The sequence below is a fragment of the Gastrolobium bilobum genome, unplaced genomic scaffold (assembly GCF_033153095.1).
Source record: "Gastrolobium bilobum isolate Gb01-03AN ecotype WA unplaced genomic scaffold, APGP_CSIRO_Gbil_v1 utg4641, whole genome shotgun sequence".
Taxonomy (NCBI): Eukaryota; Viridiplantae; Streptophyta; class Magnoliopsida; order Fabales; family Fabaceae; genus Gastrolobium; species Gastrolobium bilobum.
In genome coordinates, this window is record NW_026896884.1 from 53,448 (window position 1) to 125,536 (window position 72,089).

At 35.7% G+C, this 72,089-nt stretch overlaps 4 protein-coding genes across 5 annotated transcripts; 2 read left to right on the forward strand and 2 right to left on the reverse strand.

Moving 5' to 3' along the window:
• The first annotated feature begins 34,186 nt into the window (after window positions 1–34,186).
• On the forward strand, window positions 34,187–40,255 carry LOC133302635 (ABC transporter F family member 5-like). 2 transcript variants are annotated; one of them, XM_061502444.1, is made up of 10 exons: window positions 34,187–34,379; window positions 34,446–35,161; window positions 35,569–35,910; window positions 36,796–36,936; window positions 37,047–37,226; window positions 37,363–37,518; window positions 38,153–38,254; window positions 38,339–38,467; window positions 39,713–39,817; window positions 39,919–40,255. In XM_061502444.1, the coding sequence occupies exons 1-10, from the start codon at window positions 34,295–34,297 to the stop codon at window positions 40,012–40,014; spliced, it is 2,052 nt and encodes a 683-aa protein (XP_061358428.1). In that variant the 5' UTR covers window positions 34,187–34,294; the 3' UTR covers window positions 40,015–40,255. The 2 variants fall into 2 exon arrangements, with proteins under 2 accessions (XP_061358428.1, XP_061358427.1); XM_061502443.1 differs by having other exon boundaries at window positions 34,187–35,161.
• A 13,688-nt stretch (window positions 40,256–53,943) lies between these two features.
• Window positions 53,944–57,206, forward strand: LOC133302643 (uncharacterized). The gene is made up of 5 exons (XM_061502452.1): window positions 53,944–54,093; window positions 54,344–54,764; window positions 54,897–55,134; window positions 55,749–55,953; window positions 56,510–57,206. Exons 1-5 carry the CDS (start codon window positions 54,001–54,003, stop codon window positions 56,627–56,629), a joined length of 1,077 nt encoding a protein of 358 aa, XP_061358436.1. The 5' UTR covers window positions 53,944–54,000; the 3' UTR covers window positions 56,630–57,206.
• Window positions 57,207–61,076: 3,870 nt separating this feature from the next.
• Window positions 61,077–66,988, reverse strand: LOC133302642 (small GTPase LIP1-like). Its single transcript, XM_061502451.1, has 7 exons — window positions 66,446–66,988; window positions 64,793–64,884; window positions 64,557–64,698; window positions 63,825–64,129; window positions 61,931–61,984; window positions 61,724–61,851; window positions 61,077–61,449 (listed from the first exon to the last, which is right to left on the reverse strand). Exons 1-7 carry the CDS (start codon window positions 66,522–66,524, stop codon window positions 61,254–61,256), a joined length of 996 nt encoding a protein of 331 aa, XP_061358435.1. The 5' UTR covers window positions 66,525–66,988; the 3' UTR covers window positions 61,077–61,253.
• A 2,023-nt stretch (window positions 66,989–69,011) lies between these two features.
• On the reverse strand, window positions 69,012–71,998 carry LOC133302640 (probable WRKY transcription factor 51). Its single transcript, XM_061502449.1, has 3 exons — window positions 71,692–71,998; window positions 71,385–71,531; window positions 69,012–69,651 (listed from the first exon to the last, which is right to left on the reverse strand). The coding sequence occupies exons 1-3, from the start codon at window positions 71,901–71,903 to the stop codon at window positions 69,447–69,449; spliced, it is 564 nt and encodes a 187-aa protein (XP_061358433.1). The 5' UTR covers window positions 71,904–71,998; the 3' UTR covers window positions 69,012–69,446.
• Window positions 71,999–72,089: the final 91 nt, after the last annotated feature.

Sequence of the window (72,089 nt, forward strand, 5' to 3'; positions counted from 1 at the left end):
GCCAACCCATTTTTGACTAGGCGAGCCAACCTATTTTTGGCTGGTTGATGGTAGATCGGAGCAGGCCGACCGATTTTGCCACCTCTATTATATGCAGATAAGAGAATAATATTTTCTTTTAGGAGTTTTTATTTTTTAATTTGAAGGGGTTACTTTTTAAGATAATTAGTCCACTAATATTATTAAAATGATATTTGTATATATAAATTTTTTTAAAAAAAAAATTAGGGAGGGCGGGGCCAACCCTGGCCCCCTAGGTGCACTCATATGCCACCCATATGGAAAGATTTTTGCTGCCGTAGTAATTGTAAGAGTATTTTTGACCTCTTGGTGTATGTTAAGGAATCACTAATTTCCTAAATGCGGAGTTAAGAGTTTCAACCCATATAATTAAGATATAATATGCGCATCTCTTTAGCCATATAAAGGTTTGTTTGTGGCGTGTGTTCAAACTCTACCGGTCGGTTGATGTGAGAATTTTATTTATGGGTGACATAAATTTCTCTCAAATTTTTTCAAAGAGATTGTAAAGGTCTTTTTTAACCCTAGTGGATAACATTATCTAACCCACTTAAACTTTTATTAATAAAAAAAAAGGTTTGTTTGTCTTAGATTTCTCGTAAGTTTTAAACCCACGTTTTAAATCTGTTATCTTCTTTTCCTATTTATCTTTTTTTTTGAATTATCATTATTTAATTAAAAAGGACATGGAAAGAGAGAAAAGAAAAATCCACAAATTTCATTTTGCTTGACCAAATGAAATGAGAGAAAAAAATAACCACAGATTTCATTCATTCTGTTTGACCAAATGAAGTAGCTGAAAGAAACTGACCTTGAAGTTCGAGGCATGTGAGAGGGAAAAACAAAAATTTTCGAGCGGAATAACACATACTATATCAAGAAACATGTTTTAGGGCATGGATGTTACCTTGTTTGCTTTCCAAAACTTGAGGATGATCAAGATGAGGCTTGAAGATGCAAGCCCTCTAATGTTGATCCACACCACCCTTTGTCAAGACGGAAGAACTCTTCTTCAAGGCCACCAACGAAAACACCAATGGAGGCAAGCTATGCGCCCAATGTGTGAAGGAGGAGGCTAGGTCAAGGTGTTTAGAAGAGTGAATATTCAGCAAGAATAGACACAAAAGTGGCTCATGGTTTTACTTTGAAAATGGCTAGGTTATTTCAAAACTCTCTTAAGAAAAACCTGACAAAAGGAACCCACAAGGAGATGAGAGAATAAGTTAATTAAAATCAGATTTTCTTCACTTAAATAAAGCCCTATGTAGCGCACACTAGGGGGATGAGTAGAGTTGTTGCAAAATTCAAATCTTGTCAACAACCTTATCTCACATCCACATGATATCAAGTGAATATCTCAACAAGAATCTGACTCAACAACCACCATATGGCCAGCCATATGGTGCGCCCCACTTGGCCTCATAACAGTCCAGATACGTTGAGCAGATGCATTCAAACTTGAACCAACTGTCTCACTTATTCTCTCAACAAACCAAATCTGACTGGAGCTCATTTGGTTGATCCTATGACCATCATCAGATGCCAAAATCAGCTCCCCATATCCTCACTAGAAGATTCTCAAAGATCTCCTCTTGATATTTGGGATTTGTTCCAACAAGATCTTATCTTATCCTTTTGTTATGAAACAATTTTTCATAGCCAATTCAAATTCAATTCAAACATTTGAATTCAAACGTTCAAATATTTAAATTTTAAATTCAAATTCAAATTTCAAATTCAAATTTCAATTTTTCAAATTTCAAATTCAAAATTCAAATTTTCAAATTTCAAATTCAAAATTCAAAATTCGAATTTCAAAATTCAAATTCCAAATTCAAATTTCAAATTTCAAATTCAAAATTCAAAATTTAAACATTTGATAATTAATTTAACTAATTAAATTAATTAGTAATGTCTTGGACCATCCAAGCCCATTAACTAACCATGGGCCCTTTTCCATTTTGGTGGGCTTCCAAACTTCTTCTTGGGCTAACAACCATTATTAGGCCCAACACCTTTAATGCTATATTGTCATGACAATAAGGTGTTAGTGTGTGACCCATTAGGCCCAACATAGCCACTGACATAAATGGGATTGGGCCCAATAAGCCCACAACCCATCTAATGACAACACAGAGCACTAGCAATGCTTTGTTGCCCCAGAGCTAGTTAGGTTAATGACATAATCATCCTATTACACATATTTGGTTGCCGTATGTATTTCCTTTCGTCTCGGTTACCTTCCCATAAAACCTAGGGTAAGGAAACGTATCAACCCTTGCGGTTTAGGGTAAGCTTTATTCGAAATAGGGAATCTTCAATTTACTGACTCTAAAGGCAGATCATCTCATGATCTCTTTTACTATGCATAGATTCTCAAGTCCCTGTAAATGTCATCCCAATTTCTCCGGTTTACAGATAACCTAATCTCTCACAGAGATTTGACGAATTCCTTCAGCTTATCACCCTAGCCATGTGCTCTTTCAGGACAAGCCCAACAGTATACCTATGAGTCTCCATGTTTCAGGCAGACGAGGTATCCAGTCAAAGCATGCCTTCTAGAACACAGTCTATGCAATATAAAGAGACTACTCTAATGATACTCTCTGTGAGATTTCCTCATATAGTCTCTTTGAGGGTCTGTTCAGTGCGAGTTATACCCTTATAGGTCCACCCACGACTTTAGCTAAGACATCTCCATATGTGTAGCTCATGAGGTCTTTACCTTGCATCCGAATACAAGTAGATAAGTCATGCTAGTCTTACCCGAGATTACTGATCCCTATTCTCAGTGTCTCTAGACTAGGAACATAAATTTAGGAATAAACATCCAGTATCCTTGAATCCTCATGATCGTGATCTTATCACAGATACTCAAGAGATACCTATGTTATTCTAAGGGGTTTATCCAGTTACTCATATATAATATTAACAGTAATATCGAGACAAAATATGAAACAGGATAAAGAATGCTTTTATTTATTTGCGACAATACAAAGGTCCACTTATGTCCTAATCTAATCAAAAGAATATCTCTAGGACATCCATATACTAACAGTAGCCACAAAGAAACTCAATACTATTTACTTCGGACATTAATATAATATTATTTATTTTTATTACTGTGGCTACGTCATCTCATTGTTAGAGAAAAAAAATCTCATTTAATTATTTGTCTCACAAGTGTTTTTGACCTTTTGTAGGGAGGTATTTGTATTCTCCTACCAGTGGCGACCTGTATGTGTAATAAGTGTGTACAACAGCACATACAAATTTTTTGGAGAAAAATAAAATAAAATATATTTTGGGTCATTAATAAAAATTACAGGACCCAATTTAATTTCTTAAAAAAAAGTCGACTCGTGATTCCATTAAATTTCAAAATAGACCCATGTTAGTCCTTTTGAGGGATTAATGTGGGTCTTTTTGAATTTCAGAGGACCATGATTTTAATTATTTATGTCTATTTTTGAATTCTAAAGGATCACGAGTAGACTTTTTTTCTTAAGAGATTAAATTGAGGCTCGTAATTTTTGTTGAGGATCCAAAATGTTCTATTGTAACAGTTTAATTGACTCTTGATTACTTTTTTTATATTAAGATACAAATTTCTTTTCTTTTTTTGTTTATATTCTTTTGTATTTTAATATATTTAAAATTTTCTTTTAATTTTTTTTTCTTTATTCTTTTATTCTAAGTGTGCAGACATTAAAAAAAATTTCTAGATCCGCTATTGTCTCCTATTGTCTATAGAAAAGTTGTATTTATTTCATTTAGTGTTTTACTCGCTAACAATTTTTTTTTCTTATTTTCTAGAAAAGTTGTCTATAGAACTTTTTCAAATTTCTAGGTCCGCTATTGTCTTCTTTTTACTCACTAACAATTCTTTTGTGTTTTACTCATTTAGTGTCTATAGAAAAGTTGTCTCCTATTTTCCACTTCCTGAAAGCATTCAGCCGGCGGTCTATCACATCACGATCCTCAGCAGGCTCTACAAGAGTCTCCCTCGTCTCAGCGACATGAGCAGCACTGCCAATGTGACTCAGGCTCTCATCTTGAACACTAGGTGGCGGCGGCGGCAGTGGCGGTGGTGCATGGCCTACAGTAGGACCAGCCCTCATCTCCTCTAACATGACTCTCATCATCGTCATGTTCGTCATCCTGTTCGCCTCGAGGACATCCTCAGTGGTCCTCCGGTTCGCTTCACGAACCTCTTCTGCGGCTATCCGGTTCGCCTCGCGAACAACATCCATCATTGCCGCGTTGGCCAATCTAGTGGCCTCCTGATCGGCTAACCTAGCCGCCTGCATCTCAGCCAATGCAGTCAGGATAGGATCGGGTTGATCCTCATAAGTCTCTTGTGTTCTCCCGGATCTTACCATGACTCTGCACAAGTTACACAAATTGTGAGTTGATCAGGCCCACGCACTGTGATCACGTATGCATCTTCATAATAAGATTCGACGGAGTAAACACACAAGACAGACACAACAAAACATCCTAGCTATTGCAATACATACAGGTTTTTCCCTCGAACCATTGCTCTGATACCTTAAATGTAACACCCCGTATATATCCGGTAATGTTATCATACTATCGTATTAAGCAGCACTTAATTAAAAATGCGGAATATATTTTTCTTTTCAATTATGATGTCATTATCATTACCAACTTGCTTATTAATCAATTAATAAAACATCGCCTGTATGTAATTGCAATAAAACAGCTATCTGAAAATACCTCATAACATATATAATAAAAGTGTGGCTCTAGTCACAGAACTACAACAACGTAGACCGGACCATCTAACAGTTTATACAACTCCAAATCAAAAGCACTAACATAAAGTGTCATGGACAATCACCATGCTCACTCAAATAAGGCAACATGCCCAACATTAGTCTTAATAGCAACAACATAAGCATAAATAGCGGAAAACATAAACGGCATCCATATCCAGTCATGGCAGCAAACAGCATAATATCATCAACTAAGCTCTGGCCTCCTGCCGCCAGAGGCATCAGTCACCAAACTACCAGAACCTGAAATAAGCATTCCCCAAACGTGGGGTGAGATCTCTAAACAAGAAATCTCAGTAAGACAAGGGGTCCTCAAGGATCTTCCACCCCAAGCTCACTTACATGTGCAATATAAGTTTAAAAGCAGATATCATCATCAGTTCTAAAATAGTGCAATGCAGCAGATAATCATGTCATGTGTGTCAATTCTATTCTACTGGCCAGAGAAATGCAGGATTTACATACGCCAAATACCCACACTAGTGCAAGACGCTACTTGCATTCACCCCGGATCACCATATCGTATGACGCTACATACTCAGGTTTACCGTCAAGATGAAACAACACATGCATATTAAAAGCCATTACACATAAAGCTCAACAGCATTTCAAATATTCAAAGCATGTAACACAGCATGCATACAACCACACCCCCATGGGACATGGTGGAACCACAACATGGCTAAACCGAGGACACGAAAGCTTACCTTGCAAGCTAACACCCAAGGTCAAGAGTCCACAGCTCAAAGTCCAAACGCAGCAGATTCACAATCTGTTATGGACCAATACTATATCAATAGTAATGCAACACAAGCATATAAATTAAAGACAACGTCTTTCCTTACGTTTTACGTCTTAAGGCTCCATACCAAGCCATAAGTCCTTAATCACAACGATTCTGACTTAGTTCATTAATTACAGAAGTTCAACTTCATCAATCTAGGGCCCACAAACCCCCAATAGCCTACTGTGCACACATCACAACTACTGTTCTACGAAATCTCAGAATATCCGGATATTCCTCCGGACCATATCCGGATATGCAATATCTGGATATCTCACTGGACATATCCCGATATGCAATATCCGGATATCCAGAATCCCATATCCGGATATCTAATATGCGGATACTCAAAACCCATATCCGGATATCACATATCCGGATATTCCTCGGGCACATATCCGGATATTTCACGACAGAATGCAGAAAATGCATTTCGTGAAGATATCCTTCCAAGGTTCCATTTTTAACACTTAATTACGTTAAAGCATGCATCTTTATACTGATTAAGGTCCACACCCCAGTTGGTTACTTGATTAACCCATTAAACATGCAAAGATCACACCTTTAACCCATTAAAACACAAGGTCAAGGTAGGTACAACTCACCAAAGCTCAAAACAGAGGATCAATGGCTCATGGAGCTCACTACACTGCCTCTACAGGTTCTGGAAATAAGGTGTACGAAAATGCAACACAAAGGTTGGTCCTTTCTTCACAAAGAAGCTTCTTGAAGCTTCACAAGCCAAGAACAAGGCTCCAACCACCCAAACAACCCAAAACAACAGCTCCACCCACCAAGGTCAGCACCCTCAACTCAGAAAAATGCCACCAACACACTCCCAAAGACCACTCTCACTCACCACAAGTGTTTAGGAGAAGAATAAGTGAAGGAAATGGCCTCAAAGCTCAAGAAATGGTGAAGGCAAGTGAAGGAGACACCAAGTCAGCAAGGAGACCCACACTCAGCAGCCACTCACGCACAAAACTGAGGTCCTAGGGTTATGTGCCAATCATAAGGCTATTTATAGCGGTTTAACCATTAATCACCCAGTATTAACTTTAATTGCTACGCTTAGCATTTTAATCCCAAACTTTGGAATCTGAAACTACACATTTTTCTGAGAATTAACATATTTTTCTTATAATTTTCTGAGCACCTTTCTGGTACGCGCTTTTCCAAGCCAGTACCACCAGTTCTCATTATTTGGACTTCAAACTCGTTTTACAAGTCCTATATATTATTCTAGTAATTATCAGGCACTTATTATAATTTTCCGGGATACTTTTTCGGTACTCATTTACACCGACTAGCAGAACCGGTATCTGCACTTTTCTTCCGAAAAACGACTTTCAGCATTATTACTCACTTACTATAATTATTAAAGCCTCATAATAATTATTAGGGTCAATTATGGAATCATTTCCTATTTTCTCATAATTTATTAATTAAATTCCTTAATTAACGGTGCAGGTTCTTACATTCACCCCACCTTTTTAGGATTTTGACCTCAAAATCAGAAACATACCTGGTCGAAACTCGGGGTACTGCCGGAGAAGCTCGTCCTCACGCTCCCAAGTACACTCCTAAGGAGTTCTTTTTGTCCACTGCACCTTAACCATCGGAATGATCTTGCTCCTCAGCTGCTTCTCGCCACGATCGAGAATCTTTAGTGGTCCGACGGGAGTCTTTAGGTTCTCCCGAACCTCCACATCATCCGGTTGCACCACATGCGACGGATCTGCTATGTACCTCCGAAGCTGAGACACGTGAAACACGTCGTGGATGTTAGCCAGATTCGGTGGCAAGGCAAGCCGGTAGGCAACAAGTCTTACTCTACCAAGAATCTGGTATGACCCAATAAACCGCGGGCTCAGCTTCCTCGTTCCGAGTGCCCGTCCAACACCGGTGACAGGTGAAAGTCTCACAAACACGTGCACACCCTCACTGAACTCAAGTGGTCGATGCTTGACATCGTAGTAGCTCTTATGACGATTCTGCGCCTGCTTCAGCTTTTCCCTGATCATCTGGATCTGCAGGGTGGTATCTTGGACAAAGTCCAAGCCAAACAACTCACGATCCCCAACCTCAGACCAGCAGGTAGGTGTACGACACCTCCTACCGTAGAGCGCCTCGTAGGGTGCCATGCCCAGGCTAGCATGGAAACTGTTGTTATACGAAAACTCCACCAATAGAAGGTACCTATCCCATGCCGAGCCCTGCTCCAACATGCAAGCCCGCAACATGTCCTCCAAGGTCTGGATAGTCCGATCAGTCTGTCCATCAGTCTGAGGGTGATAGGCTGTATTCAGTCTTAACTGCGTACCAAAAGCTCCCTACAGCGCCTCCCAAAACCGAGATGTGAACTTCGGGTCCCTATCACTAATGATACTCTCGGGCACCCCGTGAAGCCTCACGATCTCGCGAACATACAGTTTGGCCAACTGCTCTGTAGTGAAGCTCACCTTCACTGGAAGAAAATGGGCAGACTTTGTCAATCTGTCCATAATGACCCATATCGAGTCACAGCCAACCTGAGTCTTCGGCAAACCCACAATGAAGTCCATGGAAATGTTCTCCCATTTCCACTCTGGAATCTCAAGAGGTTGAAGCTTACCAGACGGCATCTGGTGTTCAATCTTCACCTTCTGACAGATCAAACACTTGGACACATAAACAGCTATGTCCTTCTTCATTCTTGGCCAGCAGAAATTTCTCTTCAGGTCTTGGTACATCTTAGTAGCACCAGGATGAACAGAAAACTGACCCTTATGGCCTTCTGCCATAACCTCTTCTGTCAACGGACCTCTAGGAGCTACAATCCTCTGCTGAAACAAAAGCACTCCGTCGTTATTCCAAGACACACTGTCTTGGTTCTCTACGTAATCGAGACACTCTGTCTGCATTTGCGCCTCGTGGATATTCTCCATAAGCTCATTCCTAACTCTCACAGTCTCAAATTTGAGAGGTGCATCCTCAAACAAAGAGGTCACTGTCAGAACTCGAAGTTTCACAATGACGTCACGACGTCATCCGATTCTCTGGGATCATCAGTCATTCCCTCAATAGAGGTGACCTACCCCACAAACTCTAGTCCACACAACACTCGAGTGAGTTGGGTCCTATTCCATGACTCTAACTTCAACAAGACTAGCAATTTATAATCCATATCCTCAGAATAAATTCATATTCTATTCAAAGTGTTAAATCATATTTATGTTTAATTCCACCAATACATGTTAGTTAACCAACTCAATTACATAGTAACGTACCTTAGTTCACGTACACCTGTAAAAATTTCAATTTCAATAACATAATAACTAAAAACTCTATGTAACGGTATACCTCAATCTCCAGGGTATCTGCAAAATCGAGAGTTAGTCAAAGGTGAAATAACATTGATTTATTATCACAGTTCATGGTACTCATTTCATGCTTAACACTACCCCTGGTGTTAACATGCCAACTACTTACGAAGCATAACAAACTCAACATAAAATCCTAGAGTCATGGAGACCACTCAACTCACAAGCTAATTGTACATGCACTGCCTCGCATATACAAAGTCACACGTGGCCTTGCCACCAATTCTAAGTGTTACACACTCGCTTTCCCTGAAGAGAATTTCACATCCTCAAACAGAGCACCATCACGCTTAAGTAATGGCGTAAGGCCTCTTACCTTACCACAAAAAAGACTGGTGCTCCCAAGGAGACACACTCAGTCGAAGAAGTCTTTCGCCGAAAGACCCTAAGAACACTACTTCAATTCAGCCAACTCTGGTGGCGACATCCGGTATGGAGCTAAAGCAATAGGTCCACACCAGGCAACAACTCACTGGAGAACGCTATCTCCCGCTGTGGCGAAAACTTAGGAATCTCCTCAGGAACACCTCGAGGAATTCCTTCACCACAGGAATGCCAGTGAGATCCTCCTGTGTCCCACTCACCAAACCTCCCAACAAGACATATCAGAATGCCCCTGCTCGCCATCTCCTGGCTTGCAGCAATAGAAGGCGAGGAACTGGCTGTGGAATCACACGGAGACATCACCACTCGCTAGGCACAACAAACAATCAATCAACTATTGGACAATCCATCCACGCCAAGGATGATTTCCAAAATAGCCATCGGCAACCCTACCAGATCTACCGAGAAGTCACAGCCCTCCCACTGAAACACGACATATCGATGTACAGTGGTAGCATCACATATTTCTCCGGCGGCGGTAGTCACCCGCAACGGTGGAGAAAGCACAGACATGGGCAACTCAAGCCCTAAAGCAATCGGGGTAGCAATAAACGAATGCATAGCCCCGGAGTCAAACAATGCATCAATAGCAATACCACCAATAGACACAGTACCTCTAACAAGGTTCGGAGCGCGGTCCGACTGCTGTCTATCCAAGGTGTACACACGCCCAACTGAAGGTGGCACTACAGGTGCCGAAGTAGAAGCCATCGGAACCATCTGCAAAGGAACTGCCTGAACAGCTGCAGCTCTCGCCGTCGATGACGGACAGTCTCTAGAGAAGTGGCCCTCCTTGCCACACTGGAAACAAACCAACTGCCCCGAAGCACAACGTCCCACATGCTCCTTCCCGCACCCCGCACATCTCGGAGTGGAAGGAGGCCTAGCAAAGCTCCCCTGCTGTGAAGCAGTCCTCTTGAACTGACCAGGCGCCTGCCTAGTCGCCAACTGTTTACCCTTGCCCTTTCCGGCAAACCTCTTGTCCTTCCAGGACGTAGAAACAGGAGTGGAACCAACATTCCCGTTGGTCTCGTCGACCTTAGCCCTCTTGGCCTTACTCGCTATGCAGACATCCTCAATGTCCTTACACTGCTGAACCAGTGTACCAAAGTCTCTCGAAGCAGCTCCAGCTAAATGCTCAACAATCACCTCACTAAGTCCCCTACGGAACTTAGCAGCCAGAAACATCGGAGTAGGAGGAACCATCCTGAAGTGTGCAAACTTCACCAGCTCATTAAACTTGGCCAAGTACTCGTCAACAGTCATCGAGCCCTGAACCAATCTTTCAAACTCCCTCTGCTTCCTCTCCTGCGCATCATAGGGAAAGTATCTGCCCAAGAAACACTCCTCGAAGAATGGTCATGTCAAAATACGACCCTGCATCTCATAAGCACGAGAGGTGTTCGTCCACCACTCATGGGCATCGCCCTCCAGCATATAAGTCGAGAACATCAGCTTCTGCGGATCTGTACACTGCATGACCCGAAATATCTTGTCCAGCGACTCCAACCATCCAGCAGCAGCAATAGAATCCAAAGACCCCTCAAACACAAGTGGCTTATGCTTCCTGAAAGCATTCAGCCGGCGGTTTATCAAATCACGATCCTCAGCAGGCTCTACAAGAGTCTCCCTCGTCTCAGCGACATGAGCAGCACTGCCAATGTGACTCTGGCTCTCATCCTGAACACTAGGTGGTGGCAGCGGCGGCGGTGGCGGTGGCGGTGGCGGTGGTGCATGGCCTAGAGCAGGACCATCCCTCATCTCCTCCAACATGACTCTCATCATCGTCATGTGCGCCATCCTGTTCGCCTCGAGGACATCTTCAGTGGTCCTCCGGTTCGCTTCACGAACCTCTTCTGCGGCTATCCGGTTCGCCTCGCGAACAGCATCCATCATTGCCGCGTTGGCCAATCTAGTGGCCTCCTGATCGGCTAACCTAGCCGCCTGCATCTCAGCAAATGCAGTCAGGATAGGATCAGGTTGATCCTCAGAAGTCTCTCGTGTTCTCCCGGATCTTACCATGACTCTGCACAAGTTACACAAATTGTGAGTTGATCAGGCCCACGCACTGTGATCACGTATGCATCTTCATAATAAGATTCGACGGAGTAAACACACAAGACAGACACAACAAAACATCCTAGCTATTGCAATACATACAGGCTTTTTCCTCGAACCATTGCTCTGATACCATAAATGTAACACCCCGTATATATCCGGTGATGTTATCATACTATCGTATTAAGCAGCGCTTAATTAAAAATGCGGAATATATTTTTCTTTTGAATTATGATGTCATTATCATTACTAACTTGCTTATTAATCAATTAATAAAACATCGCCTGTATGTAATTGCAATAAAACAGCTATCTGAAAATACCTCATAACATATATAATAAAAGTGTGGCTCTAGTCACGGAACTACAACAACGTAGACCGGACCATCTAACAGTTTATACAACTCCAAATCAAAAACACTAACATAAAGTGTCATGGACAATCCCCATGCTCACTCAAATAAGGCAATATGCCCAACATCAGTCTCAATAGCAACAACATAAGCATAAATAGCGGAAAACATAAACAGCATCCATATCCAGTCATGGCAACAAACAGCATAATATCATCAACTAAGCTCTGGCCTCCTGCCGCCAGAGGCATCACTCACCAAACTACCAGAACCTGAAATAAGCATTCCCCAAACGTGGGGTGAGATCTCTAAACAAGAAATCTCAGTAAGACAAGGGGTCCTCAAGGATCTTCCACCCCAAGCTCCCCTACATGTGCAATATAAGTTTAAAAGAAGATATCATCATCAGTTCTAAAATAGTGCAATGCAGCAGATAATCATGTCATGTGTGTCAATTTTATTCTACTGGCCAGAGAAATGCAGGATTTACATACGCCAAATACCCACACTAGTGCAAGACGCTACTTGCATTCACCCCGGATCACCATATCGTATGACGCTACATACTCAGGTTTACCGTCAAGATGAAACAACACATGCATATTAAAAGCCATTACACATAAAGCTCAACAACATTTCAAATATTCAAAGCATGTAACACAGCATGCATACAACCACACCCCCATGGGACATGTGGAACCACAACATGGCTAAACCGAGGACACGAAAGCTTACCTTGCAAGCTAACACCCAAGGCCAAGAGTCCACAACTCAAAGTCCAAACACAGCAGATTCACAATCTGTTATGGACCAAAACTATATCAATAATAATGCAACACAAGCATATAAATTAAAGACAACGCCTTTCCTTACGTTTTACGTCTTAAGGCTCCATACCAAGCCATAAGTCCTTAATCACAACGATTCTGACTTAGTTCATTAGTTACAGAAGTTCAACTTCATCAATCTAGGGTCCACAAACCCCCAATAGCCTACTGTACACACAGCACAGCTACTGTTCTACGAAATCCCAGAATATCCGGATATTCCTCGGGACCATATCTGGATATGCAATATCCGGATATCTCACTGGACATATCCGGATATGCAATATCCGGATATCCAGAATCCCATATCCGGATAATCAAAACCCATATCTGGATATCACATATCCGGATATTCCTCGGGCACATATCTGGATATTTCACGACAGAATGCAGAAAATGCATTTCGTGAAGATATCCTTACAAGGTTCCATTTTTAACACTTAATTACGTTAAAGCATGCATCTTTATACTGATTAAGGTCCACACCCCAGTTGGTTACTTGATTAACCCATTAAACATGCAAAGATCACACCTTTAACCCATTAAAACACAAGGTCAAGGTAGGTACAACTCACCACAGCTCAAAACAGAGGATCAATGGCTCATGGAGCTCACCACACTGCCTCTACAGGTTCTGGAAATAAGGTGTACGATAATGCAACACAAAGGTTGGTCCTTTCTTCACAAAGAAGCTTCTTGAAGCTTCACAAGCCAAGAACAAGGCTCCAACCACCCAAACAACCCAAAACAGCAGCTCCACCCACCAAGGTCAGCACCCTCAACTCAGAAAAATGCCACCAACACACTCCCAAAGACCACTCTCACTCACCACAAGTGTTTTGGAGAAGAATAAGTGAAGGAAATGGCCTCAAAGCTCAAGAAATGGTGAAGGCAAGTGAAGGAGACACCAAGTCAGCAAGGAGACCCACACTCAGTAGCCACTCACGCACAAAAACTGAGGTCCTAGGGTTATGTGCCAATCATAAGGCTATTTATAGCGGTTTAACCATTAATCACCCAGTATTAACTTTAATTGCTACGCTTAGCATTTTATTCCCAGACTTTGGAATCTGAAACTACACATTTTTTCGAGAATTAACATATTTTTCTTATAATTTTCTGAGCACCTTTCCGGTAGGCGCTTTTTCAAGCCAGTACCGGTTTCTAGCACCAGTTCTCATTATTTGGACTTGAAACTCGTTTTACAAGTCCTATATATCATTCTAGTAATTATTATGCACTTATTATAATTTTCCGGGATACTTTTTTGGTACTCATTTATACCGACTAGCAGAATCGGTATCTGTACTTTTCTTCCGAAAAGCGACTTTCAGCATTATTACTCACTTACTATAATTATTAAAGCCTCATAATAATTATTAGGGTCAATTATGGAATCATTTCCTATTTTCTCATAATTTATTAATTAAATTCCTTAATTAACGGTGCGGGTTCTTACATTTGGTCCTTTCATGAAAGGCACCATTTTTGGATAAGTGAATAGCACTTTGTGAGTCACAAAAAACCTTGGCAACATCCTTACCAAGTCCCAATTCTGATACAATACCTTTAAGCCATAAGGCTTCTTTGATTGCCTCAGTCAGTGCAATATATTTTGATTCAGTTGTTGAGAGGGCCACCTCATGCTGGGGATTTGATTTCCAGCTAACCACATTCCCTCCAACAGTGAAGACATAGCCAGTCATTGATCTTCTCTTATCCAGATCAGCTGCATAGTCTGCATCACAGTATCCTCTTACACAAAACAGGTTAGAATCGTCAGCAGTAAAAATTAAACAATTATCACAAGATCCATTTAAGTATCTAAAAATCCAGTTTACTGCATTCCAATGTTCTCTATTTGGTTTAGACATAAATCTGCTCACCACATTCACTCCATGAGCAATATCAGGCCTAGTGCCTATCATAGCATACATTAGACTTCCTATAGCATTTGAATAAGGCACTTTTTGCATGCAAACAGATTCAGTTTCATCTAATTCACCACATGCAGGTTTCAAACGAAAGTGGGCAGCTAAAAGAGTGTTCATAGGCTTGGACAAATGCATAGCAAACAATTTTAAAATCTTTTTCACATAATGTGATTAAGACAAAGACATCACTCTTGCATCTCTATCTCTAAAAATATCCATGCCTAAAATTCTTCTAGCAGGGCCTAAGATTTTCATATCAAATTCCCTTTTCAACATTTCCTTTAGCTTATTAATATTATCTATGTTATAAGAAACAATGAGCATATCATCAACATAGATAAGCAAGTAAACATAGCTATCATCATCAGCATTCAAGTAATACACACAGTGATCATAGCTACACCTATTGAAACCTTGTGATATCACAAAGTCATCAAATCTCTTGTACCATTGCCTAAGTGACTATTTCAGGCCGTACAAGGATTTCCTAAGAAGGCAGACTTTGTCTTTAGAGCCTTTCTTTATGAAGCCATCAGGCTACTCCATAAAAATCTGCTCCTCTAAATTACCATGCAAAAAAGCAGTTTTAACATCTAACTGTTCTAATTCTAAATTGAAAATAGCTACAGCAGATAAAAGAAGCCTAATAGAAGTGTGTTTAACTACAGGAGAGAAAATTTCGTTATAATCTACTCCCTCTACTTGGGCATAGCCTTTGGCTACAACCCTAGCTTTATACCTTGATCCTTCTACACCAGGGATGGCAGGTTTTCTTTTGAAAACCCACTTACATCCAATTACCCGTTTATGTTGAGGTTTGTCCACTAAGAGCCACGTCTGGTTCTTTATCAGTGAATCCATTTCATCCTCCATTGTTGCATGTCATTCCTTCCAAGTACTTGACTTCATTGCCTCCACATAGGTTGTTGGTTCCTCTTGTTCCATCAGTTCACCAACCTGCAAAGCAAAAGCAATAATATCAGCATGTGAAAATCTGTTAGGAGGTCTTATTTGCCTCCTAGCTCTATCCCTGGACAAAAAATAATCAGTAGGAGCTTGTCCTTGCTGGTTATTTCCAGTCTCTAGTTCCCTAGGGACATCCGAAGTATTTTCTTGTTCATTTTCAGAAGAATCTTCATGATCCTCTCCTGGATCAAAGACATTAACATTCTGCCTTGTATGGGCAGATTGCTCCACCTCCAGCTGGACCTTATTGGGGTGGTTATTTTGCTCCTTAACTTGCAAAATATCTTTGTAGAAAGTTAGCTCATCAAAAGTAACATCCCTACTAATTATACATTTCTTTTCACTAATCAGCCACAACTTGAAACCCTTTGTGCCTTTAGGGTAACCAATGAAAACAGCTTTTAATGCCCTTGGCCCAAGCTTATCTTGCTTAAAATGTACATAGGCCAAGCACCCAAAAGGTTTCAAGTAGTTCAGATTAGGAATTTTATTATTCCAAAGCTCCATGGGAGTTTTAAAGGCTAAAACAGATGAGGGAGATTTGTTTATCACATGGCATGCTGTTGAAACAGCCTCAGCCCAAAAGGTTTTACCCAAACCAGATTCAGATAACATGCATCTAAATTTATTTAAAATTGTTCTATTCATCCTCTCAGCTATACCATTTTGTTGAGGTGTTTCAACACATGTTCTATGTCTAGCAACGCCATGTTCCTTACAATAATCAGAAAACTGACTATTGCAAAATTCAAGACCATTATCAGTCCTAAGTACCTTAACCTTCATGCCTTTCTCAGTTTCAACAGTAACCTTCCATTCCTTAAAGCAATCAAAAGCCTGATCCTTTTGCTTTAGGAAATAGGTCCACACCCTCCTTGAATAGGAGTCTATAAGGGAGAGGAAGTAGTGGCAACTCGAAAGGGAACTAGGAATATTGGGAGAACCCCAAAGATCAGAGTGAATATAATCAAGGGTCCCTTTTGTTTGATTCTTGGCTGCTGTGAAACTTTGCCTATGGAACTTCCCTAGGATGCAGCTCTCACAAAAGTCAAGAGGGGAAAAAATCTTTAAAAGTAGGATCCCTTGTTTACATAGCTCTTGCAACCCTTGGTTGCTAATATGCCCCAATCTTTTATGCCAAAGAAGGGGCAGATCAGAACTCTTCAAGGCCACACAGGACTCCAGTCCTATGGCCTCACCATCTAAAATGTACAACACATTCACTAGCTTACCCACCATGGCCACCCTAGACCCCTTAACAACCTTTAGAGTTCCTTTCTCACTCTTAAAGTTGTAACCATTCAAGTCTAACATCCCCAAGGATATTAGATTTCTCCTTAGGGTGGGGACAAGTCTCACATCCCTTAGGACTTTGACAGTCCCATCACCCATCTTGAAACTGACAGACCCAATACCTGTTACTTGACAAGTATCATCATTTCCCATTAACACTTTACCTCCCTCAAATGGTTTAAAACCACTTAACCACTCTCTCTCGGGTGTCATGTGAAATGTACACCCAGAATCCAACACCCACTCCAAATCAGTGGAGTTATCGGACAAGACCAGCAGCTTACCACTCTCATAACCAGTCAACAGATTTGCATAATCTGTCTTGTGATTATTAGAAGGGGCAGCTTGTTGCTTTCCCTTCTCCGGGCAATTCTTTTTCATGTGCCCTTCCTTGTGGCATAACCAACAGATTAACTTTTGCTTACCTTGGTCTTTATTTTTATTTTGATTATTATTATTTCCCTTATTCTTGTTAAACTGGGATTTCTTTTTAAGTTTCCCTTTGACATTCAGCCCCTCTACAGGAGCCTTTTTATTGGAGTTCATCTCCAATTCCTTAGACCTAAGGGCTGCCAACACATCCTCAAGGGACAAAGACTCCCTACCATACTTAATTGCAGCTTTCGCATCCTTGAAAGCATTAGGCAAGGCATTTAGGAGTATAATGGCTTGGTTTTCATGAGAGATCTTCTCATCCGTATTAGCCAAGCTTATGTTTATCCTCTTAAATTCATCTAAGTTCTCATCTAATGATTTATTAGAGTCTATTTTAAATCCAAACAGTTTTTCCTTAAGATAAATTTTGTTTGATAAGGACTTAGTCATGAAAAGGGATTCCAGCTTTAACCAAACCCCGGCAGCAGTGGTTTCATCATCCACTTGTTTAAGTACGTTGTCAGTCAAGTGCAAAATCAGCAAACTGAATGCAGTTTCCAGCATTTCCTCTTTATCCTCAACACTCATGGTGGCAGGCAGATCCTTAACACCACCTAAGGCCTTGGAACACTTTTGGTGAACCAATACAGCCTTCATTTTCTTCCTCCACATATTGAAGTCTCCTTTGCCATCGTATTTCTCCACCTCCATGCGTGCAGTGCCCATCTTGATGACTTTCAGCAACCAAGACAGCAACTAGAACAGATGCGATACAAGAAAGAGGGGGAGAGGAAGCGCAGAAAAAATAACAGATAATGTTCTTGAAATAAAGAACTCAAAAATAGCAGTAATTGCAGAAACAGAATAAAGCATGCAATAAAGAATTGCAAGAAAAAAAGCAATCAACATGAATCAGCAATTACAGAGCACAAATACAGGCAAAAGGAGGCACGCAACCTAAGCTCTAGATACCAATTGTTGAAATTACAGTGGATAATTTCTGGTTTCCTTTTAGTTTTTAAAGCAGAAAAGAGGAGTTAAGAGAAGAAAAACACACGCTGGGTTTTTACTTGTTCAGAAACTTGTGTTACCAAGTTTCCTACGTCAAGGATCAATTTAGGGAGACCATTCCCTGGCACTTACACTAATTAAATCAAGAACAAAGAAATACAATATTCATATGCAGACTTAATAAACAAAGCCTCAAACGAAAAACCCTAAGCCCCAAAATACAGAAACAACATCTAGAATCTCAACACTGTGAGCTACTGCAAACACAGTAAGGAATCATATAGCAGCACACTGAAAGAAACTGACCTTGAAGGTCGAGGCATTTGAGTGAAGAAAACAAGATTTTAATTAACTCATTCTCTCATCTCCTTGTGGGTTCCTTTTGTTAGGTTTTTCTTAAGAGAGTTTTGAAATAACCTAGCCTTTTTCAAAGTAAATCCATGTGCCACTTTTGTGTCTATTCTTGCTGAATATTCACTCTTCTAAACACCTTGACCTTGTTATCAAAAAAAAAAAAAACACCTTGACCTAGCCTCCTCTTCCACACATTGGGCGCATAGCTTGCCTCCATTGGTGTTTTCAAATTTCAAAATTCAAATTTCAAATTTCAAATTCAAAATTCAAAATTTAAACATTTGATAATTAATTTAACTAATTAAATTAATTAGTAATGTCTTGGACCATCCAAGCCCATTAACTAACCATGCGCCCTTTTTTCCTTTTGGTGGGCTTCCAAACTTCTTCTTGGGCTAACAACCATTATTAGGCCCAATACCTTTAATTCTATATTGTCATGACAATAAGGTGTTAGTGTGTGACCCATTAGGCCCAACATAGCCACTGACATAAATGGGCTTGGGCCCAATAAGCCCACAACCCATCTAATGACAACACAGAGCACTAGCAATGCTTTGTTGCCCCAGAGCTAGTTAGGTTAATGACATAATCATCCTATTACACATATTTGGTTGCCGTATGTATTTCCTTTCGTCTCGGTTACCTTCCCATAAAACCTAGGGTAAGGAAACGTATCAACCCTTGCGGTTTAGGGTAAGCTTTATTCGAAATAGGGAATCTTCAATTTACTGACTCTAAAGGCAGATCATCTCATGATCTCTTTTACTATGCATAGATTCCCGAGTCCCTGTAAATGCCATCCCGATTTCTCCGGTTTACAGATAACCTAATCTCTCACAGAGATTTGACGAATTCCTTCAGCTTATCACCCTAGCCCTGTGCTCTTTCAGGACAAGCCCAACAGTATACCTATGAGTCTCCATGTTTCAGGCAGACGAGGTATACAGTCAAAGCATGTCTTCTAGAACACAGTCTAGGTAATAACTTCTGGTCTAAGGAAAGACATACCCAAATATAAAGAGACTACTCTAATGATACTCTCTGTGAGATTTCCTCATAGAGTCTCTTTTGTGGGTCTGTTCAGTGCGAGCTATACCCTTATAGATCCACCCACGACTTTAGCTAAGACATCTCCATATCTGTAGCTCACGAGGTCTTTACCTTGCATCCGAATACAAGTAGATAAGTCGTGCTAGTCTTACCCGAGATCACTGATCCCCATTCTCAGTGTCACTAGACTAGGAACATAAAATTAGGAATAAACATCTAGTATCCTTGAATCCTCATGATCGTGATCTCATCACAGATACTCAAGAGATACCTTTTTTATTCCAAGGGGTTTATCCAGTTACTCATATATAATATTAACAGTAATATCGAGACAAAATATGAAACAGGATAAAGAATGCTTTTATTTATTTGCGACAATACAAAGGTCTACATCTATGTCCTTATTTAATCATAAGATTGTCTCCAGGACACCCAAATACTAACAAGCTCCCACTTGGCCTAGAGCCAATCAGACCTAAGTCGCATACCCAAAGCCTCATAATGACTATCATGTTTTCTCTGAGAAACGGCCTTTGTCAGAGAATCGGCCATGTTATCATCTGTGGGAACATAATCCATCTTTACATCCATTCTATCAATGATTTCTCTAATCAGGTGATATCTGCGGAGCACGTGCTTAGATCTTTGATGAGACCTAGGTTCCTTTGACTGCGCAATGGCTCCAGTGTTGTCGCACAGCAACTGTATGGGCTCATCCACGCTTGGAACCACCCTAAGTTCAGATATGAACTTCTTGATCCACACGGCCTCCTTAGCCGTTTCTGAAGCAGCTATATATTCAGCTTCTGTCGTTGAATCTACTGTTGTCTCCTGCTTGGAACTCTTCCAAGATACTGCCCCACCATTTAAGGTGAATACGAACCCTGACTGTGACTTGCAGTCATCTTTGTCACTCTGAAAGCTGGCATCAGTGAACCCTTTCACTGTTAGCTCATCAACCCCACCATAGACCAGAGACACATCCTTAGTTCTTCTTAAGTACTTAAGGATGGTCTTGACTGCCGTCCAGTGACCCTCTCCAGGGTCCGACTGGTATCTGCTCGTAATGCTTAAAGCATATGAGACATCTGGTCTCGTACATATCATGGCATACATGATGGATCCAATAGCCGAAGCGTATGGAATTCCACTCATGCGATCCTTCTCAGCCTGTGACTTAGGACACATGGCCTTTGAAAGATGTACCCCATGACTGACAGGAAGAAAACCCATTTTCGACCCTTCCATGCTAAACCTCTTTAGCATCTTGTCAATATACGTGGATTGAGATAAACCCAGCAGCCTGTTTGATCTATCTTTATAGATTTTTATACCAAGTATAAAGGCCGCCTCTCTCAAATCCTTCATGGTGAAGCTTTTTGAAAGCCACTCTTTCGTCGTTTGTAATGTGGGGATGTCATTTCCTATTAACAATATGTCATCTACATAAAGTACTAGGAAGACGACATTACTCCCACTAACCTTCTTGTAAACACAAGGTTCATCCTCGTTCTTGATAAAACCGTTACTCTTAACGACTTCATCAAAACGAATATTCCAACTCCTTGATGCTTGCTTTAGCCCATATATCGACCTTTGAAGTTTGCATACCATATGCTCCTGATCTTTGATTTCAAAGCCTTTAGGTTGTGTCATGTACACATCATCCTTCAAGAACCCATTCAAGAAGGCGGTCTTGACATCCATTTGCCAAATTTCATAGTCGTGATATGTCGCTATTGCAAGCATGATCCTAATAGATTTGATCATGGCAACAGGTGAGAAAGTCTCATCATAGTCAACTCCTTGTCTTTGACGATACCCTTTCGCAACCAACCTAGCTTTGTAGGTCTGAACGTTTCCATCTGCATCAGTCTTTCTTTTAAAGACCCATTTGTTACCAATAGGAACTATTCCTTGCGGTTTAGGAACCAAGGTCCATACCTTGTTTTGATACATCGAATCCATTTCAGATTCCATGGCTTCAAGCCATCTAGAAGAGTCAACATCCTTGACCGCCTCTTCGTAGTTACTTGGTTCATCATCCTCGACGGTTTGTTGATTCTCAATCACAAACCCATACCTCTCAGGTGGATGGATGCCCCTCGTTGACCTACGGAGTTGTGTGTTTACTTCTCCATTGGAGAACGTCGCCTGTGGAGCAGACTTGGGTTCCTCAATCTGTTCATGTGGTTCTTGAACTTCTTCAAGATCAATCTTACTCCTACTAGCTCCTTGAGAGATCAAATCCTTCTCAAGGAACTCAGCATTCTTTGACACAAACACTTTGTGTTCATCCATGGAGTAAAAGTAGTATCCCTTAGTACCTTTGGGATACCCCACAAATAGACATTTAGTACTCTTAGCACCAAGCTTGTCTGATGCCAACGCTTTGACGTAAGCCGACGATCCCCATACCCTGAGGTAACTCAGGTTGGGTCTCTTACCATTCCATATCTCATATGGTGTGGATACCACTATTGGGAATGGTATGGGGGAGCCCAAAACCCATTGCAAGGAATACATCCATGGGCCAAGCGATAAACCATAATAAGTGGGCCGACACCACATCTCAACCCAAAACCTTAAGGCCATAGGTTTATGGGTCTTTCACACTTATATGGTCATCACTTGGTCTATGTGGTACTTCTTTACAACTCATACTTGATTATTTCCAACATCCTCCCTCAAGTGTGAGACCCAATATCATTCTTACCCTAAGAGCAACTTCTGCGAAAGTCTTTTTTTTTCTCTTTCAAATATTAGGGTCACACTAGCCTTCTGCAGAGGCCATCCAAACACTTGGCCCAGCCAAATCGTTGGCTCTGATACCACTGTTGGGAATGGAACGAGGGAGCCCAAAACCCTTTGCAAAGGGTACATCCACCAATGGGCCAAATGATAAACCATAATAAGTGGGTCGACACCACATCTCAACCCAAAACCTTAAGGCCATAGGTTTATGGGTCTTTCACACTTATATGGTCATCACTTGGTCTATGTGGTACTTCTTTACAACTCATACTTGATTATTTCCAACATCCTCCCTCAAGTGTGAGGCCCAATATCATTCTTACCCTAAGAGCAACTTCTGCGAAAGTCTTTTTTTTTCTCTTTCAAATATTAGGGTCACACTAGCCTTCTGCAGAGGCCATCCAAACACTGAACAGATTTAGACGGTACCCTATTTAGAAGGTATGCCGCTGTGTCTAGGGCATATCCCCAAAACGATTTTGGAAGTTGAGTCTCATTTGTCATAGACCTGACCATGTCTAACAAGGTCCTGTTTCTCCTTTCGGAGACACCATTTTGGTGTGGTGTGTAAGGTGCAGTAAACTGCGAGAGAATTCCATTTTCTCTCAGATAATCCTGAAACTCATGGCTCAGATATTCACCATCACAATCTGATCGTAATGTCTTAATCATCTTGCCACGCTGTTTCTCTACTTCATTCCTAAACTCCTTGAACTTTTCAAAGGCTTCGGATTTATATCTCATTAGGTACACGTACCCAAATCTTGATTTGGCATCTGTAAAGGTAATGAAATAGGAGTATCCTCCTCTAGCCTCTATAGACATTGGCCCACAAACATCAATGTGAATGAGTTCTAATAACTCACTAGCCCTATGACTCTCAATCCCCTTGGGCTTGTGACAAGTCATTTTCCCAGCTAGACAAGATTCACATTGTCCATAGGATTCCAAATCCATGGAATCTAGGTATCCATCTGCATGCATCCTAGACAATCTTGTTTCGTTTATGTGCCCTAGTCTACAATGCCAAAGATAAGATTGATTATCTATCATAGGTCGTTTCACAGCTACATTGAGCACTTCAGTTCCCGTTTCCAGAACATACAATCCATTTATTAATGAAGCAGTACCATAAACAATATCATTCAAAATGATAGAAAATGTACCATTCTTAATACTAAAAGTAAAACCATCTTGTTCTAAACAATAAATAGAAATAATGTTTCTAGAAATTTTCGGAACATAAAGACAATTATTCAAATGCAGTAAAAGGCCCGTAGGCAAAATAAGGTCGGCATCTCCAACAGAATGAGCAGCAACCCTTGCTCCATTGCCAACGCGAAGATCCACCTTGTTTCTCTCCAATCTCCTTGGGCTCCTAAGCACCTGCAACATATTGCAGATATGAGAACCACAACCAGTATCCAATACCCATGAAGTCGGATTAGCACAAGAATAATTTATCTCAATCATGAAAGTACCTGAGGCAGAAGCATCACCATGCTTCTTGTCCTTCACACTCTTCAGGTAGTCTGGACAATTCCTCTTCCAATGGCCTTTCTTGCCACAATGGAAGCACTCAGCATCGCCTTTGTCCTTGGATGCTTTCTTACCCTTCTTGTTGCCCTTCTTCTTCTTGGATTTTCCTTTGGGCTTAAGGGAGTCACCTTTAGCAGGCTCCTTACCCTTACCCTTACCCTTACCCTTGGCCTTGTTAGGCCCACCAATCAGAAGAGCTTGTGTCCTATCCTTCTTGATAGACACTTCAGCAGTTGTTAACATGCTTAACAATTCAGGCAAGCTCACAAGCATCCCATGCATGTTATAATTCATTATGAATTGACTGAAGGAAGGTCGAAGTGAGGCCAGGACTAAGTCATTACTCAGTTCGGCATCCATCAAGAAGCCTAGATTTCCTAGTTTCTCAATCAGCCCGATTATCTTAAGAACACGACTGCTAACAGACATGTTCTCAGACATCCTGCAAGAGAACAGTTCTCTAGAGGCCTCATACCTCTCATGCCTGCCTTTAACGTCATACAACTCCTTGAGATGTAAGACAATAGAGGGAGCATCCATATGCTCATGCTGCTTTTGCAGTTCAGGTGACATGGATGCCAACATGATGCATACTGCCATCGTATCGTCATCCATGTGTTGTTTGTGGGCCTCAAAATCATATTCCGCGAACCTATCTTCCCCTTCCCTAGGAGCTACGGGTAATGGACCATCAAGGACGTAGGCAATCTTTTCGGCCCTAAGAACAATTCTCAGGTTCCGATACCAGTCCATAAAGTTTGAACCGGTCAGTTTATTCGTATCAAGTATTGAGCGCAGTGACAGTGGATTAGTCATACTAAAAACTGAAAAATGTAAAGAAAGATTAATATATTGTCGTGTTACAATTTATTAAAGACTTTAAATAAATTGCCCCTCACACTATTTTATCTAAGTCAATGACCCTTACCATTTGACTTAGGGTTAATCTACTTTTAGATTTTACCTTAGTGAGATTAAGAGTGCGATTATTTATTTTAACCCTCGTCTGAGACCGCAAGATTAATTTAAATAATGGGTTGATCAACAGTATCTCATACCCTCTCTTAACATTAGGTTGACAACTCCTTGTCACTTAGTGGTGCATCTCATGCAACCAACCTTGCATTATTACCCTAAGCCCATAAGCTCGGCTGGGCCTGCAACTTATGCCTTAGTTAAGCATCAACCATCACCCTAAGTGTCTAACACTTCTAATACTACTCTTACTCAACGAAACAGTGGGTGGGTCCCAACTGAGTTGTGGAGCACCACTATGTAGAGGAGGTTCGAGTAATATTGGTGGTGGGAGGTAATCATATGCTTAATAATTTATTCCTTTTAAGTGTTCCTTTTATTTAGGGATTTTATTAGGTCTCATCAAACGTATTAGTATATTATCATGCTAGTCGTAACCTATGTCATACATCTATCGGTTTAGACTAGTCGAAATTGGACGTGCATAATAATACATACAAGCACGCTTTGTCCAATTCATGCATACTAGTCGTTTAAAACATAAAAGCATACATGCTAATAAAACAGTTTTATTTGAGACGGTCATGGTGCTCGTGCATTCGTCCTTCCGCTTCTCAAGCAATGGCTCCTTGTCGTCTAAACGCCACTAGCCTATTTCTCTAATTAGATATAATTGAAGAAACTCCAAAACATCTTTGGAGGGACAAATACAAAATTTAAAATTCAAAATTACATTTTAATTCAAATCGAACAAAATTACACCTTTAATTTAAAATATAAAATTTGAAATTTAAACTCGGGCACCATGACCATCCCCTTCCAATTTGTACCTGTAAATACAAATAACTTGCAAGCACATAATATCATATATTATATAACATGTTCATCCATACGTCAGATCATTTTAACATTTAAAATATCAACACAAGAATCATGATTCAAATTTTCTTAATGGCCGAATTATATAACAATTAATATAATTTAAATTTTGATGACTCTTTCTCAAAGAACACAAAATTAAACCACACATGCTGACACCACACATGGTATGGCCGAATCACATATCACATATATGATTAAATTTTTAACAAAATTTCATGTCTTTCTCATGGAACAATTCACAGCGAAAATTAAGAAAACAATCAAGGTACTCATAGTACCCCTCATGGCCGATTTTATCCCTTTCAAAAAGGTTTTTCTTTTAAAACTTTCACAAAGAAAAGAAACAAAACCATGATCACATACAAACACATGAACATAGCAATCACATTAACATGTTCATAAAATAAAAACTTTAACGATTTAAAGCATAGTATTTTGAAATCCATATGCTATGATTCAAGTTTTAATTCTTTAAAGAATTTTGACCGTAAAGAACAAATTTTTACAAACAAGGTACCATCACCCGCCGATGGTAAAGCAACCGGGCTTTGATACCACTTGAAAGAAACTGACCTTGAAGGTCGAGGCATGTGAGAGGGAAAAACAAAATTTTTCGAGCGGAATAACACATACCATATAAAGAAACTTGCTTTAGGGCATGGATGTTACCTTGTTTGCTTTCCAAAACTTGAGGATGATCAAGATGAGGCTTGAAGATGCAAGCCCTCTAATGTTGATCCACACCACCCTTTGTCAAGACGGAAGAACTCTTCTTCAAGGCCACCAACGAAAACACCAATGGAGGCAAGCTATGCGCCCAATGTGTGGAGGAGGAGGCTAGGTCAAGGTGTTTAGAAGAGTGAATATTCAGCAAGAATAGATACAAAAGTGGCACATGGATTTACTTTGAAAAAAGCTAGGTTATTTCAAAACTCTCTTAAGAAAAACCTAACAAAAGGAACCCACAAGGAGATGAGAGAATGAGTTAATTAAAATCTTGTTTTCTTCACTCAAATAAGGCCCTATATATAGCGCACACTAGGGGGATGAGTGGAGTTGTTGCAAAATTCAAATCTTGTCAACAACCTCCTCTCACATCCTCATGATATCAAGTGAATATCTCAACAAGAATCTGACACAACAACCATCATATGGCCAGCCATATGGTGCGCCCCACTTGGCCTCATAACAGTCCAGATACGTTGAGCAGTTGCATTCAAACTTGAACCAACTGTCTCACTTATTCTCTCAACAAACCAAATCTGACTGGAGCTCATTTGGTTGATCCTATGACCATCATCAGATACCTAAATCAGCGCCCCATATCCTCACTAGAAGATTCTCAAAGATCTCCTCTTGATATTTGGGATTTGTTCCAACAAGATCTTATCTTATCCTTTTGTTATGAAACAACTTTTCATAGCCAATTCAAATTCGAATTCAAACATTTGAATTCAAACGTTCAAATATTTAAATTTTAAATTCAAATTCAAATTCCAAATTCAAATTCAAATTTCAAATTCAAAATTCAAATTCAAAATTTCAAATTTCAAATTCAAAATTCAAAATTCGAATTTCAAAATTCAAATTTCAAATTTCAAATTCAAAATTCAAAATTTAAATATTTGATAATTAATTTAACTAATTAAATTAATTAGTAATGTCTTGGACCATCCAAGCCCATTAACTAACCATGCGCCCTTTTTTCCTTTTGGTGGGCTTCCAAACTTCTTCTTGGGCTAACAACCATTATTAGGCCCAATACCTTTAATTCTATATTGTCATGACAATAAGGTGTTAGTGTGTGACCCATTAGGCCCAACATAGCCACTGACATAAATGGGCTTGGGCCCAATAAGCCCACAACCCATCTAATGACAACACAGAGCACTAGCAATGCTTTGTTGCCCCAGAGCTAGTTAGGTTAATGACATAATCATCCTATTACACATATTTGGTTGCCGTATGTATTTCCTTTCGTCTCGGTTACCTTCCCATAAAACCTAGGGTAAGGAAACGTATCAACCCTTGCGGTTTAGGGTAAGCTTTATTCGAAATAGGGAATCTTCAATTTACTGACTCTAAAGGCAGATCATCTCATGATCTCTTTTACTATGCATAGATTCCCGAGTCCCTGTAAATGCCATCCCGATTTCTCCGGTTTACAGATAACCTAATCTCTCACAGAGATTTGACGAATTCCTTCAGCTTATCACCCTAGCCCTGTGCTCTTTCAGGACAAGCCCAACAGTATACCTATGAGTCTCCATGTTTCAGGCAGACGAGGTATACAGTAAAAGCATGCCTTCTAGAACACAGTCTAGGTAATAACTTCTGGTCTAAGGAAAGACATACCCAAATATAAAGAGACTACTTTAATGATACTCTCTGTGAGATTTCCTCATAGAGTCTCTTTTGTGGGTCTGTTCAGTGCGAGCTATACCCTTATAGATCCACCCACGACTTTAGCTAAGTCATCTCCATATCTGTAGCTCATGAGGTCTTTACCTTGCATCCGAATACAAGTAGATAAGTCGTGCTAGTCTTACCCGAGATCACTGATCCCCATTCTCAGTGTCTCTAGACTAGGAACATAAAATTAGGAATAAACATCCAGTATCCTTGAATCCTCATGATCGTGATCTCATCACAGATACTCAAGAGATACCTATTTTATTCCAAGGGGTTTATCCAGTTACTCATATATAATATTAACAGTAATATCGAGACAAAATATGAAACAGGATAAAGAATACTTTTATTTATTTGCGACAATACAAAGGTCTACATCTATGTCCTTATTTAATCATAAGATTGTCTCTAGGACACCCAAATACTAACACACACGGTCACACATAAGAACGCTTGAGTTACCAGAACAGCTCCTCACAAGAACGTCTCCTTCTTGTCTTACCGGAACCTCCTTCACTCTCAACCACCGAAGCTTCACTCTTCAAGGGAACCACCAATCAGCCGATTGGATCCTGCAAACACATCAAGGAAAGAAAATATAAGAGAAACAGCCAAGAAATCTTGATTAAGAGGTCAGAAATCAGGTTTCAAGAGAAACCCTAGCAGAGCACGAGTTAGGGAATTTCGCATATGAATATCGGTGAGAGAGAGAGAGCAAGTAAAAACTGAATGAATGAAAAATGACTACTGCATTTTGTATATTAACCTATACAAAATGGAACGCAGCATGTAACACCCCGTGTATACCCAGAATATTAACATTACATCGTATTAAGCGGTGCTTAATTAAAAATTGCGGAATATTCTTTTTATTTTCAATTATGACGTCATTATCAATTACCAACTTGATTACTTAATCAATTTCATAAAATATCGCCTGTATGTAAATTGCAAATAGACATCTACTGAAATACCTCAATATATAAATAAAGTGTGTATCTAAATCACGACATTACATCAAGTAATCCAGACAATATCCTGATACATTAATACAACTCCAAAAGACTCAAGATATAATCACGACATAACAATACTATGTGTCATGGATAATCCTCATGCTCACCAAATAAACATAGTAAACAACCAGTCTCAACATAAAACTCCATAAACATAAACTGAAGCTATAGGCATAAGCAGCATGCATATCCAACTTCCAATCATAGCAGCATAAAATAACAGCAATCTAACTCAGCTCCGGCCTCCTGCCGCCTGAGGTCTCAACATTACCTGACCCTGAAATAAGCATTCCCCAAATGTGGGGTGAGATCTCTAAACTAGAAATCTCAGTAAGACAAGGGGTCCTCAAGGATCTTCCACCCCAAGCTCACTTACATGTGCAATATAAGTTCTAAAAGCATTTATATCATTATCAGTTCCAAAACTATGTAGTGCAACAGATATCTATGGCATGTGTGTTTATCACTATCTACTGGCCAGAGAAATGTAGGAATACGTCTATTCCCTACATGTAGTACAAGGAACACCGCTTGCACCTCACCCACAGTCTCACCCTCTTGTATGTTCTACATACTCAGGCTTACCATATAGGTGGAACACCTCCATGCATATCAACAAGGCACTAACATACAATAGCTCAACAACATTTCCAAAATATCAAAAGCATGTAACACAGCATGCATATACCATACCCCCATGGGACATGGTGGAACCACAACATGGCTAAACCGAGTACACGAAAGCTTACCTCTAAGCTAGCTATCCAATGCCACAAGCTCAAAGTCCAATCGCAGCAGATCACAATATGATATGGACCAAATATAAATCAATAAACATGTACCACATGCATACAAATTAAAGAACACGCCTTTTCATTACGTTTTAATGTCTTAAAGCTTCTAACAAAGCCACAAGCCCTTAATCACATGATTCTGACTTAGTCCATTAAATACAGTAGTTCAACTTCATCAAACTAGGGTCCACAAACCCCTAATAGCCTACTGTACACACAACACAGCTACTGTTCTGCGAAATCCCAGAATATCCGGATATTCCTCGGGACCATATCCGGATATGCGATATCCGGATATCTCACTGTCCATATCCGGATATTCAATATCCAGATATACAGATTCACATATCCAGATATCCAATATCCAGATATCCAAAACCCCATATCCGGATACCACATATCCGGATATCATATCCGGATATCCAATATCCGGATATTCCACGGGCAGATATCTGGATATTTCACGACAGAATGCGGTTTCTGCATTTCGTGAAGATATCCTTCAAGGTTGGGTTTTTACTGATTTTAAACACTTAAACATGCATTTCTAGGTGTGTTCAACGTTACCCAACAACAAGTTATCATCTTTTAGTCATTAGATGCATCAAGGTACCATTTTTAAGCCTTAAAACTCAAGTTAAAGGTTGGTACAACATACCAAGGCTCAAAACTCAGAATGGAGATGCTCTTAGAGCTCACCAACAGCTCCAACACCTCTGACTTCCAAGGAATACGAAAATGGCTCAACAAGAAGAGTTCTTTCTTCCCCAACGGTGATACTTTGTAGCTCAAATGCCTTAACAAAGGCTCAACCAACTCAAGCTCACCAACTCATCCTACTCCCCTCAAACACAATAGCTGGAACACCAAGACAAGCTATCTCTCACCCTCACCAAGCCACCCACAAGTGTTTACAAGGAGGAAATGTGAAGAAAATCAAGAAAGATCACAACTTGGCTCAAGAAATGGAAGGGAAAACCAATGGAACAGTAACCAGCAAATGGTCAGCCCCAAACTCACGTAGAGAAATCTGATCCTAGGGTTTTGTGCCCATAATAAGAGTATTTATAGCCTAAACACACTTAAACACACAGTATTAACTTTAATTGTTACGCTTAGAATTTTAATCCCAAACTTTGGATTATAAAACTACACATTTTTCCAAGAATTATCATATTTTTATTATATTTTTCTGAGCACCTTTCCGGTACGCGCTTTTCAAAGCCAGTGCCGGTTTCTAGCACCAGTTCTCATTATTTGGACTTGAAACTCGTTTTACAAGTCCTACATATCATTCTAGTAATTATCATGCACTTACTTTAATTTTCTGGGATACTTTTTCGGCACGCATTTATACCGACTAGCGGAACCGGTATCTGCACTTTTCTTCCGAAAAACGACTTTCAGCATTCTAACCCACTTATTATAATTATTAAGCCTCATAAATAGTTATTAGGATCAATTATGGAATCATTTCCTAATTTTGCATAATTAATTAATTAAATACCTTAATTAACGGTGCGGGTTCTTACACAGCGTTTTACAAAGGTTATAACAAAAATACTTAAATGCCCCTAACTAATATGCATAACAGAATATAAAATAAGGCTACTTATGGAAATACTCAATGCATATATAACAATATCCTATATGAAAATATTAAAAAACAAACCACCAATCATCAAAGATTCAAAATATACTTAACATAATTCACCAATTACATCTACAAGTCAATATTACACAACCTAATTAAAGTATCAAGATACCAAAGTACAAAACTCATATTCTAATGGGGTCATTACGGTGACCCGGTTTTGCCTCTTTTGATAAGGTCTCTGACAAAGAAAAATTTAAAGGAAGTAAGAATGAGTTTTTGTTTTCCATCAACAGCTGTAAGGTTTCATTTGAATGGGAAAAAATTCTTACCTTTTCTAGAACATTCACGGCAGCGAGGTGAAGATTGAAGACGTCTAGGTCACTGGGAGAGAAGAGAACGATTAGATTTAGGTTTGTAAGCATTTTTATTTTATTTTTTTAATAAAACGACATTGTTTCAGGGAATTTTTTTTAAAAAAAAACATGCAGTGACCCCCTTTGACCCCTCTGACTCGGGAGTCACTAAAACCCGATCGAGTTTTGGGGGTCGGAGGGGACGATGTGCATATATGGTCCAACTTGTGACCCCAACCCTCATAGGGGAGGGGTTAGGGTTGACCCGGGTCAACCCGGGAGTGGAATGGGGTTTTAAAACACTGATATTATATTATAAGTTCAAACCTTATAACTATCATTATATTTAGAAAAGAAAAAAAAATCAACTACACTTGAATCTTTGTTTCCATATTAACCACACTTAAACAAATACATAAAATATGACTTAGGATATTATCTATTTGTTGATCAATTCTTCAATTAGTTCGATCCAAGTTGGGTAGCTTGTTTTAACATTGTTATATTTATAATGACTTGAACTTGACACCACTGATTAATTTAGAATAATTTCTTATTAATTGATCCATATTTGGTGGTATAAACATGTTTTATATCCTCATGAATGCAAATTATGTTCACCAAAATTTTAATTTTAGTTTATTTATTTTTGAAAAAAAAATTGCAGATTAATATATAGGATCAACCTATAATACAATATGATAATAATATGGGTCTAATATCTTTCGTGTTATAGTATATAAAAATATTTCTTACATATATATAAAAAATATATGAGACTCGCATGAGATTATGTGAAAAAAAAAGAAAAGAAAAATATGCGATCTATATATTTTTATGAGTGTATAAAAAATAAAAATTTTCTCCTATAAAAAATGACACATTAATGCCATAATTATACTATTTTTCCAAACTCATACGCAATCTATTTTATTTCACAATTGACACGGCACGTGTTTTTACGCATCATATAATGGATGATGATACCTTTTAAGGTTTTATAAGAGTTATGTCGTTGGAAAAGTGATTGTGTAATGTTATAGAGATTCGTTTTGCGTGTAGTAATTTCTTTTTTTTCTTTTTTTTTTTTCTTCAAAAAGTGTGAGTCCCACAAAAAATATTATGTAAGTAAAAAAATTTATTATGTCATGTTAAATGACAAATACAAACTCCAACATTTTATAACTTCTATTTGACCCAAGTTATTTTTTATGGACTGTTTGAGGAGAAAAAAATAAAATAAAATACTTTTGACTTAAATACAAAAAAAAAAAATATTGTAATTTTTGGTTGTATATGGTGATGCCACATGGACTGAAAGAGAGATGAAAGTACCGAGCATCAACACACACGTGGCACAAAAATAGAGGGCCGTATTTGCTCTAGTCTCTACCACACAAAATTCATATTCTACGAATATCGTTATCTTCATGCTGATTTTTTTTTATGTGTATTTTGTTGTGGCCACAGGAAATTCTTCCTCTAGACCATTTTTAAATTCCAACAGGGAATGGAACAACAAAACGGAGTTATTTTTATCTTTATGGCCGTTTCCTAAATGGATAAATTTTATATTTTTATGAAACTCATATTAATAATTTTAGTTATCTATATTTAGTACAAAGATTTTATTTTTTTTTGAAAAAGTAAAATTTCTGAAAATTAAAATTATAAATAAAATTTTCATAATTTTTTTTACATAATTTATACGATATAAATAACCTGAATTAATATTTTCATGATTAAAGTATTTTCTCTGATTTGAAAAAACTGGTTTGAGAATGATCAAATTGTTTAGGAAATTTGAATTTAATCTCGTTTTGACATTTTAATGACATATGAGAAAAAAATTTCAAAAATTTAAGAAAAGTTATTTTTATAAAATCAATTAAACGTTCTCAAAATTATTAATAATTAACCAAAATCAACATTGTTAAAAATATTTTAATCTATTAAACAATTTTTTTTTAACAATTGACAAAAAAATCACTTTTTCAATATATTCTTGAAAATCGTGATACGTGATAACAAAAAATTTTGAGAGTAGATCCTCTCATGTGAAAAAGTGGTCATATGATCATGTTTTTATTTATCACAATCACTTATTCATGATGAGATAAGAAAAAGAAAAATATATTTTTTAAATGAGTAATTGTGATAAAAAAATATGAGCACGTGTGTCCAATTTTTCAAGAATCCATTTCCAAAAATTTGTAGTCGGCCAAACGTCCTTGTTTTAAGTTATTTTCTAGCTAGAAAAATTTGTAATACAATTAACAAATTGAACTAAGCATATTTACGTGTAGTGAAGAAAATTAAGGGAAACTGAAACCCCAGTTGTGGGGGAGAGAAGTTGAAGCTGAAGCTGAAGCTGTGGTATGCGTATCCATTGAACGACAATGGACTTGGCCGCGAAGCTTCATCACCTGGACCTCACCGGCGCTGTCATTTTGGATGCACGAAAACCCTCTATACGACCTCCACGCACGCTGTCGTTTACTCAAACCGCCAGAGGGAACAACATCAACATCCACACTAACACTAATTTAGTTTCCACCAATCGATTCTTTGGCCCCAAAAGACCCAATTCTCGTTTATCCGCTGTGGCCGTCGACGACGACACGTCACTGACCGAAGACGACATCGAGTCTCTGTTTTCCGACTCTTCGGCCGATAAACGACAAGTAAACAAGCAAACGAATACAGGCGCTTCGAGCGTTTCATCAGGTGTGAAGTTAGAAAACGTGAGCAAAACCTATAAGGGTGTGACTGTGTTGAAAGATGTGAGTTGGGAAGTGAAGAAGGGAGAGAAAGTGGGTTTGGTTGGCGTAAACGGTGCGGGTAAAACGACCCAGATGAGGATTATTGCGGGTCTGGAAGACCCGGATTCGGGAAACGTGATAAAGGCCAAACCTAATATGAAGATTGCGTTTTTGAGCCAAGAGTTTGAGGTGTCACTGAGCAGGACGGTGAGGGAGGAGTTTATGAATGCGTTCAAAGAGGAAATGGAGATAGCTGGGAAATTGGAGAAGGTGCAGAAGGCGCTTGAGGGTGCTGTTAACAATTTGGAATTGATGGGAAGGCTTTTGGATGAGCTTGATTTGCTTCAGAGACGAGCTCAGTCTGTGGAATTGGATGAGGTTGATGCAAAGATAAGTAAATTGATGCCTGAACTTGGGTTTGCTTCTGAGGATTCTGATAGGCTGGTAGCATCATTTAGTGGTGGATGGCAGATGAGGATGTGTCTTGGCAAAATTCTACTTCAGGTATATTACACGAAGTTATATGAGAGGATCTTAGCTGTCCAGATACTAATTAAGGATGATGATATTCGTCTGTCACCGTTAATTTATATCTGGATGAATGAGATCCTCTCACATGACTATCTCACATGAGAGGATCCATTTCCATTACATATTACACTATCTAGTGTAGATTGTGTTGCTTCCCAGATGAAATTTGTCTTATTGCTCTAATCTAGTGTAATAGTGCAAATGTTTTAAAAAAATTAGCTTACTGGTAGCCTGATAACTCGTTCTTAATTGCTTATTATTAACATTGTGCATATATAACCGATATTACTAGGCAATATGCATATTGGTAAATGTTTGACATAGATGATGTGGATTTGAATGTGTAAGTGTTGCTTATAAGAATGGCACTTCATTTGCAGGAACCAGATTTATTACTGTTGGATGAGCCTACAAATCATCTTGATCTTGACACCATTGAATGGCTTGAAGACTATCTTAACAAGCAGGACGTGCCGATGGTTATCATTTCCCATGACAGGGCTTTTCTTGATCAGCTGTGTACAAAAATTGTGGAAACTGAAATGGGTGTATCCAGGACATACGAGGGGAATTATTCTAAGTTTGTAATTTCAAAGGCAGAATGGATTGCAGCACAGTATGCTGCATGGGAGAAGCAGCAGAAAGAAATTGAACAGACGAAAGACTTGATAAGTAGGTTAGGCGCTGGAGCAAATTCTGGCCGTGCTTCAACTGCGGAGAAGGTAAATGTGATCAAATGTTCCAAAGCTGACAGTTCAATTAAGATATACTATTGCTTGTACAAAATGTGAACAAGCCAAAGCTACTTCTTAAATAGGTTTGCGAAGAACCAATTCTTCCAAATGCTTAAGGGTGAAGGTTCATGAATGGTTTTATATCCAACTTGACTCTCATGCAGCATCTTTTTGGGCTTGTAGCGTGCACAATGGACAAGCTCACTTTACCTTCGCTAAAATTCAACTTTTTGTTATTTAGAAAAATGGAAAGGCAAGGATCGAACTCCTCACCACTTAGTCATAGAGCCTTTGAAACCATGTCAAGAACTACCTTTTCCAAAAGTTTAAGTTGTTGGATGAGATTTTATGGCTTTGGATTCTTTAGAGCTTAATAATTACAAAATAGAAAGAAAGAGTGAAAGAAAAAGATATGTTTATTACTTATTGATGAGAAAAACAAATGAACATACAAGAGACACTTCTCTTGCCAAGGGTACTCCCCTTCTCTGAACCTAATCTAATATTTGTCTAAAGCTACTACTAAACAAAAGCCCGTTCCCTTATATAGTTGGGGAAGCTAACAACTCGTAACTGCCTATCCTATCAACTAACTAATCACTTGATATATTCTCTGAAGGGAATATCCTTTCCCTCCTAATACAAATCGTATCAATAGGAGGAAAAAGATATTCCCTCCTAATACAAATCATATCATTAGGGCTCATGAATGGTTTTATATCTAATAATGTTTAAGTGACCTTAAATAATAGTCACCTAAGATGACTAAAAAATGTGGTGATTGTGTTAATTATTGTAAATTTTAATGTTTTGTTGTTCTTGTTCCTTATGTTATTTGCTTAGAAGTGTTTCCTTATTTATATATGACAACAGAAGCTGGAGAGGCTTCAGGAAGAGGAACTAGTAGAGAAGCCATTTGAACGGAAACAAATGAAAATCAGGTTCCCTGAGCGTGGGAGGAGTGGAAGATTTGTTGTGACAATTAATAACTTGGAATTTGGCTTTGGGGATAAGGTGAGTTAGCATGCTCTTATTATTGAACAAAGTGAGTATTAAAATGTTTGTTTGTCTATATGTAATTCATAGTTTTAATGACGTCAACTGATCAAGTTTTTTTGTGCTAGATACTTTTCAACAAGGCAAATCTTACAATTGAAAGGGGAGAAAAGATTGCCATTATTGGTCCAAATGGATGTGGCAAGAGTACTTTACTGAAATTGATCATGGGTTTAGAGAAGCCAATTAGGGGTGAAGTTGTGGTTGGGGAGCATAATGTATTACCGAACTATTTTGAGCAAAATCAGGTGTGCCACTTTAACCAAGGAATTGCTAATTGCAAATTTGCAATTAAATTGTTATAGTTCTTTCCGTTCCATTTCTTAATGTCAAAACTTTTGTCTAGTTAACATATTTTAAGTTCTAACTTGATTTATTTAACAGGCAGAAGCACTTGATCTGGACAAGACAGTGCTTCAGACAGTAGAAGAAGCTGCCGAGGACTGGAGGATTGATGATATTAAAGGACTTCTTGGGCGTTGTAATTTCAAATCTGATATGCTTGACCGAAAAGTTTCCCTGTTGAGTGGTGGTGAGAAGGTAAATTCAAGATCTGAGTTTTCTTTTTCAGTTGAACATTCAGTTAGCATTTGTTAGCTATGTAAACATTAAGTTCCAGCTTAATTTTATGATTGAATGATTCATTTCTCAAAATCAAGTTTGTAATTCATATATAATTAGATTACTGAGAATTACTTCATTACCTGCAGATTTGAGTGAATTTTCTGTTGAATGTGATAGAAAATCTCGTACTTTCCTTTGAAGGGTGGTTATTGTTTGAGTAAAAGCTTTAAGATGATAATTGTCTTTAAAGAAATTTATGAAACTAGAAGAATTAAAATTGCTAAAATGATAATATGATATTCAGATGTATACTCCCAAGGTTTTTTCTTTTTTCGTTAATGTATTTCATAATTTTGAGATGTATTCATTGTCATGCTTTGTAGCATCAAGAATAAATATACATGAATGATTCTAATTCTTGTTGAGCCTGATTTTTTCCTGACATATATATATATAATATTTTAATTAAACTCTTGTTACATTCTCTCATCTTTCTCTTTGGATGTAACAATAGCTTCACTAGTTTCATTGCAATGCTCAACCCTTTGTCACTATCTGCGTAGGTGATGCATAAATATTTAGATTTATTTTGTCTCTACTGTTTTACAAGGCACGGCTGGCTTTTTGCAAATTCATGGTAAAACCATCAACTCTGCTTGTGTTGGATGAACCAACCAATCACTTGGATATACCTTCAAAAGAAATGCTTGAGGTTTGTCTCACTTTTCTGCTATGTTTCCCCTTTTTAAAGCTCACTATCATCCATCACCCTAATGATTTATAATTCTTCTACCAGGAAGCAATCACTGAGTACGAGGGCACTGTTATCACAGTTTCTCATGATCGATACTTTATAAAGCAGATAGTTAATAGAGTGATAGAAGTTAAAGATGGCACTTTACAGGATTATGCGGGCGATTACAATGTAAGTCAATTTATCTCCCCCCCCCCCCCCCCCCTCTCTCTCTCTCTTATGTGGGCCATTGAGTGTGATGTATACAATTTTTCTGTAAGATTTAGAATTTGTTGAAATGGGTTGATTGAACTTTATTCTTGAGGCAGTTCTTCCTAGGAACCCATTGATCATTGGTAAAATGTGTTCTTTTGTTAGATTCTTGTTTTAACTTTTATGGTAGGACTTGTATGAATCTGTTAGAGACATATAAAATCATTAATGTAGCCTTACATGCTAGTTTAAGCTTTTGGGTTGAATTGGTTCTTTACATAGTATGCCTTGGTGTTCCGGGTTCGATCCTCGTCGTCTCCCATTTTCTTTGTAGAATTTTTTAGCGCAGGTAGGCTGAACCTGATGCATTATCCACCTTTCAAGTCCAATGAATTCTCTTGTGAGGGGGCGTGTTACAGACATAAAATCACCCACTAGCTTAAGCTTTTGGGTTGAATTAGTTTTTTACAAAATTCTTGGCAGCATTTTGATGCTTAATATTTCTTTTGATGCATAATGATTTTGGATGCTTGACGCCACTCCTTTTGCCCCCTACTAGGGGATCTTGTTTATGTCTCATGTCTCATTTCTCACATCATATTTTAAAATTAGAGTAAAACTGTAAAAACCCTTTTGGTTCTTCACTTCATTTTGGTCCCTCAAAAGTCAAAATTATTTTTTCGTTTTAGTCCTTTCCAGGTGTACTTACTTTCAGTGATTGGGATTTTACTAATTACCTGGGTTTTAAACGAGAGTTTTTCATAAAGAAAAATTAAATAATAAATTAAACGGCCTTCTGGATCCTTTTGTCATTTAGTTGCAGTCCAAAATAAAACTGAGTATATCTGCGAGGGACCAAACTGATAGTGAATGCATAATAACTCAAGATCTGATTTAAGGGGGTCCGTGATAGTGTTTTACTCTTAAATATTATGTTTATATAATTTGAGTTTGCTTGATATGTGTTCCCTCTTTCTTCAAGGCTGTGTAAATGGGGTTATATCATTTTGAGGGCATAATTTACTATGTTTATGATAACTTTGTGATCATTTCCCGAAGCCAATATTTTCATTGAATGACTTAGACATATTGAATAATAATATTTTGGCTTCTTGTATAGCTGATTTAAATCTCATCCAATTTTGTATGTAATGAATATAGCATGATCAGCCATTGCATGGCTTATTATAGGTTTCTAACATGTTTGAATCTAAAATTTTGCAGTATTATTTAGAGAAGAATCTTGATGCTAGGGAAAGAGAGCTTGAACGCGAGGCAGAGCTTGAGGACAAAGCTCCTAAAGTGAAAGCCAAATCTAAGATGTCCAAGGTAAACTTTTTTAGTTCAACCCATATGAAAGGGTTGGTTAATGGCATTGGAGAACTTCCAGGATAGCTTATAAATTCCTTTTTTCTTTTTTGCAATAACAGGCTGAGAAAGAAGCACGGAAGAAGCAAAAGATGCAGAACTTTCAGGCAGCGAAACAGAAGTCTAAAGGTGTGAAAAATGCGAAGAGATGGAACTGAGTAATTCATTCCTTAACATCATAAGGGCTCCATCTTATACAAGTTTACCAAATGAGGAAGATAGAAGGCGAAGTAGTGAGTTAGCTACACTCAGCCTTTGTATATATCATGTATCAATGGACTGACTAATTTGGATAATTGACTGGAATATAGAATCTTGATTACAGCATTTGTGATTCCTGCTGAAGTTTACTGCAACTTGGACAGAGAAGAAAAATTAAAAGAAAAAATTGATTCGGTGAACCAGTAGAGTAGAGCATCATGGTATCTAAGTAAGGAAAAAGTTTTCTTAAAGTATGTCATTGAATGCAAAAGTAAAGGTGCATTTATTTTTAAATTTCAATGAGTTAAGATATACTTTAAATTAAAATAAGGGTAATTAATGTACCCAAAAAAAAAAGGGTAATTATGCTCACTAGTTATTTTTTAGATGTTAAAAGAATGTAAAATCGTTCGGGTTGTTTAATATAAGGGTTTTATTAGTCTCATTTAACATAAGATAATTATCTTATGTTGTAGAGAAAAAATAGGTGGGTCTTATCATTACAAAAAAAAAGGAAAAAAAAAAAGGTGGGGTATGGAAATCAAAGTGAGAAAAAATAAGAGATGATATCTCATGTAAAAAGTGAGTAATATTTCTCTTAATATAATTAACGAACCTGTAATTAATGATGTAAATTAATTTATAATAGAAATTATATGTTTCCCTTTTCAACCACATATATGCTCATGTAATCTTGTTACATGGACGATCGTATTCCATTCTTAAAATTTTTAGAAGCATGTGAATTCATCATCTGCATGCTGAGGCAAATAATGCATATTTCATCTTGTCACACTAAACCACAAGTCTTGAGGCAGGTAATCATTATCCTGTCATGTTTTCTTAATAATTTCTTTCTCACCTGTTTTAAACACCACTCTTTCATTTATAAAAAAAAAGTATTATTTATGAGAAGATTATACTTATAACTTTTTTTTTTACAATCTCTTACAATCATATTTTAACATCGTTGATTTCTGTCAATCAACGGTTATCATTTATTGTGAATTAATAATTAATTAATGAGTTTAATTTGTGAAAATCATAATTGTTAATTGACGAAAATTAACGGTGTTAAGATATAATTGTAAGAGGTTGTAAAAAAAAATTGTAAGTATAACCGACCTCATTATTTATTCACATTTCACATAAGATACAACTTTTGTACAAGAGAGAAAAAGAAAAGGAACTAAGCCCTCTCAGTCATTACATAAGAAAATATTAAAACTTTTCTTTTATCTCTCTTCAGTAAAATAATCATGTAATCTTGTTACAGAGAGCATCCTATCCCGTTCCTAAAATGTTAGAAACATGTGAGTTGATATCTGAGTAAAATAAAATTTTGAAACGAGCTTATTTATAAATATATAAATAAGAGTGTATATATTATTAATTTAGTTTAAATTGGATTATAATTTTATTTATCAAAATTTAAAAATATATATTTTTATTTATACATTAAATGGATAAATTCATTCAAGAGGACAACGCAAGTAATGTATAAAAAAATATTTTATTTATAAATTAAATAAGCAAGAAAATACTTAATTTTACAGTTTAATTGATTAAAACAAGATAAATTTTAAATTACATTAATTATAAAAACATTTTTGCTAATATTCTTTACAAATAATGTTTCTACTTTTGAGAGAAAACTTAAATGCTTGAAAGGTATGTAAAACTATAAACTAAAAATAATATTAAATAAACGCGTCATTTTTAATTTATATAATTTATCAAGTTGATTTATTTATTTACATTTTAATGTTATTACATATATTAGATGTGAAGAGATATGAACACCTATCTATCTATATATATATATATATATATATATATATATATATATATATATATATATATATATATATATATATATATATAAAGGAGAGTTCAATGTTGGAAACTCAGCTAATGTGTCACTCTCTGCTTAATTCTGAGTTTTCTGTTCACACTACATGGCACCGGCAAACTTTCTTTAGTAAATTGGAAAAAGTTTTTTCTTTTAAAATCGAAATTCACTTTTTTAAATTCGAAAAAAATAAAACAATTGTGGTGGACAAGTCATTGAATGTCTCACTGCTGTTCACATTGGAATTGATCGGCTGATTTAATTTGATTTTAAATTCAAATATATATATATATATATATATATATATATATATATAAAAGAGAGGTCAATGTTGGAAACTCAGCTGATGTGTCACTCTCTGCTTAATTCTGAGTTTTCTGTTCACACTACATGGCACCTGCAAACTTTCTTTTTTTAGTAAATTGGAAAAAGTTTTTTCTTTAAAAAATCGAAATTCACTTTTTAAATTCGAAAAAAATAAAACAATTGTGGTGGACAAGTCATTGAATGTCCCACTGCTGTTCACATTGGAATTGATCGGCTGATTTAATTTGATTTTAAATTCAAATTTTGAAATGGAATGACTCAGCTGTTTTAATTGCTTATTGCTCATCTGATCTAAAATTCAAATTTTGAATTTAAAATATGGATGGTGGGAAAAGATTTGGAGAGTTTTGGGTGGCATTCATTTTGTATAAATAGAGAAGTTGTGTTTCTTTTTTTTTTAGCTTGCCTACGATTTCTTTCTTCATTTCTGTTTGTAGGAGTTGTTGTGTTGGTTTTATTTTTTGTTTTCTTTGGCTTTTTCCGATTCGTTTCATATTTTAATGGAAGGTCCTTCTTCTGCAAACGTGCCAGGATTGAGGAAAGTGTTTGTTGATCTTTGCAATACTATCTTCTTATAAACAAGACGTAAATAATCTTTAAGATTCGTTTTCTTTTTTTATACTAATTATCTTTTATTCATTTTGTAGGGCTGAAGTTTTCATCGTATTTCATTATGTGTGGTTTTTGCCTACGTTTTTTTCCTTCATTCGTATGTGTAGCGGATGTTGTATGCTTATTATTTTTGTTTACCTTATAAACAAGTTGCTATGAATTCGTGTTCTGTTTTTTGTATACTAATTCTCTTTTTTTCGTTTTGTTGGGCTGAAGGTTTCGTCGTATTTCATGCTGTGTGGTTCTTGCCTACATTTTTTTTTCTTCGTTCATATGTGTAGCTAATGTTATATTATTATTATTTTTGTTTACTTTATAAACAAGTTGCTATGAATTAGTTTTCATTTTTTGTATACTAATTATCTTTTTTTCGTTTTGTAGGGCAGAAGGTTTCGTTGTGTTTCATGTTGTGTGGTTCTTGCCTACATTTTTTTTTTCTTCATTCATATGTGTAGCTAATGTTATATTATTATTATTTTTGTTTACTTTACAATGAAGTTGCTATGAATTAGTTTTCATTTTTTGTATACTAATTCTCTTTTTTTCGGTTTCCAGGGCAGAAGGTTTCATACTACTGTGATTAGTTATTTACGTAGTAAAAGCCTTGAATGCTGCTTAGTGCTTTCCTACAATTTTTTTTTTGCTACCCGATACAAAAATTGAATGGTAATCAATGGAATAAATGTCAACGGGTGAATAGTTTAAAATTTATCTTCATCGAGGGTCTTTCTTCCGCAAACGTCCCACTGATTTGTACATTGGAATTACTCAGCTCTTTTAAATGTTTTCTACATTGGAATTGCTCGCTCTTTTGAAATTCGAATTCTGAATTGATTTTAAATTTTAGATTTCAATTTTAAATTTCAAATTGTAATTGTGGGAAAGGATTTGGAAATAAAAAATTAAATAAATAATAGTTTCTTTTAAAAATTGAAATAAAAAATCAACGAAAAATTAAGTTAATCATTTATGGTGGCAGACAACTCATTCAATGTCCCACTGATTTGTACAATGGAATTACTCAGCTCTTTTAAATGCTTTCTACATTGGAATTGCTCACTTTTTTGAAATTCGAATTCTGAATTGATTTCAAATTTTGGATTTCAATTTTAAATTTCAAATTGGAATGGTGGGAAAGGATTTGGAAATAAAAAATTAAAAAAATAATAATTTCTTTTAAAAATCGAAATAAAAAATCAATGGAAAATTAAGTTAATCATTTATGGTGGCAGACAACTCATTCAATGTCCCACTGATTTGTACATTTGAATTACTCAGCTCTTTTAAATGCTTTCTACATTGGAATTGCTCACTCTTTTGAAATTCAAATTTTGAATTGATTTCAGATTTTTGATTTCAATTTTAAATTTCAAATTGGAATGGTAGGAAAAGATTTGAAAATAAAAAATTAAATAAATAATAATTTGTTTTAAAAATCGAAATAAAAAATCAATGAAAAATTAAGTTAATCATTTATTGTGGCAGACAACTCATTTAATGTCCCACTACTTTTTTGTTGTTCTATATTATAAGTAAAAAAGACCTCTACTTTTTTTTTATATATCCCACTATTTTTTTTATGGGTAATTGTTAGGGTTTAGGAATGTTGCATAAAAAAAACAAAAAACATTAAAAAAAATATATTGTAAAATAATAAAATTATTTATATTGTAAAATAAATTCAAAATTTGGAAATAAATTAAATAAAAAATTATGTAAACAATTTTTGGTGGCAGGCAACTGCATACTACTTTGGAATTTCCAAATTAATAATAACTCAACTCTTCTAAATTTTGAATTTATGTTTAAATTTGAATTTTAGATTTAAATTTTTAACTTTGTAATGATGGAAAAACTTTTAGAAAAATGACAACTCATTTAATGTCCCACTACTTTTCTTTTATTGTATATTATGAGTAAAAAGACCTATACTTTTCTTTTGTTGTATATCCATTATTTTTTACATGGATAATTGTTAGCCCTATTAATGCTGAATAAAAAAAAAAACAAAAACATTAAAAAAATTGTAAAATAACAAAAAAAATTATATATTAAAATAAATTTGAAATTTGAAAATAAATTAAATGAAAAATTATGTGAACTTGATATGTGAAAAAAGAGTTCAGCATTTAATATTTATGCAGTGAAAAAAGAGTTCAACATTTAATATTTATGCAGTGGAAAAAGATATATATAATAAATTTGAATTTAATATAAAATTGTAGATTAAGCAATAAAATATTTAAAATTATAAAAATACATTTATAGTCGATAAAAATTATTTAAAATTTAAAAGAAAAAAAGAAATGTAAAAATATATTTTTTACAAAAAATAAATTAAAATTTTAACATAAAAATTTTAAATATACATGTATAACCAATTAAAATAATATACATGTATTTTTTTAAAAAATATTTAACATAAAAATTTTAAATATACATCTATAACCAATTAAAAAAAATATATAAATCATAAATTGAAATAGAAAAAATTTATATAAAAAAATTAGTATAATTAATATAAAAAGTTTTAAATTTTAAATTTAAACAAAAAATGACGTCTGTTATTCTGTAAAAAAAAAGTATTAAAATTTAAGAACTATAAAAATTAAAATTTTAATTTAGTACATAAGAAAGAAATTAAACATTCATTTTTTTATTGTAAGAGTGTAATTAACACAAATACTTGCAAAAAGTAATTATTTATATAAAATACTGACAGTTAGAGGTGGAAAACTGGGCTCGGCCCGGAGGGCCGGCCCGCCAATATATTTTTATAATTCAATTAAAATTTTATCTTTCTTCTTTTATAATTAAATTATTAAACCTGCTTACCAAAAAAAAAATTACTAAATCTGATTTCAATTTTTGTAAATACAAATTTGTGAAATTCCAAAGACTAACGACACTAATCCTTGCAAAAGAAAATTGCAAGTATAAAATGCTGACAGTTAGAGGTGAAAAACTGGTCTGGGTCCGGAGGGCCGACCCGCTAATATATTTATAATTCAACTGAAATTTGATTATTCTTCTTTTATAATTATATTTCTAAATCTGATTTCAATTTTTGTAAATATAAATTTGTGAAATTCCAAAGACTAACGACACAAATCCTTGCAAAAAAAAAAATTTATTTATTATTATTTTATAAATCTGATTGTAGTAAACGAAAGTTCATCTCCGAGATAAAATATAAAAACCTATGCATCTATAAAAATCTTTTTTATGGATAAATATAAAAATCTATTACATGCTGATAGTTAGAGGTGGCAAACTAGACTCGGCCCGGAGGACCGACCCACAAACATATTTTTATAATTAAATTAAAATTTCATCCTTCTTCTTTTATAATTAAATTCCTAAATCTGATTTTAATTTTTGTAAATACAAATTTGTAAAATTCCAAATACTAACGACACAAATCCTTGCAAATAATAATTATTTATTATTATTTTTTAAATGTGATTGTAATAAATGAAAGTTTATTTCAAAGATTAGTGTAGTTGCTTTGATTCTGTTCATATGCATTTGTTGCAATGTAAGCAAAAAATATGACTTATACATGCTTATTTGATTAAGTTTCATTCAAATCCCGTTTAGACAACATTTTTTTTTGTCCTTAAAAAAATTTAATCCAATCTTTTTATGTTGCTGATACTATGACTTTTGGGTGTTAACATATTAGTGTTACTTATTTAATGAGTTTTTTTCCTTCTGTATCGTAGGCACAAGGAATGAAAATCACACAAGAAATGACATATTTAGTAAGTGTTGAACTCATCCCTCCAATGATTGCTACGAAATGACACTGAATGAATAGCGTTTTCATATTATAGGTAAAAGCTGATATTTTAAATCCATATTTGCTTAGTGTTATCGTTACCTTGATTTTGTTGATGAATGTTATAGTTAGCAATGATTTGTACACATTTTTCTTTTTATATCCTTTTCTTATGTTAACATGGTGTATTATAACGTATTATGGTGTATTATGATATAGTTGTATGTGCAAAATTATTTATCCATCTGAATAGCAGATTTTTGTTTATGGTTGATATTTGCAAAGCTCTACGTCAATGCTGTAATTTTTTTCACCTGAAATATAGAACAAAATAACAACACAATTTTTTGTAAATATAAAGTTTGCAGTGCGATTAACCAACCACGATGGACGACAAAAATTTTGATCTTTTTTCTCCGTGGATCGCACGGGTAATATACTAGTTCTATAAGAAGATTTAACCAAACGAAATAACTGTAAAGAACTTTGGGATACACCACACCAAAAGCTAGCTCAAAGGGTGGGAGTGCCCAAGGCCTTATAAACTCCACATTAGTTGCACATATAACCAATGTGGGACTATATATCTCAACACGCCCCCTCACACGAGAGCCCATTGGGCTTGAAGGGTGGACAATTCACAGACCCACTGTTAAAAATCAAAGAACTCTATAGAATAGTAATTCATTTTTTTTTTCAAAAATTAAATCTTTCCAATTATAAAAAATATACAACTAACACTCCCCTCAAGTTGGAGCATAGATGTCAATCATGTTCAACTTGTCAATTGCACCTTGAAAAACTCTTCTGGAAACAGCTTTAGTAAGTATATCAGCTAATTGATCTTCAGATTTAACAAATGGGAACTGTATAATTTTCTGATCTAGCTTCTCCTTGATAAAATGTCGGTTAATCTCCACATGTTTGGTTCGATCATGTTGCACAGGATTATTTGCTATTTCAATGGCAGCCTTGTTATCGCAGTGGAGATTCATTGGTTTGTCATAACAAATTTTCAAGTCTTTTAATATGCTGTTGACCCACAATAGCTCACATACTCCTTGAGCCATACCCCGAAATTCAGCTTCTGCACTTGATCTTGCTACTACTTTCTGTTTCTTGCTTTTCCAAGTAACTAAATTACCCTCCACGAAGGTAAAATAGCTTGATGTGGAATGCCTTGTTGTTTTATCTCCAGCCCAATCAGAGTCAGTGTAACCTTCAACACATGTGACATTATTTTTTGAGAACAATCATCGGCCAGGGGCACCCTTTAAGTACCTCAGAATTCAGTACACTGCATTCATGTGATCTATGCTTGGTTTGTGCATAAAGCGACTTACAACACTTACGACATATGCAACATCTGGCCTCGTATGAGACAAGTATATCAGTCTTCCAACCAACGTTTGGTACTGACTAATATTTGCTGGCTTTTGATTCGGAAATATTCCAAGCACATGATTCATCTCAATCGGTGCTTCTGTTGGCTTACACGCGAGCATTCCAGTCTCAGTGAGGAGATCTAGTACATATTTCCTTTGTGAAAGATAAATACCTTGTTTTGATCTTGCTATCTCAATTCCCAAGAAGTATTTCAAGTCTCCCATGTAGAGTTCTTTTGCAAGGCTTCCATTTCATCATTCATTGCCTTCTTCCAATTCAGATCCTCCAATGCATCCTGCACATTACTAGGGACAGATATACTGGACAATTGATCAACAACAAGAGCATATGACTCAGACAACCTGTGATTAGACACATAATTACTAATAGGATATTTAGCTTTAGCATTGGGGGTCAGGTTCATACAGTTCCTTTGGGACACCCTTATTGATCCTATGTGATCTTCTGAGAGTTACGTCACTAGACTCAATCATGGTTTCAGTAGGAATATCAGGAGACACAATGACACTTTCAGTGGGTAGATTATCATTCTGAAAGATATTTTCTTCAAGAGGAGTAGGATTAGAAATTACCTCTATTGGATTATGGTGGTCCCGGAGAGATCCCTCAGTTTCTGGTGTTAAGCAAGGTATTTCTGCTGTTACCGGAGAGTCAGAGTGTAAGACTTCAACATTCTCCACACCTGTATTTGTTGCTTCAATTCCTCCTCCATTCAAGGTGGCTAATTGGTCTTGCTTTTCATAGTAACTCTCCCCCTGAAGAGGAGACCTAGAAACTGCCCCTAAATAATAAGGTTCAAATTCTCGAAAAAGAGACATCTAAAGTGATATGTACTTTTTGTTGTTGGGGATCATAACACCGGTATCCTTTCTGAACATCAGAGTAACCAACAAACACACAACTTTTAGCACATGGATCTAGTTTGTTACGCAGTACTTTGGGAATATGGACATAAACAGTGAGCCAAACACACGAGGCTCAAGATTGGGAATATGTGGAACTGAAAGTAGTGATTCAAACTTCTGTTGCGGAGTCACAAATTTGATGACACTATAAGGGGTACTAATCAAATAAGCAGCAGAGCAAACAACTTCACCCCAGTAAAAATGGGGCATATTCATACCAAAGAGAGAAGCACGAACAACCTCTATAAGTTGTCTATTCTTCCTTTCGGCCAAACCATTTTGCTGTGGTGTATAAGTACAAGAGGTCTGATGTCTAATTCCCTTGTCATTCAAGAATTGCGTAAAAGATTTATCTGTATATTCGGTCCCATTGTCAAACTGTAAAATTCGGATCTGGCATTGAAATTGAGTGGCTACCATTCGGTGAAAGGTTTGGAAGGCTGTAAATACATCACTTTTCTTATGCAACAACATGACCCATGTCATTCGAGTACATTCTTCTATAAATGTCACAAAGTATCGAGCTTTAGACAGGGAAGGGACACCAACTGGTCCCCAAACATCCGAGTGAACAACTTCAAAAGGAATTGAACTTTTATGACTACTAGGAGAATAAGAAATACGATGGCTTTTCGCTAGTTCACATGTGTTACAATGGAAATCATCAATATTCAAACTAGAAAATAATCTTGGGTGTAATTTTTTCAAATAGCCAAAAGAGAGATGTCCTAGTCTTTTATGCCAAAGCCAAATTGTTTCTCGAGCCTTATCTTCACTGCTGGCATGATTGACCTCTCCCAATTTATTCTATCTCTTTCCGGTGACATCCAGATAATAAAGTTTGTCTCACTTAACACCATAGCCAAGAGTCTTCCGAGTGGAAATGTCCTGGAACACACAAAATGAGGGCCAAAAGGTGACAGTACAGTTCAAGGTATTAGTAAGTTGTGTTACAGAAAGTAAGTTATATTCAAGGGAAGGGACAACCAAAACAGAAGTCACATGAAGATGTTCAGACAGGATAAGAGATCCTTTACCAGTGATAGAAGAGGTACTACCATTAGCAGTAGAAATGAATGATTGGGAAGAAGGGAAAAAATAATGCAACTTACTAGAATCCTTTATCATATGATCAGAAGCTCCAGTGTCAATTATCCAAATATCATCTCTAGAACATGCAGGAAAAAAAGGAGTTTTACCAACAGTACCCGTGTAAGCAGCATTGATAGTGGGCTGCTGGGGACTTTCATCAGAGGTAGTGACCATTGCTTTATTGTGAGACTGATTTCGCAGTCCCTTCGCTGGATTAGAATAGAGGCTCTGATACCATGTTAAAAATCAAAGAACTCTATAGAATAGTAATTCATTTTTTTTCTTCAGAAATTAAATCTTTCCAATTATAAAAATTATACAACTCAACACCCACCTACATGTGCGAACAAAGAAATTCTACTTGAAAGAAAGTGGGGGCGGCAAAGATCGAACCCGGGACACGAGGCTCTGATACCATGTAAAGAACCTTGGGATACACCACCCAAAAGCTAGCTCAAAGGGTGGGAATGCCCAAGGCCTTATAAAGGTCACATTAGTTGCTTATACAACCACAATGTGGGACTATATATCTCAACATACCCCCTCACACGAGAGCCCATTAGACTTGAAGCGTGGATGATGCAACAGGCTCAGCCTACCTGTGCTAAGAAATTCCACAAGAGAAAGTGGGGGGCGGCGAAGTTTGAACCCGGGACACGAGACTCTTATACCATGTAAAGAACCTTGGGATACACCACCCCAAAAGCTAGCTCAAAGGGTGAGAGTGCCCAAGGCCTTATAAACTTCGCATTAGTTGCCCATACAACCAATGTGGGACTATATATCTCAACACGCCCCCTTACACGAGAGCCCATTGGGCTTGAAGAGTGGACAATGCACAGGCCCACCTACCTGTGCGAACAAAGAAATTTCATTACAAAGAAAGTGGGAGGCGACGAGTTTCGAACCCGAGACATAAGGCTCTGATACCATGTAAAGAACCTTGGGATACACCACCCCAAAAGCTAGCTCAAAGGGTGGGAGTACCCAAGGCCTTATAAACTCCACATTAGTTGCACATACAACCAATGTGGGACTATATATCTCAACAATAACTCTGATTGCAATTGTAACTGCTTGGCAACAACTTGTACTTTTTCATTTGAAAGGCAACAGCTTCCATGATTGGTGAAGTATTTGGAAATTCTTTGATTCCCTTTTCAATGGTAGATTAGCAATTTTTCATTCATTTTTATCAACTTTCTTTTTTACCATGAATTATGGCTATGGTTGAATTATTGGACTTCTACACGGGTGAAATCATCATATATGGCTAGGAGTTAAGAAAATGCGGTTTATATTCCTCGTGTTACAAGAAAAAAGAAGTTTTTTTTCTACAGATACAATAATAATGAGTGAGAAAATGGAATCAGAAGAGAGAGAAAAAAAAGACTAAGGGGTTATTGGATTAGAATTTAAAAAAAAAAATTGAAATAAAAAATCTTATAAATTGTAAAAGACTATTTAGAATTGGAGGAATATTAAAGACTTTTTTTACAATCAAGATTTCGTAAGATTGATTTTAAAGGATTTTAATAGAATTTATAAGATTTGAAAGGATAATATGAATCTATAAAATTTTAAAAAATCATATGCATTTTTAATCGACATTCAAAATAACATGAGTCAATAAAAAAATAACAAAAAGATGCAATGATATTAATAAAAAAAGTAAAATCTAATGTAATTTTTTCAATCAGTAAAACATAATATAATTTTTAACAAACATTCAAAATTACTAAGCAACAGCTCTCCACATATCTAAAGTTATATTAGTCCTCCATGTATTAACATTTTCTCGTTCCTGCTCTTGAATTTGACCAATGAGTTGAAAATTATCTTCTTCATTAGGTATCAGAGTTATACATATATGATTATAAGATCCGATTTTTTATTTATTTATAAATAATTCTAAATTTGCATATAGAACCTAAAGTTCATGATAAAATTTCGTTTGAAATTTTTTGCAATTGATCTTGGAAACCTTAGGGGTTTTGTTCTACGTGATGAGAGTTTTCTAACCATATATCATATGCATGTTTTCATTGAGTATTTTAAGAAAATTTCGAAATTCAGATTTTTATTACACGAAACTTTAGAAAAAAATTCAAATTATTTTCAATCGATACATTGAAACCTTAAATTGCTTTGGGACTTTTGAAAAATAAGTTTTTAGTTACCTATTAACACAAAAATTGTTTGAAATCGTTTCCTATAGCGAAGAAATTTCGTTTATGAATGTATTGTTACGGAATATAGTGTTTATATTATGAAAGTTTCAATATTTCTTTAAATTGATCTTGTTTCATGGATGTAAAAAGAAAATTGGTTTGAGGGCTTTAGTTCCTCTATTGTTTCCCCATTGTTGTATGTTGTTTTAAATACAAAAATCATACATTTGTGCTAAGAAAAATCATGACCCATAACTTAAAAAATTATTTTTTCAACTTACAAAATCTCTCAAAAATCTGTTATTTATGAGATAGATTATATTAGAATATTGTTGATGTGTTGTTTCTAGGTTATTTTGTGATGAAAATCGCTCAAAAATAAGTTGTTTTTAGCTTTGACGAAGCTCACATGGCGGAACCCGATTTCGAGCGGGTCAACATGGCAAAGGAAGAAGAAGACATTGCAATAGAGAAATCTTAAGAAATCCTAGGAATTATGGTGAGATTATGAGAGAGGCATCCTATTTATATTTCTCACTAAAAGATCTCACGAAATTCACAACAATAGAAAATTCATTAAAATCGTTAGATTTTTGAATAACACAAGATTATTTTTTTCTTTGTTTAAAATCCTTATTGAATACCAAAAGATTTGAACAGACTCTAAAATAATCTTTTAAAATCCTAATCGAATACCTCGCAACTTTTTTTTAATCCTTTAAAATCCTAATTGAATACCAATATATTTTGTTGTCCAAAAACAATTTATTAAAATTCTTTGAAATCGCAATCTGATACACCCCACTAGGACCTCATATTTTACTATATTTGCATGAAAATATCTTTACTCCTGCAATATTATTCTTATATAATCCTAAAATAATTCGTCTTAACCTTTCAAAATATATTGAAAAAATATTTCTTATATAATCCTAAAATAATTCGTCTTAACCTTTCAAAATATCTCCTCCTCTTGCAACATTTTTTTATACAATCCTAAACAAAATTTCTACTTTTCCTGTTGAATTATTTTTGTCATATTGAGCTAAAAGTGAATGGGTTTTATTATATTGAAAAAAGAGAAAAAAAAATAGTAGGATATAATGGAACAATTACTTTTATTATATTAAAATAATAAATTATTTTTTTAATTTTTTTAATTCATATTCGGCCTAATATATCTATATGCGCCAATAAGTGACCTTTTTGTCACGTTTGGACAAAAAAATTATCAGACTGTCACTCCAACAGTAAATTTTGTCAAAATGTTACGCGGGATAATTCGCTACACAGTGTAACGAAATATGCCACGTCAGAATAAAAAATGTCACATGTCAAATTTTGAGAAATTAGCTACCCTATGTAGCGAATTTCTCAAAATTTGTCATGTGACATTTTTGGTTCTGTGCATTCTGACGTGGCATATTTCGCTACACTGTGTAGCGAATTACTTGCATGCATAATTCGCTACACTGTGTAGCGAATTATGTCGCGTGACGTGACAGTCTAGTAAATTTTTTGTCGCACTTTGGTCACTGTCACCCAATAAGTTGGTTATGTTTATTCGTTTATTTTTTAAAATTAGATCATAATAAGTCTATAATTTTAGCTTCCACCAAATTAACATGCCAAACTAGATTCAAAATATTTCCGTAAATAGGGCCTTACAACAAATTCAAACTTTGACCCAACTTACGGATACATCAAGTATTCGTTTTGGCAACTAAACCCTAGTACAAAACACTCTTATTAGTGAAGAAGAATCGGTGTGGTGTGGTGTGGTAGCAAATCGAGCAATGGGAGGAGTTTTGCTTGGCATGCCGGGGCCATGGGCTGAAGATTATCACGAAGCATCTGATCCTTATACAACTAAAATTGGAGGACTCCCTGTAAGTCTTCTCATGACTCATCTGTAAAACTAAAACCGTACACAATTCTGATTCTGTTATTGCTTCTGTTTCTGTTACCCTAAGTTTGTTATGTTTCAGTCACGTTCTGATTCTGTTACACAAGTCAGTTATGTTTCAGTTAGTTGTTAGCTTCCACCATAAGTAATTAAACCTATTGTGTTATCAGGTGTACTCATGAGTTGTATATAGTTCAGTTTTTTGATTCAATGAAATTCACCATTCGTTACAGGACTGGCCCCTTCCCATTAATGCCGAATTGCTACGCTGTGCTGCCTGTGCCTCTAGGCTCTGCCTTGTTGCACAGGTTCATGCTCCTACCTCTCAACAACGCATTCTTTTCATCCTCGGTTGTGTTGCGCCCAAATGCCGAACCAGCTGGCGAGTTCTTCGCGTTCAGAAGATTGGTGACGTTGACAATTCTCAACAGAAACAAGTCTCTGAGACTGCCTCGTCCGGTGAGGTTCGAAATAGTGATGATGATGATGAAGGTGACATGGATTTTGAAGAACTAGGCAGGGCACTCTTTGAAGCTGGGACTTTGGCTTCTAAGACTAAAAGCAAAAAACGGCGGAGAAGGCGCCGAGACAAACTCCCTGCTGCATGTTCTCCGTATCCAAGAGTTACAACAGTAGTTGATAATGATATGCCAGGTAAAAAGATGCAAAAATTATGCAGTATATCTTATGCCAATTCATTTATGCGCATACAAAATGATCCCTTGGTTACGTATATAAAATTGTGCTAAAATTGCTTTAATTGGTTCGTGTGTTGGTTGTTTTCAGTGGCGCCTTGCTTTTATATATACACACAGGAAGAACAGTCTTCAGGGCCTCTTAGTTCTGTATGTTTGAAGTACTCATCACTTTCTATTAAGAAGGATGAAATTGATGTTGAGGATCATTCACAAGCAGAAGAAACTTGGGAAAAGGAACATTATGAATATGATAAAGCTTTGACTGCTGATAGAACATACCTCAAGTTCAAGAAAAGATTGGATGCATATCCTGAGCAGTGTTTCAGGTATGTACCAAATGACGCATTGGAGTGGATTGTAGAGTTAAATGCACCTGCCCCACCCTTATCACTTATTTTGGTCTCAATTATCAATCCCTTGTTTTAGTTTAAATTACTTGTCAAGGATTGAGACCAACCCATTGTCTTCTTTGAAGGTGTAAGAATTGTAGAGACTAGAGCAGTAGTGCCAGGGCGATAAGGTTGGCTTATAGTTTCAATTGGAGAGCGTATGATTTTGATGTAGCATGTTAAGTACTGATCAAAGAGGCTATTTGCTCAACCTTTACCAAGATATATAATTTATTTCTAGTCATTGTACTGATTGGGAGTTGCAATAGTTCTACCTGCTTTTTGTGAACATGCAATAGTAATTATATAAATCCACCTGAGTTGAGGAAGTTGGAGAAAGTTTGGTTTCTCCATCAATTTTTCTCTTTGTGGCTCTCTTTTGATGAGTTCTAAGGTTATTTTAATACATCCATTTATCAATGCATTCATGCTATCACTCTATTATTAATATTTTTCATAGAATCAAATCTTTCCTTTTCTTTGCTTCTCGTTCTTCCCATTTTTGGGCTTAAGGAACCGTAACATACTTTTCTTATCATTCCTTTGTGCAGATACTCATATGGTGGGAAGCCAATTTTAGCTGCAGCTGGTGAAATAAACCCTGGCAGCTGCAGGCTTTGTGGCAAACCAAGGCAATTTGAGATGCAGCTAATGTCTCCATTAATATACTTTCTGCGTGAAGCACTTGATGATGACCAAAGACAGATGTTGGAAAACTGGGATTGGATGACCCTTATCGTATACACTTGTTCTGAGGTTGGTATTCTGCTATTGCCAGTTGATATATATAACTATTCCTTGCCCTTTTACAAGTTTGACAATATAAGAAAGGGTTAATAGTGAAAAAGTTGTTAGATGGCAATGTTATCTATTGTGTGTGCCTGGCTAGTTATATCAGGGCAAATGCTTACTTGACGGCGATAAGAAATAGAGGAAATTTCTGGGTTTGCCTGCTTCAGTTGGTTATACTTATTAAAAAGTGCACCCCCTTCCTGAACTTGGTTGTCTGTCCAACCTTATTACCCCTTCATATTATTAGCTTTAGTTGCTATATTGCCTCCTTTAGACATATGCATTTTCTGATTTTCATTTAACTATCTTCGTCATGTTTCATTGAATGGGGGAGTATACATGTTTTGCTATGTATATAGCAATTTGACCAAAAAATCGTTTAAGTTTTGTCTGAATAATGTACAGCTCTAGACAACAAGATTTTACTGAAAGGATATAAGTTTATCTTCATGGAGAATAGAGTGTCCTGTGAACTTGTCTTTTTGTGCATGTTAATGTTCTTATCTCTTGATTTTCTCAGAGTTGCAATGAAGAGATGGAGCAAGCAAAGTCCAATAGTAATGGCTGGATTGTAGTTGAGGAGGCAATTGTAGCTCAATATGAGGAATCCATGCCCATTCCGCTTGGCTATTTCTCATGATCATTGGCGTTGCTGTAAAGAGTACAATACATTTCATGCATAGAGTTCGCTTGAGAAGTTTGAGGACACAACAGCACATAAGTTTGAAGGTATTGAGAAATTTTAACTTAAAGAAAAGGTATTGGAATTGTATTCTACAATGAAGATTTGGTGAGGTGAGTTTTTGTCTGGTGTGCTGGTGAGTTTTTGACCTTCTGACCCGATTACCCAGCTCTTGGCTCGAGCTGTTGAGCAACAAGATGGATGCTGCATCTACTTTCTTCCCAGGTCTTTCTAATTGTTTAACAACCAGATAAAGAAGTTTCACTCATGAGTCATATGCTAATGGCTGGTCAAGCACTCATCCATGATTACATCATCATGAATGTCTCAATTCTTCATGAAATACCCATCCATCCATCCATGATAGATTTTCCGTTTTTTAAGAAGCAATTCATATTTATTGCAGATAAGTGATTCTTATTTGAGTTTGTTGCAGATAAGTACACAATTTGATCTCTGAAAGATAATCTTCATGTGTTTTTAATTCCTGACATATTATGTTGGTCTTCAAAAATGCTAATAAAAGTGCTCACATGAAACGTAACGTGTCAAATCAGCTCTTCCATTAAGATTTTTGAAAGATCAACTTATTGTACGAATAACGTGTCAAACCACCCACACCAGGTTCAGTTTCTGCCTCACCCACTTCCCTGAACATCAGAAGCGATAGTTGTATAGTTCTTTCATGAGAAATATAAAAGAGTAAATATATCTAGTTCTTAACAAAAAATACGATTTTTATTTTACTCCTTTACAAAAATAAATTAATCTCGAGGTCTTTAAGAAATTCAAAATGGATTCATTTAGTTGAAATTGTGGTCCTTCACAAATTCAAAAAAGATCTATATTAGTTCCTCAAAAGGACTAAAATGGGTCCATTTTGAATTTCACAGAATCAGACAATTAATTTATTTTTATAAGAGACTAAGGTGAGAATCGTATTTTTTGTTAGGGATCCAAAATGATATTTACTCGATATAAAATAAAATAAATTCAAAAGGGTGTCTAAGAACCTTTGAACTCACTCAAAATTTGGAGGGGGAAACTGTATCTACATATTCTGTATTGAACACTTGTTGGACCTTTTCAGTAGAGAAATTGTATCCACCAGTATCTTGGAAAGAAGAGGTGGTTTTGAGCAACATTTTGGACATCCTCTCGAAATGACTAAGACGCAGAAGAGAATAGAGAATATGGTTGTTCTGCTGAAATTGTCCCATCTAACAAGTCATCAATCTTCGATTGCCACAATCCATTGCTTGTTGAGAAGGTCTCACACTTTTAGCCTAATATGACAAGGGATGATGATAATAGGGGGTGTTTGGTAGAAGAGAAATTTTTATATATTTCAGAAATAATTAATACCGGATTGTAGTAGGAAATATATTTTTATTGGAATGTTAGTAAAAGGTTTATTGGAAATATATTTTTACCTGAAAATTTATGGTTAAAATTAGTGAGTGTGTATTTGGTTGATTGTTAAATATTAGTGGAAATATGAGGTTATTTTACCAAAATAACCCCTACTTTACCAACTAGAGGGAGGGACCAACAAATGCTATGCTTACCGTCGTACAATTAGCAAGGACAATTTGGTCTAACATTTCGCGGGTCTACTTCCACTTGCCAGGGCAGAAAATTTTTCTATATAATCTATGAAACTTTTGTGAGGGGAGTCGTACTGATTTTTTCGATCAATAACAAATTCCGGGAAACATTTCAACTCTGAAAAGTTGGTCATTTTAAGCTACCAAACATAGCATTCATATTAGTCCGACCAACGTTTCTCGAGAATACAAATATAATTCTGCTAACAAACACGCCCCTTTCCCTATTCAATGACTTTTTTTTTTTTTTTTTTTTTTAAAAAATCTTTATACAATGGTGGCACTAGAGTTAAAATCTATATCCTTATACAGACTATTAAGTCCCTTGCCACTAACCCACACCTTGACCTTGTGACACTTTATGATTTCGTTTTACAGCTACTTGACACTTGGTGCTGAACAGAATGTCTTGAATTTAAATTTCATTAAATCATAGAATAATGTTTTTTTAATAATTAATAGCTAGTACCATTGGAATATTTCACTTTCCACTTCAGCACTCCTTATTTACACCTTAGTCCTTATATATATGGTTAGGAAATTGACTCCGACAGAACTATAACAACAAATAAAGGAAATTGAAAGCAATAAATGCAATATTGAAATTTAAAATGGAAAAATCTTCAAACAAATCAAGGGAAAAAATCACGCCACAAGAGTAAAAAAATTTCATTATGGTAAATCCTAAAATTATAACCTTTCTGGACATAATAATTTTATGGGTTTTATAAGAGTTATGTTGTAGGAAAAATAATTGTATAATGTTATAGAGATTCGTTTTGCATGCTGTAATTTTCTTTTCTTTTTTCAAAAAGTGTGAGTCCCACAAAATATTGTGTATATAGAAAAGTTTGCTGTGTCATGTTAAATGACAAATACAAACCCCTAATTTTATCCCTCTTTATAGAAAAGAAAATGCTGTTGACAAACAATTTGAAGCCAAACGGTGGAAATATCCCAGTTGGCTTCAGTTCCAGTCTCAACAAGAAAAATCATCGTTTCTCATATTCAAGCATAGAAGAAAGAATTTGTAATGAGGACTTAATAGGGTCAGAAGAATAGCCGAATCAAATGTCATTAACCAATGATTTGGAAAAAATTCATAAATCCCCTTGTGATTTATTTTTTTATCACTTACATCTCTATTTTTTTTTTCTTATCAATTAACCCCTGCAATTTTTTCCCATTCAAATTCACCTTTAACATCATTAGTAAGTTAATTAACTTATTCATTTTACCCTTTTTTTTTTTTTTTTTTTTTTTAAGTTTGAAGATTCAATGCAGTAGCAAAGAACTCCCTAGCTCACGTTTACTTTTCAGTTGAATTTCGCTGTAGTCCACAGAGTCGGGATTCGTAATGGGTCTAGGGGGCTTAGGCTTCTATCTTCTTTTATGAAAGAGAGTTAAAACCATTCCCTTATTTGCGTAGATTTCAGGATTCATTCGCATTTATGCTATCCTCCAATGCCTCAGTGTCCTTTACTTTTTGACTATTTTTTTTTTCCATGTCATAGGAGATAATTTTATTTTTTACACAGACATATAAATGTGTTATTTTTTTTTCTTCTCTTCATATGGCCCCACACACTTTTTATATATGCATAGAAGATAAAATTATCTCCTATAATATAAGAAACATTAATTCTTTCTTTTTGTCATAGTCTGGAATTCTTTTATGAGGATTACTTCTCTCGTATGATAAGAGAGAAAATTCTCTTATGTTAAGAGACAAATCAAGTGAGGTTCACCAATTTTTATTTTTTTAAAAGGAGACTTTTTTTTTGACTTGAATACAACATAAGAGATCAAACATCAAACATAAGAATATGATTTCCCTTCTTTTATCCACCGAAAAGTAGCGGTCTTAATTTAAAGCTAAATTATCTACAAGAAGACGATATTGAAAGGTGCAAAGCTTGTCAGTTGGTTTTCCATAAGCGTTGCTTCAGAAAGGTTACAAATTGTCTTTGTGGGGCACAACCAAGATTGAATGAGACTAGGAGCTTGACCAACAGAGCAAGCCAAAGGGGAGGTTTATTGAAACAAGAGGAACTTTGGACTTGTTGGGCAGGGGACTGTGATGACTGTGATAAACAAAACCCCAAACTTAAAATAAGGGTAAAATAGGTAAGTTAATTAAATTATTAACCGTGTTAAAAGTAAATTTAGATGAAAAAAAATCACATAAAGGTAATTGATAAAAATAAGCATAGAGATGTAAGTGATAAAAGAATAAATCACATTACTTTTTATGTACAAAATCAACTAAGTTGATTTAGAGGCCAATTTAAGACTTTGAAAAAAAAAAAAAAAAAACCCTTCACTTTAACAGTATAATTTCTAAATCCTACTTGGTCCTTCTAATAATCCTCTTAATTAAACAAAATTACTCTCTGTTAAACCCCGAATAATAAAGATAGAAGTGAAAACAATCCGAATAATGAGGATAAAAGTGAAAGCAATCCTTGTACATAATACTACCCTTTCATAATTATAAGAAAATTGTTTTCCGAATTTAAACTCATGAATTTTTAGTGACAAAATAACAACTGTAAACTCACCCTCCTTAATCCTCTCAATTACAAAATGAAAAAAAATATTAATACGTTTTATCTTCTTACAATATCAAATGTATTTACTTTTTCATTTCATACTTACTTTATTTAGTATTGAGAAGATTATTAAAAGGATATTTTAAGACGATATAGCAAAACTTAACAAGAGTATTACTTCAGTATACAAGAGTGTTACTTGTCAATAGTCGGAAACGAAAAGCCATGTACGAAAGAATCGACCATATATCATTGATAAATTCTTCTCAAACTTTGAACAAATATCCTTTCCACTGTGAAAGCCTCATGAATCAATGGACACGTAACATGAAGAACATAGAATTTGTAACAAACATATAGCTTCATTCCATGCAAGAATACATGAGTGTATTACCTATGACTCATTACCAAATACAGAGATCCTCAGACATTAATATATGAGCGCTTTGTTCTGGTCGCAGCACTGGTTTCTGATGAATCAGACAAAGAAAACCTTGGGAAGCTATAGTTTTCAGAGACAGAAACTGGCCGTTGAGGATAAAGTGTGGGCGGTGGAGTGAGATTGCGTTGAGCTGGAAGAGGAGGAAGCATGTTATACTTGTAAGGATCACCGTTTCGACTGTAATCAACAATAAACTTTGTAAGGATTTGGGGCATATCCTGCAACTACCTTTCAACACAATGGTCTAAGATTTTTCCCATCTACATCAAACTAACAAGGCAGAACCAAACCAAAAATTTACATTTATGCATGAGTCTTTCCAAAGCGGAAAAATTAGATCAAGAAAGCATCATCCACACAAAGAAATTCCTGAGAGTAATGTTTTGTGATGATGACAAAAGCACCGCAACATGCTAGAATCAAAATGATTCCAAAGTCAAGTAGAACATACCTTGTAGTATAAGAATGATCATCTTCATCAATCAAATTTTCATCAATACGCTGGGTATTTCTCTGAACTGGAGAAACAGTCCATGCTGGTGCAGGTATTTCATCTGAGAAATATCTTCTCCTAATCAACTAAAAGGAGAGACACCAGAAAATTTAGATCATGCGCCGTGTACTAAAAAAATGATAAAGAAATCAAAGAAATACTGACCATATGGAAAAAATTTATGACAGCTTCCTTGTCATACCTTGCTTCTTTTGCAGCCTACAGATGTCCAACATATTGATCACAATTAGAAATACAGGTTTGTTCTATTCTTAGACAACAAAATAGAGATGACAACATTAAAATGTAATGTTTCAATCAAGTAATCCGTAATATCCAAATCTCTAAAGAAATACACAAGGTGTCTGATAGGAAAAAATTAGAAGGTAAATTCTACTGGTGTATCCAATTCAATCAACGAAAGTCACTATCTCATATTGGTCCTAAAATATCTGAACATCAGTACAAAAAAGTACAAGTAAAATTTTGAATTTACACAATACTGGCAAGTAGTTCAAACTCCCTAAGAATAAACATTCATTCAATTTTACCTCAACACAACATACCCATTTTCATTGGGTAGCTCATAATTCAAATTTATAGGGTTATTTTACACTTATTTATAATGTATTTTGCTTGTTTATTTAATTGTTTTGAATAAGAATTGACTTGCTTTTGTTCTTTAATTAATTAAGTATGATGGAATATATTTATATTCTTTTGGGTTATTCTACTAGAGAAAATGCCCAAAAATTGGAGTTATTGGGAAAGAACTTAATTGCAGCAAGGATTGAACTTGCCCAAAATCAATTTTAAGTAGCAGAATCTTGATTTTAAGGGTGATTTTTTAACAACTTTTTTGCGGCAAATTTTTTGACAATTTTCTCTGCATAAATTGGCCACAATAGGCTCAGCCTGGTAATCAGATTAGATTTGTAATTTGAAATTCAATTTCAAATTAAAATCAAATCTCAATCTTTATCGCAAGAGCATAATATAAGGAGAATACGGGCGAGAGACTACTAATAAGTATGAGAAGGATTGCTCCAGAGGTCGAAAACAGGGGAGAAGGCATTGAATCCTCATCTCTTCAATCATCACTCATCCAATAAGGGCAGAAGAGACACTATCAAGACTGGGGCATTGGACATAAGCCATTTAGCCAAGTAAGGGGGAATCTTCTTTCTTTCTCTCTAATCTTGCTTCTATGGATTGTAGCTCAAATTTGTTTTGTTGTTTCTTTTCTACCATGAACTAAACGTCTTATTCTGGAGCTTCAATATTGCCTCGCCCCTTAGGCCTATTTTATTCCCTTTTAATTTATGGATTTGACTGTTTATTTCAATCTTGTTCTTAATGCTTCTGCATGATCGATTGTTATGGTAGATTTATTCACTAGATGGTAAATCACATGATTCTTATAAGCAGTTGAATATGATATCCTTATGAATTCGAAAGAGGGAGCATAAAGAGGTGGACCACAGATGTACCCACATTCTCAGTAACCACAGACAGACTTGCACTTCATGCATTTATTTAGTAAGTTTTGATTAAAGATATGATAAGACGCTTAAACAAATAGACTTAATTGACATAGAGTCATAGACATATGCTTGTAAATACCTTAAGAGTCTGGCTAATGATCAAATCAATGGAATTACAGTTTTACACACTTGATGGGTACTTTGTAGTTCCTAAATTAATCTTAATAAGGGGAATATAATAATCTAAGGGAAGTATGCTAGGTGAAATTGGAATCCCAGCTTTAAATCCTTTGATAGTAATTCTAATCATGCTCGTCTTTATCTTAGTTGCATTTTTCTTTTGCTCTTTTATTCCTTTACATCAAACAAATAATTTCAACACCATAGGCTTCCAGATTAAGAGAAAATTAATTAGCAAAATAATAATCCTCGAGGGATTGACACTTTCACATATATTATTTATTTGACATCAATATATAGAAAATGGTCATCAATAGCATACTATATTAGGCATAGAAAGTGAAAGCATAAATAGCATTGACACCGAAAAGTTAGTTAAGACTTAAGAAACTTACTGCAATAAGGCCCCCACTGCCAGGAAAACTCTCAGTTAGAGGAAGCTCCTCACTGTATGGAAGCAAACCCTGCTTCTCAACCCATTGGTACGCAACATCAACAAGATTACCGCTGCTTCCTCTTGTACCCTCTTTTGCAGCAATATCAGATTTGTTACCAATAACAATATATGGAACAGGTAGACCACCAGGGCCAGCAGATCCTAAAGGTGCTGAAAACGTCCCTGTTGCAGCAATCTCAGCTGCCCATTTCTTCAAGCTAGCCTTTGTTCTTCTCTGTGAAAGATCGTGAACAAAAATTACTCCTGAAAATGAAGTTCAAACATGAATCCTAAATTAAAAAATTAGACAACTAACTCTCAAATATGCATTAACTGTTAAGGCTCACTAATTACACCCAAATTATAATTGTGAAAATTCCAGCAAAGCCAAATGTTATTAAATAAGGGGAGGATGCAATTATAAATAATAGTACTAAAAGGGTTGATCATATCCTATGAAGACTAAATGGATCAAAGTTTTAGATCAAAATTTTAATCTGATTCTATTTATTTTGAGTACACAAGACTTGAGAAAAAGAAAGATATATTGGCCGTTTAAGTATTCAAAATCTTTTTACTCATTGTTTTAAACTTCCCGATTTTAGATTGAATATACACAATTTCTTACAAATGTGTAAGCAACTGTAGATTTAGAAATAACTATAAATAAAAGAGAAGCTCTAGTACTCACCATTAATCTGCGAATAAAACAGAGAACGACAATCTTTGTACCGATCATGTCCTGATACATCCCATAGCTCAATGAAGAAATCTCTCTCTGAGTCACCTTTAAGGCTACTTGAGGAACTGCTAGAATTTCCATAAGTAGTGTGCTGGAGAAGGCAACCATGAAAATTTATCTAAGTCTTGAATGGCAGCAACAATAATATTTTTCTTAACCGGGAATAGAGAATGAAGAATTTTTACCTTCACACCAACTTCACAACCAATTGTCTGAGGAGGGTGAGGGATGGAAGAACCTTTAACGATCGAGTGAACTAGAGAACTTTTCCCAACACCTGAAGATTTAGACAATATAACATATCTTGAGTTTAGATCATTATAAAAAATGGCTATAGAGGGTAGAGCGAAGGGGTGTGACAAGAAATCACGTGCTCAAAAGAATAAATTTTTTTAACCATTGACCTACAATTCCGGGAACAGTCTCTCTGCAAAAATACAAAAGTAAAGTTGCGTATAAGGATTGCCCTCACCACTTTTGTACAAGGATTGACCTAGAATTCTTTTATAGAAAAATAAATATTATTAGAAACAAAGGATAACGAAGAGGGTGAGTCTTGGAGTAGTGGTAAGGTTGCTTCTTTGTGACCAAAAGGTTTGACTCTAGGAAACAACCTCTTTGCAAAAAATGCAAGAGCAAGAGTAAGATTGCTTACAATCTATCATCATCCCTACGTTGCAAATTTGGGGAACCATGTGCACTTGGGTTTGCCCTTAGAAACAAAGGAGATTAAGTACAACTAAAAGGAGCATAAGCAATCCTCCAAAAACAAAAGCAAAATTCAACAGAAAACAAGAAAAAGAACAAAAGAAATAAAAAATGTTGCCAGATCTCTATACATATCAGAAATGACATCTGCCTAGAAACAACCATTAGAAGATGAGAGAAACACATAGAATTTAGGTAGAACCAGAAGGAACTATAGCTCTCATTCAAGTCTCTGGAAAAAGTGAAAATGTGAAGATAAATGAGAGCCTTGAGAAGAAACAAAACTTTCTAACATGCAAGGTGGAGATATGATAAAGGGCAAGGAATTGAGGAAAGACCCCCAAAATGCAACCCCCCCCGGCCCCAATATCCTCCCAGAACCTGATGTGATAATCATCATCCAAACCTGAGAAATCAGAGGTCTGAATGAAGTTTTCTTTGAGAGATAAACTTCAAGAGACCAGCACAAGTAACACTGGTCATTGGCTCGATGTGCAATCTGATTAAAGCAAAAGTTGTACAGAACTAGACAGAAAAGAGTGATAGAAGAAAGAAGAGATAAAAGAGAGGAAGAACGATTCTTTATTTATATTTCAGTACAAGAGCAAGCTCTTCTCAAGGGGATTTCCCCTTCACACTGAGAGAAGTCTCAGTCAACTAACAATTCATCCTAGATGCTTTCCCTTTAGAGATAGTCTCCCTATATACCTTTACCCTGTTTACACTACCCTGTTTCCCGCCAGTATCCTAAACAACTAATCACTTTGCTAACTGACCTGGCACCTATTAATAACCAACCTACTGCTGTTTGGGTATATTCCTGCGGGAATATACTATATACCCATAATATGAAGTTGATCCTTTTAGAGTTTAGACATGACTAAATAAATTTTTTTTATAAAACTCCGGCCAAAAAACCATTTCTATTTTTGAATTTCTATTACCTTGAGCATAACACACCATATGCCAGTTAATACAAACAACACAACTCTTGGAGTCCCCATTGGAAATTAGAAAGCTTTCACCATAGTTATTACTTTTCTCAATCCCTTAATATGAGATTTTGATCAGCTTTATCATAAAGTTCCAGTGGTAACAATAAACAAGGAAGAGAGACAAAATCATATTACCTGAGTCACCAACAACGATTACTCTGACCTGCCCGCATAACGGCCCACTGTTGAACTCTCTGCTTTCCCTCCAGAACATGTTTTCCTCCACAATCACTTAACGAAATCAACTCCAAATGCAAGCACACAAGCAAAAACACAAACAGCTTCACTACACATGCACCGGTCAAGTTCCCTCGAACGGATTCAACCCCGACAACCACAAAAGTACCAATTTTTTAATTTTGAAATCCATGCTATACGAGAATAGGCCAATCTCAGAGGAAAAAAGATGATACGCCGTTATTACACATCTCTGAAGAAACCACTATGAAGTAAAAACCCAACGCATAGCTCAGAAAAAGTAACCGCTTCGCCCAACGGATCTTACAAGAAATTGTGAAGTGGGTAACAGAAAAAAGGAGGTATAGATCAAAGATTTATTGGAAGGGAATATAATATACAGATACTGTCATCAAACGTTTGGATCAGATCAGGTGAAGGTGAAGGAAACTAAAACACGACGCCACATCCGTGTAAACAAAGCGAGCAAAAAGCAAGTGAATGCCTCATTTTTTTTTATTTTTTTTTTGTAACATTTAAAAAAATAGAATTGATATTTAAAAAAACAAGTAGAATTGCATGCAATAAATTAGTAATGTAATAATTTAATAGTGTTTGTGACATAAGTTATGTCATTTTAGGAGAGATATAGAGACAGAAAAATAAAAATTATGGGAGAGAGAAAGTGGATGATTTTTTTTAATTTAAAATTTAAATAATTTTTTTTTCCTGTGTTTGTCTCTCTCTTAAAAGGAAAGAGTGTTATGTCATTTAAAATGACAAACACTTTTCTCTTTAACAAATATAATTTTCACAAAATGATTATATATAGAGATAAATTATTCTACCTATTATTTTTTTCTATCTATCTTTGTCTATCACTTTACATTATTATATAAACGAGGTTTAAACTATCATACTTTATTCATTAATTTTAAAAATATAAAATTAATAAAAATGTTACTTTGCGTTGATAGCTATTTTCTATACACTAGTATAAATAATAGTTGAGCCATAACTTATTAATCAAAATATTCAATTTTTTAATTGTTAATAGAAAATTATCCTACATATCAATAATGGAAAATTAGAATTTTTTTTTGAAGGTTAGAATTATTATTTTTTACGCCTTAACTAAAGAGGCAAAAGAGTTAAGCAGTGTTATACTGCTATTAAATAAAATAAAAACATTAATAGAGTGAAAGAGTAATACATACACACACATATATATATATATATATATATATATATATATGGGAAAAAAGTATCTAATGTTATTTTAAACAATTTTATCTAATGTTCATCGAAAGACGTCGTTTTAAGTTTGTAAAATTAAAAAAATTAGAATGATAAAAACTATTATAACCCTGAAATAAATTAAAATTACAAAAGCACCATGATTTTCATCCCAAAACGACGTCGTTTCGATGAACATTAGATAAAGTTATCTAAAGTAACTTTAGAAAAAACACACCCTATATATATATATATATATATATATATATATATATTTGTAATTATGGGTATTTAATAATTTTTAACTTTTACAAAATTTTAAATAATAATTATTTCGAAACAAAAAAATTTCCATCCTATATAATAATTGATTTTGCCATTCGGACAAAACAATCGATGCGTTAGGGAAATGTGTACCCTTGTTAGGCCTTTTGCAAACTGGTGGGGTTTCTAGTTTTTGGAGATAAGCATCCAAGACAAGAAGTGCATGGTCGGAGAAGGCTGGCTTCTTGGTCGTCAAATTTAACCGGGCAATTTAAAAGGACTATGGATACCACACTAACCACTATTTGATATAGTCCAATCTTTAACCTAGACTTTTTTTTTTTTTTTTTTGGTGAGCAATCTTTAAGCTAGACTTTGATCCCACAGTATGAGGATATAAACTTGAGTAACCTTGGCTACTCATTTAGTAGATTAAATTAATCAACAACTAATACATTATTAATATATAACACAAAAATTTATGTAATTAATTATTGATATAAAAATGATAATGTATTACTATTTGTTGATTGGTAGGCAATATACGTCAATTTGTTTATAAATATCGGATAGTGAAAGCATAAAAAGGGGGTTGGAAACACTAGTGCACATATATATATTTGTTCAGAAACAACGAGATTTCTAGATTAACTTTGTCTCTATATCCTTTTATTTTTATGGATCACGTTGAGTTCTATAAACTAAAGACAAGGTCATTCTCTTTTTCATTACTTTAATTTATTTTGTTTTGAATGATTTTGATTATTTCTTCTTTGTACTTCTCAAGGAGATGATAACTATATCTGTATGATTAAAAATTTAGAAGTAGTTGTTATAATTAAAGGCTTGTATGAACTTGTACTGACAACCCTAATATATATTTTTTATGTAACGGAAGTAGGTACTTTCTAACCAAAAAAAGGAAAAAAAAGATACGGAAACAAATAATCATAAAAATAGGGGTAATATAAATGAGTTATTTTTACTATATTTAATAAAAAATGTACAAAGTATTCGTACTATGTTATAATTGAAGCCAATTGAAGTTTTAGAGTACAGAAGCAACTGATTTGATTGGCAATCATCATACAGTTAACAGTTAGAGGCATATATAATTATGATTAATTAGATTAATGCGATGATAGCAAATAGCTTACTAACTTAAGACCTTCCCAGCATTTTCTTAAGAGGAGCTAGAGAGATGCAAATGCTGGGGTGGTACTTATAGTTGGTCACTCGGTATTGGGGTGTCTTGCATATATATATATATATATATATATATATAATCACTAATTCACTATACATATGAAGACAAGTATATAATATAGGGGCAGGTTACGTTTACAACTTTTTTTTGTTTACAACTCTTATAATCTCAACTATATTTTTTCGGGAGTACACTCTCCAAAAGTGTACTCCAAGGAAAACATAGTTGAAGTTGTAAAAGTTGTAAATATATCTAGGAATTAGCAGATAGGTTTGCAGAATCTTGCCGCGCCCAATCATAAGAATGAACCAAGGACATTTGGTTGTAGTAGACATTACAAGGACTCTCATGATTGTGGACACCTTCATAAGTTGTTAACACATAGCTCGAGTCATCCCTATCCCTTTCCACCCTTTTCTTCACATTACACCCTTCACACGAACACTTATAGTAGTTCCTGTCATCATTAATGGTTTGAAATCAGATTCTATTTATTTATTAACTGAAACTCAACAAATTTTTAATGGAAGAAATTAAGCTGTAAGATGACTAATTAAATGGATGTGACAAAATAACGCCAGTAAGGACAAACGGTATATATACATAGAATTTGTCCCCATTTATATTTCTATATATTCACAAAGTTATACGATGATGGCTAATGGATCTAACCGCTGCATAGAGGAGATATGTGCTGTTGATGATGCCAAACTATGTGACGAGACCTAGCTAGTTTTCTTTTCATTTATTCATCAATTTATTGATTACTTGACTAATCTCCAACTCTGTTGAACCCATATTAAGGATAGGGAGCGGTTCTCTCAAAATTATTTTTTCGAGTTTCAAGACTCTAAATTCATGATTTCTAATAAAGGAGAATAAACTGGAACCAATGATTATTCAAGATGTAATCTACTTTTGTTTTGCAAAGATGTAATATTTTTTAATAGAAAAGTTCAAAAACCCTTGTGGTTTAATTTTTTTATCACTTACCTTCTATGCTTTTTTTTTTTTTCTTATTACTTACCTTGCTTATGTTTAATTTTTTTCATCCAAGTCCACCTTTAACATTGTTAGTAATTGAACTAATCTTCCATTTTACCCTTATTTTATCTGCATAAAAACTTGTTAATTTGACATAAAGATCTTGGTCACCAGCAACAAACTTCGATGATTTAGTGGTTTTGACCAAAATTCAAATGATAGATTAGTGCTTTTTGAAGTAGCCAAAACAAGGATAAATTGGAAAAGTTAGTTCAATTACTGAAAATATTAAATGCGGACTTGGATGAAAAAAATTACAGGAGTAAATGATAAAAAAATATATAAGATTTAAGTGATAAAAGAATGAACCAGGTGAGGGTTTTCGAACTTTCTCCCATTTTGAATGAGTCCACACAACCTTGAGAATATTTTGACACTTGCTAAATTCTATTATGTATGAATACAAAGGCAGTTTAGTGTATTGTTTTCCGTACATTGTACTATAACTAGTAATGGTGTTTAATTAAGCTACCGTTTTCTTCTTGTTCTTTTCCCTAGGCTAACAGTGCCAATTATTTAGCAGGGACTAGTTCGGAATAGTGAGTCAATATGCTCTCTCGTGGTCTGTTCTCACAGACACACCCACGTTCACAAAGAGATAATACTTAATTGCAAATAAAACACCATCTTGCTACTTTTATCAATTCAGGCACAAAGAAACGAACCTCACATAAACTGAGCATATAGAGTTAATTAATTTAAGACCATTTGCTTCTTAAGCAGCCAAAAATGCATACATCTATGATTGGGTCCATTGGTAACACTCCAACCACATATATTATTAATCCCAAAGGGTCCTTGTCTCCCTCCATTAATTGGTATATATATATATATATATATATATCAGCCGCCACAATGTTCATATTTACTTATCAGGCCCACTATCCTATCCTAGTAACAGTGTTACATTTGACATGATTTCCGATGAGCTATTAATGTAAAGTGCTAGCTAGCTACACATTAATTTGTTCAATTTACATGCTTCTAAATTCACCAGCTTAGATCCTACCATATTCTTCAAAAATAAGACATGTAATTAGTATATATCGATCATATTCATGACGACACAGGAAGAAAGTTAAATAAAGCATTAATTAATTAACTTAAATATATTATATAGTTTTGCATCTTATTTGGCATTTATACCTTGGGTTCGGACTATTCTTCACTGACTTCTTTCCGTACTTCCTCCATTTGTATCCATCATCCATAATTTCAAGCTGCGATCTGGTTCTAAACGTGATCCTTGAGCTCACTTCTACCCTGTTTAGCTTTATCCCATTTTTGCATTTTCTGTGTCCAAGGAATATTCATCACATATCAATAATTAAAATACCGAAGATAAATTATTATATATACACTCATACATATATAAAACAGCATTTAATACACGGTATACCATTTTCTTGTTTGATTAAAAAAAAAAAAAAGGAACGAAAGAAGAAGCACTTACATGTTATTGTTATTAGTAGAGGTTGCATCACCAAGCCCATTACTTGCATTGCTGGAGGCTGGTTTCTCCGATGATTCTGTTTCTGTACTTTGTGACCAAGACTCTTGATGATCAACGACATCATCGAGCATGAGATAATCAGATAACATGAACTCAGAGGAGGAAGGAGTCATAGAGTGACCGTAATTAGGGTTTCCAAAATAGTAGTCCATCGCAAAATAAACGCAGGTATGGTGATAGATAGATGCGTGAGTAAAAGATAATGCAAAGACCGAGAGAATTTGGTCTTTTATGAGTGCTAGGTGCCAGTGGATATATTATTATAATATATGTATAAAAAAAAGCACTTTAATTTCTTTCATAAAATGTTTGCTTGGAACGACCCTTCCAAACACCTT

Bases quoted from the DNA above. Each gene is read 5' to 3' on its own strand.
- LOC133302635 (XM_061502443.1), top strand. From the start codon at position 34,295: ATGGACTTGGCCGCGAAGCTTCATCACCTGGACCTCACCGGCGCTGTC. The intron at 35,162-35,568 runs GTATATTACACG...CTTCATTTGCAG, and splicing joins TTGGCAAAATTCTACTTCAG to GAACCAGATTTATTACTGTT. The intron at 36,937-37,046 runs GTGAGTTAGCAT...TTTTTGTGCTAG, and splicing joins AATTTGGCTTTGGGGATAAG to ATACTTTTCAACAAGGCAAA.
- LOC133302643 (XM_061502452.1), top strand. From the start codon at position 54,001: ATGGGAGGAGTTTTGCTTGGCATGCCGGGGCCATGGGCTGAAGATTAT. The intron at 54,094-54,343 runs GTAAGTCTTCTC...CATTCGTTACAG, and splicing joins CTAAAATTGGAGGACTCCCT to GACTGGCCCCTTCCCATTAA. The intron at 55,135-55,748 runs GTATGTACCAAA...TCCTTTGTGCAG, and splicing joins TATCCTGAGCAGTGTTTCAG to ATACTCATATGGTGGGAAGC.
- LOC133302642 (XM_061502451.1), bottom strand. From the start codon at position 66,524: ATGTTCTGGAGGGAAAGCAGAGAGTTCAACAGTGGGCCGTTATGCGGG. The intron at 61,985-63,824 runs GTAAGTTTCTTA...GGACATCTGTAG, and splicing joins GCAGTGGGGGCCTTATTGCA to GCTGCAAAAGAAGCAAGGTA. The intron at 61,852-61,930 runs GTCAGTATTTCT...CTCTCCTTTTAG, and splicing joins TCATAAATTTTTTCCATATG to TTGATTAGGAGAAGATATTT.
- LOC133302640 (XM_061502449.1), bottom strand. From the start codon at position 71,903: ATGGACTACTATTTTGGAAACCCTAATTACGGTCACTCTATGACTCCT. The intron at 71,532-71,691 runs GTAAGTGCTTCT...CCTTGGACACAG, and splicing joins TCTACTAATAACAATAACAT to AAAATGCAAAAATGGGATAA. The intron at 69,652-71,384 runs GTATAAATGCCA...TAATGATGACAG, and splicing joins AAGAATAGTCCGAACCCAAG to GAACTACTATAAGTGTTCGT.